The sequence below is a fragment of the Ciconia boyciana genome, chromosome 15, assembly GCF_034638445.1.
Source record: "Ciconia boyciana chromosome 15, ASM3463844v1, whole genome shotgun sequence".
Classification (NCBI taxonomy): domain Eukaryota; kingdom Metazoa; phylum Chordata; class Aves; order Ciconiiformes; family Ciconiidae; genus Ciconia; species Ciconia boyciana.
The window spans coordinates 7,239,910-7,290,854 of record NC_132948.1 but is presented as its reverse complement, the minus strand read 5'-3'; the positions used below and the strand labels follow the sequence as shown (position 1 = coordinate 7,290,854).

General features: G+C 57.7%; 1 protein-coding gene across 1 annotated transcript; it reads left to right on the top strand.

Moving 5' to 3' along the window:
- The first annotated feature begins 1,595 nt into the window (after positions 1 to 1,595).
- Positions 1,596 to 49,325, top strand: SEZ6L (seizure related 6 homolog like). Its single transcript, XM_072880420.1, has 17 exons — positions 1,596 to 1,662; positions 31,255 to 31,995; positions 32,256 to 32,389; positions 38,736 to 38,928; positions 39,517 to 39,702; positions 40,147 to 40,312; positions 41,203 to 41,369; positions 42,443 to 42,637; positions 42,729 to 42,867; positions 45,182 to 45,378; positions 46,653 to 46,847; positions 46,972 to 47,163; positions 47,386 to 47,580; positions 48,321 to 48,353; positions 48,504 to 48,618; positions 48,862 to 48,964; positions 49,296 to 49,325. Exons 1-17 carry the CDS (start codon positions 1,596 to 1,598, stop codon positions 49,323 to 49,325), a joined length of 3,048 nt encoding a protein of 1,015 aa, XP_072736521.1.
- The last annotated feature ends 1,620 nt before the right edge of the window (positions 49,326 to 50,945 follow it).

Here is a 50,945-nt window from a genome sequence, read left to right as displayed (position 1 = left end):
CTGCCTGCACAGCCTGCTTCACGCTCCTCAAAATCCCCCGGCTGCTGCTTCTCCCGCTTGCACTGGCTTGGGTGGAGGAACTCTGCAGAGCCCGGCAGGGAAAAAGGCAGCAGGATCAGTCCCCGTGTTTGGACAGTTTCTTGACTTGATGTGTTCTGCGTGGTGGCATTTGTAGTGATACCAGTGTGTGATTATTGTTGCTGAGGTAACCGAATCAGTGTAATTGCTCTCTCAAAGGTAGCAGGGACTTCTCAGATGGCAGCATCAACAAACTGGCTATTTGGGGGAAAGGCTGGCCTTGGTCTCCGGGTGTTTGACACTCATGTCGTGCTTTGTGACATTGTTCTGGCTATTTGAGTTGACAGGCAGAGTGGCCAGGAGGACCAGACAGCTCTCACCGGGAGGTGATTTACAGTAAACATTTCAGGGTAGGATTTGGGATTTCAAGAGAATGAAGCCTCTGTTCCTGTTCTTATCAAAGTCAGTGTAATTACACCGTGTGCTCTGTCGGGCTCAGGAGAGGCCTGCTGGAAGCTCTCAGCTTACTGCAGCTTCTGGTGGCCTGGGCAGGGGGACAGGCAGGACCAGACCGGGCAGGGTGTTCCTGAGAGCCATCAGGCCCACGGTCCTACCCGTAGGCAAGAAGGTTGTGGAGCTCCGGGACTGGGGCTGGGGTGCTGAGGGGGGACTGTCTGTGCCTTGCTTCTTTTGCTGCAGGGCTGGGAAGACTCCAGTGCTCACCCGTGGCCATGGTGCCAGCCCCACATTATTAGGGAGGGGCCCTGTGCAGCTTCCACAAACTGTGAAGTCTCACGTGCCCAGAGCCTATCACCCCACTGTGGCTGGTCAGGTCACAGCGTGCAGCTCCCTCTCAGCCTGGCTTCGCTGGCTCCAGCAGCAGGACCAGACCCTGGTTCATCCATGATCCCAAGGGGGGGCATGGGGCCTGTATCAGCCCCCGCATAGCACCACTGCCCTATTCACAGCCTGCATTTGGGGAGCCTGAGGGGAGGGAAGGGGAGTAAGGCTGGGCTTGAGCAGGGAGGCGAGAGGGGCTCGGGATGCTGAGAGGGGCTTGTGTGCCATGGGAGGCTTGGGGACAAGAAGCAGTGAGGTGATACAAGAGACCGGGTGCAGGCTGAGTGGGGGTCTGCAGCGGGGAGCACTGGGAGCTCCTGGAGCCGGGGGCGAGCCGGGGGACTGGGGAGGCTGAGGGGAGTCGCAGCGGGCTGCCGGGAGCCGGGGCAGCCCCGGGCCGGGGAAGAGCAGCGGGTCGGTGGGGCTGGGGCGAGCCGGGGGGGCCGGGGGAGCCGCGGGCGGGGCCGGAGCGCACGGCGCTGCGCGGGGGCCGGGACGGCCGCCGGCGCCCTCCCCCGCCGCTCGCTCCGCTCCTCTCCGCGCCGCTCCGCGCCGCTCCGCGCCGAGCCGCTCCTCTCCGCCCTCCGCCGCGCCCGCTCCCCCGCGCCGGCTCCAGCTCCGGCGGCAGCCCCAGCCCCCGCCCCCGGCCCGGCCCCGCTCCGCTCGGCTCGGCTGGGCTCGGCCGGGCTCGGCTCGCAGCAGCGCGGAGGCTCCGCCGCGCCCGCCGCCGCCGCACCATGCCGGGGCCCCGCGGGCTCTGCCTGCTCGCCCTGCTGCTGGGCAGCCCCGCGGCCCCGCGCCCAGGTAAGCGGGGCGGAGCGGGGCGGAGCGGGCCGGGGCTGCGGCGCGGAGCGGAGCGGGGCCCCCCGGGCCCGGCCGCCGGGGCCCTGAGGTTCCCGGCCGGGGGGGGGCGGGGGGGGGGGAGGCAAGGGCTGCCGGGGAGGGGGCACCGGCCGGGGCGGGGGGTGAGGGGGGGGAGTGCAGCCGTGACCGGGGAGGGGGGAGTCGGACCGGGGAAAGGGGCCGCCGGCCCGGGAGGGGCTGCTGGAACCGGCCGTGCCACCCCCGACCGGGGACTAGCCGCTTGTGCTGCTCCCCGGGCCCGGCTGAAACTTCTGGCATTGCCGGGAGAGCGCAGCGCCGGCACCGGCAGCGGCAGCGGCACCGGCAGCGGCAGCGGCACCGGCAGCGGCACCGGCAGCGGTAGCGGGGCCCGGCGGGACAGCGGCGGCTCAGCACCGCGGGGCGGACAGCTCCCGCCGCCGGGGCCCGGTCCTGCCGGGGCCGCTCCGGGGAGCCGCGTCCTAACGGGGAACCGTGTGGTAACGGGGCCGTGTCCTCCCGGGGAGCTGTGCCGGACCCTCCGCCTCCCTCCCGCAGGGAGAGCGGCCCGGTGTCCCCAGCCCCCGGTGCCAGGTCCCCGCCGATGTTCCCGTCCCACCGGCTCGGGCACGCAGGGGATGGCCGTGGGGTGGTGAGTGTTTACCCAGGGGCTGCGTGTTCATTCCACGTTTCACGTTTCCACGCAAATCTGCTCCCTCTCCCTTTCCCGCTGCCGTGATGACAGACCTAAGAATAGGCTTTGGGACCCGTTTGTGGGTGACTTGACAAAGTCGTTGCAAACTAGCGCGGGGCTGCAAGATCGCTACGCCGGTGCTGCTCCTGGTCTCTCCTAACTGGAAGCCTGCGGGGACGAAGGCGGCCGGGTTTTGGTGTGCTGCTGGCTGTGGTTACCAATGCGGATTGGTCAGAGGGAGAACGGGAGAGGCCGGTGTCTGCCTGTGCTGCAGTGTTTGTGCAGGGCCTGGGAGGCTGACCTCCAGGGCCGATGTGTGTTTATAGCAAAGATTAACAGCTCCCCGGGTCAGGAGTGCTGTGCAATGCTGCCTGCCCGGCTTCGGTTTCTGTTCTCATGTTCAGATTGCGTTAAAAGACTTGGACTTTTTTGGTCTTAAACCCGGCTCTCCATACAGAGATTATATTCCAGAATCTATCCTTCTTTCTGGGTAATAAAACAGAAATGGGTATAGATTACAGCATTTTTCTCTCTCACCCGCATGGGTTTGTGTTCTGTGCATGGACATGCACGTACATATGAAGGAATCAGATCTGAAGTCTCTATCCACAATTGCTGGCATCCTGTTTCAGCATCAGAACAGAGAGACCCTCTTCTCCGTCGTGTTACACAAACACTCTCATCCAGGCCGTTGGTGAGCTGCTGTGGGAGACGTGTGCGTACAGCGATAGTCCCTGTGCCGCCGTGGGGGGGTCTGGGGGACCTGAGCAAACAAACCGAGTGAGTGCAGGGCCCGGTACAGGGCTTACAGCTCCACCGCTGCCTCATGCCCTGGAGGCAGGAGGGCTATCTGGTCCCAAGCACCCGTTGGGAGCACCAGCAGGCAGCCCAGCTCCCTCAGGAACAGGATTTGGCTCTTATGGCAAGCACGATCTGTCATAAATCTCAGGGTATGAGAACACAGCGTACTGAATTCCTCTTTCCTTGGCAGAGAGGGAGCTGATAAATAGTTGACCCTTTACAAGGTTCGGTGAATTATCGCTGTAAAATCCCAAACTCCTGCAGCCCTGGAGCCGGCGGCGATGTGGCAGCTCTCCCCGTGCCAGGCGGGAGGCTTGTCGATCTGTTTGCAGGAGGTCACAGCCGGGGCCCAGATTGGCAAGCCCTGCTGTTCTCAATCTGTGAGGGGGAGCAGGATCAGACCCTGCAGAGAGATTGTTTGTTGTGCTCCATCTGCCTGCTCTTTCAGTTCGTTCTTTCAAGAAACAACTAATTTCACATGACTTGCACTGATCAGTTGCTCGGCTGGTGGCTTTTTGGTGCTTTGCACTTGTGGAGCCATTTAGATCAACAGAGAGGAGGTGTGAAAGCCTCTCCTCGCAGCATCCGCTTACACCCACCCACCGGCACGGAACGCGGCATCGGAACAGGCAGCAGAGGCACGTCCCTTCGCAAGGACTTGTGCCAGGAGGCTCCGGGCAGCAGCGTGCAAGAAGCGTGGTCATCGGCAGAGATATTTATTTAGCACCGTGTGAACGCAGCGTGCAAACACGGGGCGTACGGGCAGGCTGCGTCCAGTCCGGCAGCTGCGGGCAGAGGAGGGCGGCAGCGCTGGCTGTGCTGCCTGTGCTGCCCGTGCTGCCTATGCTGCCTGTGCTGCCCGTGCTGCTCGTGCTGCCTATGCTGCCTGTGCTGCCCGTGCTGCCCGTGCTGCCTATGCTGCCCGTGCTGCTCGTGCTGCTCGTGCTGCCTATGCTGCCCGTGCTGCCTGTGCTGCCCGGGCGGGCTCGGGCCGGGACCGGCGCTGCGCAAAGCCCGGTCGCTGGGGACGGCGGGGACGCGGCCGGAGCCCCGGGAGATCCAGGGTGTCTAAATATATCCCGTTTGGTGTGGTGGTGGCGATGCGGACCGGTGTCCACTAGAGGTTGTGACGAGACCAGCAAATCCTTCCCGAGGCTGCGGTGCTGGGAGCAGAAATGCAACCCGGGGGGTGCTGAGCATCGGGCTCCTCCGTAGCCCCGCCACCGGAGCTCCCCCTTCTTTTCTTCAAGGCGTTTGAGCACCTCCAGGCTAGTTGTCACAGCGGAACAGCAAGCCACAGAGATTCACCTGGCTTCGTTGTGAGCGCGGCACCGCAGGAGGATATTTCCCCCAAATCGGGTGTGTCCAGCAGGAAGGAAAACGGAGCGTGAACCCAGCGAGGGCTGCAACAAGTGAGCGGTGCGCTCCCGCTGCAATCGGCAGCACCCCGAGCGGTATCATCTCAAGCAATGAGAAAATAGCACATGGCCACGCTGCCAGCGGGCTGTGCGGCCGGAGATAATGGGGAGTGTCTGATGAGGAGGTATCAGAGGCCATAGTAAATGTCTCCTCTTCCTTCTCTCCTCCTTAGCAGAAAGAACGAGGAAAGTCTGGATCAGTAGCAATGAAAATAATACCTCTTAGCCTTCTACTTCTCCCGTATTTTTGCCAATGTGAACATACAAAGATGCTCTTTAAAGTGTACATTTTGTGGATGTTACAGCATCACAAGTGTTTCCTTTCTATACATTTTTAACTTATCTTTCAGTGAGGAGTTTGATAAAAGTATTTGGGGCTGAAGAGGCAGACCTTAGACCAATTAAGCTAACTGTGCTCACCCGGCATACAGAATGCCACACAGAGGTCTTATAAAAGCAAACCATGTAAAAAGAGAAGCGCGGAACGGATCAGTGTATAATCCATCCCTTGTAGCTCTAAGTCAGCTTCTGCTGGGTTCAGAAATTGGTAGATAATGTCACAGATGAGGCAGTACGCACAGACGTGTGGCAGGGCATCGCTGGATGGGTAATGTGGGTGTTAAAAATGGCTGGTGGGAGAACGGCAAGTCCTGCCAGAGGGCAGGGTTGTTCTGTGGGTATTCAGGGTCAGAGCCGAGTGCTGTGGCGCTTCGTTATCCCATTTTGTACAAACAGATTTTTTTTTTTAATGAAATGGGCTCTGTATGATTAAATAACACGCAGCTTTTGATCTAGACTACAAGCAGCCTCAGAAATCAGTGTATTTTACATCCTTTGCCATTGCAATGAGTACAGCCAGTTCCAGCGGGCTTTGGAAGAAAAAAAGACTAACCTTCTGTGTGCAATCCAAAAGTTATTTACTTGATGCGATTTTATTTTTCAAATATTTGAAAGTGGTTACTGAACAGGAAAATACGCTCCAAGGAAATCCTGTTACAAAACACAGGCTATATTTTAATTAGCATAACGTGCAGTTACATGGCTGGAACTGGAGCCTGCCAATAAATGTATCTTTCGGGACTTCAGATAGATGTCTGTAGAAAATACAGGATGAGCACTGGCTTTCCAATTTTCCAGTCCATCAGGGTGGATTTACACTCTTGTCAGGAGTATGAAATTGCTGAATTCAGCAGTGAGATGGCTCTGTGTCTTTAACCACTTGACTTGCCAGAGTCAGGGTGCTCGGTAAGACATGGGTGCATCCCCGCGTCGGTCCGAGGGACCCAGCAGGTCTGCGGGGGGATCACCCTGCCCGTCTGAGCACCCTGACAAGCACCCAGCCCCCTGCCTCCCTTTAGGGCTTCAGCAGAGCAAGCACCAGGATGAACCATGCTGGTATCGAACACGGCGCACGGGGCAAGCCTGGGGGTCCTGGGCACTGCCTGGCCCTTCCCCTTCATTAGCGGAGCGGTGTATGGGGCCGAAGCCGATGTTTCCAGCAGATCGCAGCTCGGGAGCAGAAACCGCAGGGTGCAGGCGGTTCCAGCACCCATGGCAGTGGGGATGGGGACCTGCCATCCCTCCAGGCATGACCTTGGGGCAGTGGTGGGGACGAGCGTGTGTCCCAGGGGGGTTTAGGTCTGCCGGGGGTGGCAGAGCAGGCAGGGCTGCGAACAAGCTCTTTGAAGTCCTTGTGTCGGCTGTGCTGGGCCAGGATCAGCATCCCTCGGGGAGGGCCAGGCAGAGCCCAGTGAAGCTGCTTTTCCACTGCTGCTTTCAGAGGGAGGTCACACACACATGGCCAAACAGCCACAAGAAAATGCTATCAGGCTGCTGCCAAAGAGGTGCAGAAGGGCAGGGAGCCCCACTGCCTGCCCCAGCAGCACCCGCCATGCAGGGGGCTCGTTGTTACCTCTGCCGACTCGAAGGGAAGAGGTGTTTGGCAAACGATGTGATCCAAAGAGAGGCAGAACAATCTTTAACATGTCCTAAGGTAAAAGCACTGGACCCCGCAGAGCTGGAGCTCTGTGCTCCCAGCTGAAGCCTGGGACGTCTCCGGCTGGGCCATGCAGCAGCACCGCGAGGCCCTGGGCACAGGTCTGTGCTGCACGCTGCTGCCCCGCCGAGATGGAGAGCGAAACACAGAGTGTCAGGAAGGCTCCGGGGAGGCTGCCATGGGGCGAGGGAGGATTTGGCATCACTCTGATTCAGGTTCCTGCGATTCAGCTGCTGCTCATAACTGTCTTCCATGGCTTTCCAGAGCCCTTCCCAAAAGGACCTGCTTCACAAGATCATTTTTCATGCTGATGTGCACGTGAGCAATGCCTAGGTTGGATGCACAGAGGAGACCCGCGTGATACAGGTGCTTCACCTGCTCTTGCAGTCCCAAGTCCAACTCGGCATCCAGGTAACTCAGCCTGCATAAGTCAGGATGAAGTGAAAGAGAAATGCTTTGCAGAAAGCAGCCCTTTTCCACCGAGGTGCTAAGGGAAGGTGTCCTTCATTTCAGAGGACAGACTGCCAGCTGCCTGTCTGTCTGTCTCATTTCAGAGCTTGTTAACAGATAAGTTGTTAAGGATGTTCTTGCACAGCCACATGGGGCCAGTCTGCTCTAATCTGCATCCTTGCCCCAGCAGGAGAGGAGAGCCCAGGACAGACGGATGCTTGCTCAGGGAGCTTTGGCACCCCAGCCCTGAGCCCATGCCTTTCAGCAGCTCTCCTGAAGAAAGCGGAGCTGCTCAGGCAGGACGGGCTGCTCGCCTGCTGCCATCCCCCAGAGCAATTGCGACAGCAACTGCACCACTGGGAAGATGAAGACGAGGAATAAATGAACTTCTGATACTTGCAGAGACCCCCTTGCTGCCCAGCTCTGTTATCTCTCAGGCTTCATCCGTAAGAATTTCAGAAATGGAGCTGGGCAGCTGGAGGAGCCGACCAGAGCCTGGGGTGGAAGAGGCAGAGCCGGGAAACAGCTGGAGGAAGGCAGACTAATTTTTCGTAATGGAGAGTGAAGCATTGTGGATTTCTAGCAGAGCCTATGACATAGGCTTGATAAGCAAGTGCAAGCGTTGCTTATCTTCAACTTGAATCTATAGCCGTGGTCCCTATGGCTGGGGGGGACACTTGAGCAGTCACAGCTGGTGCCTGTGTCCTAACAGAGCTCCGTGTGCCCTGGCAGCCCCAGGAGCCCCCAAAAATGGGGGTGCGGGTGATCAGCAAGGAACTGCCAGGAACCTTAAAAGAGGGCTGCAGCTGGCACAGACAGGGAGAGCTCCTCCTGCGCTTTCAAGAAGACACTATTTCTGGCCCAGCGTCTTTCTTAGATGACATGGATGCGGAATAACAAACCCTTTGAAGCGTGTTGCTGTGAGTTAGCATCGCATCATTAAAGCTGCTGGAGTTGCACTGATTTGTAAAAGCAGGGATCCAGCTGAGTGGCCCAAACGTTGTCCGCAGCCAGAGCCTGCAGGGGAGCGAGCAGGGGGAGCTTGAATTCGGCCCCGAGGTCCCCCTGTGTGGGCCGTCGTCCCAGGCTGGCCAGGTGCAAGGGTGGAGAGGGCTGTGACAGCCCCGTGGCCCCGGGGACCCTCCGCTGCAGTGCTCTGTCCCCGCGGTGGCTGGGGGCCTCAGGGCTGTGGGCACAGAGAGGTAACGCCGTCCCCAACCAGGGGACTTACTCGGGGGGACTGTGTTCCCGGGGTGCTGAGAAGCTGCTTTCCCCTCTGTTCCTTCTTTTGCTTGCTAAAATTCATAGCTGTGGTGCAGCCGAGGCTGAAGTGCTCATAGTGTGGGCAGAGAGCACAGTCCCGACTTTGCCATCTTTTTTTTTTTCCTTTTTTCCTCCTTTTTCTTTCGCTGGGGAGAGGCCAGAAAAGCAGCCGACCAAAAGGGACCTGTGTGCTGGCTGAACCCAGAGCTTTCCTGATGCAAAGCAAGGAAGCTCTGCCTGGATTCCCCAGGTCTGCGTTGCGCGGGGACAAGCACAGATTTGTCCAGACTCTTCTCCCTTTTCCTGACCCCAGAATCCTGTTGCCTGCAGTAGAAGGTGTTCAACCCCTGGAGAGCCCGAGCGACTCCCCCAAGGGCAGGGCCAGGGGCTTGGCTCTGCGCCTCCTCTGACAGGGGTAAGGGGTGCAGAAAGGAAAAGGGCATTAGCACCCCCGGACAGATGGGTGTAGCAGGAAGGTACAAGGAAACTTTATGCAACCGAAAGCCAAGCTCCTGGCAGCAGCAGGGAGGGAACGTATGATCAGCCTGGCCACTAAACCCAGCTCTGGAGGTGTGATTCCAAATGCAAAGCTTTAGTCTGGAAAGGAAATTTGGTGCCAAATGCAAAGGCATCCAAAAATTCAAGTGCGACAGAAGGAATATCTGTGGGACTGATCCCAGAGCAGCGTAATCTGCTCAGCAAAAACGATTTTCACATCTCTGTCCGTCTCACTGTCTCGCATACTTGTGCATTACATGCCAAAGCAAGGACCCGTGGCACCAAGAGCCGTGCTCGGGAGAGGTGGTTCTGCAGGGGCAACCCCAGAGAAGGGACAGCAAACATGTTCCCCAGGGCTGCCGGGGGAGTTTCGGTGACGTGCTTCAGCCCATCAACAAGGGAACTATTGTGGGGACCTGGCACTGCCATGAGGAGCTGGGGCAGAACAGGCAGGAGCAGGCAGGAGCAGGCAGGCACCAGCAGGAGCAGTTCTGCTGCCGGTTCCCTCCGAGTGGGGAAGGAGAGGGGATGGCGGAGCTGGCTGGAGGGGTCTCCTGCAAGGTCTTCCGGCAGTTGCTGTTGGGCTCGGTGCAGTTCTGCAAGCAACGCAATAAACTGATGAAGATATTAAATTAGTCCGAGCATCCAGGCACTAATGAAACAGGAATAACGTGGGGGGAGTGAGGCAATGTTCTGGAAACTGGTCAATTTGGGGTGATTTCAGAGCTAGTCAGAATGGCTGAAAATATTTAAAATTCAAGAGAGTCTCCATCTGACTTTTTAGGGTGGATTAATGGAGCATACCAACATTTTGTGGATGAGATCCTTCATCTCGGGTAGATTGGTGGCTGGGGGACAATACCGGAGGACATCAATTCTGATATCCCCTCCACCACCTTTCCGCAGCACGGCAGCTCTTCCTCCGACAATGGGGCTGCATGATGGTATGCATGAACTGGGCTTGCATTTTCTGATGATTATTTAAATGCAATTTCAGTAAAAATCAGGCTATTCCTGACAGTCCTCAACTTCCATTTGCAAAGATACCAAGACCCTAAATTGAAAGACTACTCTTGCATGAGCCCTAACAGCCTCCCAGAGCTCCCAGCACACCAGCAGCATCCCCGCCCGCAGCGAGGAGCTCTGCAAGTACAGCTTAGCAGATGTCTGCTTGGACACATCAGCCATCCTTTCCCCCATTGCACAGGATACAAAGGAGGGAAGTATTTAAAATAAGAAAGGTAGATGGTGCTAACAACATTAAAAACATGACCCAAGTGCTGCTTCGCTACTAGCAGGGCAGGGGGTGCACAGCTCTGTCAGCCTGGCACCCAGGCTGGCCTGGGGCGGGATGCGATGCTGCGCTCCGGCCCCGAGAGCATCCTTAGAGCCGTCGGTCTATTCCCAGCACCATCAGGGTTAGTCAGCTCCGGTGCAGAGGGGACGGATCCTGGGGCAACGCTGCCCAAAGCCACCACCCACCTGCAAAGCTGCCCCAAAACCCAGCCCCCAGGACATGGAAAAGGAGAAAAGGAGGCTGAGGGGAGACCTTATCGCTCTCTACAACCACCTGAAAGGAGGTTGTAGAGAGGTGGGGTCGGTCTCTTCTCCCAGGTAACAAGTGATAGGACGAGAGGAAATGGCCTCAAGCTGCGCCAGGGGAGGTTTAGGTTGGATATTAGGAAATTTTACTTCGCCGAAAGGGTTGTCAAGCACTGGAACAGGCTGCCCAGGGAAGTGGTTGAGTCCCCATCCCTGGAAATATTTAAAAGACGTTTGGATGAGGTGCTCAGGGACATGGTGTAGTGGTGGTCTTGGTAGTGTTAGGTTAATGGTTGGACTCAATGATCTTAAAGGTCTTTTCCAACCTATACGATTCTGTGATTCTGTGAAAACCTGTTTTCCAGAGCACACAGCCCCCGTCAGACAACTTGGTTCCTTTCACCCCTTATCATCCATCCAGATTATTCATGCAGCAGTTTTTAAATTGTTGTTGGACACAATATTTACATAAATATGTGAGCCAATGAGGTCTAAAACCCTGGTGAGCTCTAAATGGTGTATTGGGTTTTGGAAAGAGGATTTTATCAATTTACTGAGAGTACAAATCAACAGAGCAGAATTTACAAACCCATCAAAAAGCAAGGTGACAGTTTGGAATTAATCCTCTGCCCGAGGCACACGATGTACCTCCACAAACATCTCCCAGCATAAATATATTTGAGAAATAGTGAAGGAAAATGTAACTTCTAATGCCTTTGTATGCTGCCAGTGAAATGGCTGCAGCGTCATGGGGGAGATGAATGGAGCTAATGTCATTGGGAAGGTGCTGCCGCCTCCCGCTTTATTTTTATCCAAGACTCAGTCCCCAGCCTGCGTTGAAATATTTCAATTTGTCTGTGTGCCAGAATTTCCCCAAAAGAAAATTTCCCCAATAATCCTTCTTCCTCATTCATTCTTTAAAAAAAAAATAATTAAATTTAGTTTCCCTGCACATACACCCGCTGCTCAGAGCAGCACCGGAGCCAGCGTGTCACGGACAGCACGAGACGTGTCAGTGCCCCTGGGGTCAGATGGCGTTGGTGGATGGCTGTGGCTTTGGGACAATAATTTGCACTGGCTGGGGCCATTCCTATTCTGAGAGGTGCAGGGGTCAGGGGTTTCCTAGGGCTCAGTGGGATGCTCCATGGTCCCTGCCTTGGTCCCCAGACCTGCTCTCCTCGGGGGAGCCGAGCTTTCTTGGCGTTTGCTGGGCAGTAGCGCTGCTCCTTGCATAAGGAGAGAAAACAGCTTTTGGTCTCCCAACCCAGCGCAGCATCCTAAAGGCACAAGGGTTCCTGCTTCTCCTGGGCCCTTTGATCCGCACCTCCCGCGAGAGCCGGCACAGGATCCATGCCGTCGCCTCTGTGAGGAGCCGGAGCTGCTCTCCTGTAAGGGGTTCAGAGCTGACACTTAGATTAAATCAGTGAGGCAATTTCAATTAAAAGCAAACTTTTCAAGCTATCTAATCAAAAAATATAAAGACCTCCTTTCAGCTTTTGTTTCCAGTACACAGAGGAGCTCATGCCTGCCAGCAGTGAAATGGCTGTCTTTATTGTGTAGATGACTGTGAAGGACACAGGCTGTGTTCCCATTTAGGAATGCACTGAGGCTTTCTTGGAATTCATTAGGAAAGGTAGGGAGGGAAGGGTGCAGCAAAACAAGAGCCCTTGCAGCTGCAGCCTAACGCTCTCCTGACAGCAGCTCAGGGGAGGATCAGAGGCAAATGATCCCCCAGAGGTAAATCTTTTTAGTTTTTCCACTGCAAAAATGTCTTTTACAACATCTACATTTGAAAGCATTTTCCATTCCTCTAGTTGGGTCTTATCCAGAGCCTGCAGTGAAAGGCGAGCTAGACCACCAGCAACCCAGCAGCTTGCTCTCCAGCATCGCTGCAGCTGCCGTCCCAGGGAGAAGCCACCACATCTCCTCGCTAGGACCCATCTGACGTAGCCTGAACATCTCTGCCAGATGTCAGCATCTGCACCCGTCTTCTACAGGCTTTTGCTGCTCTTGCATATGCCCAAAACTTGCATGGAGCAGAGGTTTTGAGGCTCCGTGTGCCCACTGGCCTGCACTGCAGGCAGAGCAAGGGCAGAGCCATTTCAGGGCGTTAGCAGAGCAGCAGAGGCGTGCAGGCACCTTGCCTGCTCCGACAGCGACATCGCTGCTGCTCCATTGCCCTCAGCAATGGTGGGCATCTGGGAGCCAAGCTGTGGCAGAACCAACTGCTCACCGGCAACCCAGTGCACATCCAGCGTTTCCTGCAGGCTCGGCATTACACCTGGATCTGGAAAAAAAAATGTGCCAGCCTCAGGAGTCTTCTGGACTGCCTGTTTGCAACCCCAGCATTGCCTCGATGGCTATCCATGCCGTGAGGAGCCAGCCTTTGCAAACCAAAGAGATAAAACCAACGCAGCAGAAACATAGGCACACCGATGAGAAGAGAGTGATGCTGGGCTGTGGTAGATCCAGTCAGTCAGGCGCTGCTGGGGGAGCAGCTGACGGTAAAACACGCTGGAGAGACGCTCCGTGGTGCAAACTGCCCGGCTCTGTCGGCAGGATGCAACGCAGGGCGATTGCAACTCATTATCACTCATTGGTACATTGTCACCCAACCGCACAAATTGAATTGAGTCATGGCAAATAACATCTCCTCGAGTGACTCAGATTATCTGAGCGGGCTTCCATGGGCAAGGGCTGTATTTTTCCATATTTCCACTCCACATGCATCAAACTGGCCTCACAAGCGAAGTCTTTCTTAAATTATACAGCATTGCATCTTTGATCAAAACAAGAAGCCTGAACAAGCAAAGCAAAGCATAGCAAAGGCAACAGTCTCCTTACATTCAGGACTACGAGCCCAGAGTTAGAGCCCAGCTCTGTTCCCAGCTACAGTCCGGAACATTTGCTGATGGAAAATACACGTTACAAGTTTATGTTGAACCTGCTGCTGCTCTTCCTGCTCCCATGAAATTGGCTGTTGTGTTTCTCATGAGCAAACAGCCCTAACCCGTGGCCTCCTGACTCCAGCTGCTGCAGAAACGCTACTATGGTTCCTTGCAGGTAAACCTTGCAGATTCCTGCCGAGGACCCACAGCAACAGACACAGGATGCGACCATCATTTTGGAGGGAGTGATGTCCAGGGAGATGCTGAGCCATGGGGTGGTTTGCAAGGGGCAAACAGTGGGGTCTGAGCCTTGGCAGCCCTGCAGCCGCTGCCCTCCCTCCCTGCCAGCTTGCAGTGGGACCTGGGGGGACCATCCCCACACAGGGACAGCTCAGGTCCCCTTCAGCAGCAGCTGGTCCTTCCCTGAGCATTTAATATTGCATGTCAAAAAGGCAATCCTTAAAAACAGATTTATTTCTCAGATGTGCCTATTTTAATCATACTACACTGCTATCAAAAGTACATTAAAAATTACGATTACCCTGTAGGAACATAAACAATAGCAACAGTAGAAAAAAAGCCTGTCCAAGCCGGACGACACACTGTTTTCTATAATTTGCTGATTCGTTACCTGCTGGGAAGAAGAGAGTCAGGTACTTTCTCACCACATTTCCCGATCAGCAGGGTGTGTCAAAAATAATAATATCACCAGGAAACACGCACAAGTGCCAGCGATATGACATGCATGTTTTACAAGAATATATGAGGAACATCTGACAAAGCCCCCTCTCCGCATGCTGATTCAAATATCAAAGCTCTTCTGGAGAGACTTGTCGAGTGCCGCTCTTCCCCACGCCGGAGCGGCACAGTGGCTGCGGTGTCACACGCTGCCAAAGCCGCTTTGATGGGAGCAGAAAAGCTGCAAACTGAGGAGCTGCCCCCGAGGAAAGCCTGATGCTCCCGCAGCACAGCTGGGGCCAGCCCCACGCTGCCTGCACACCCACCCTGAGATAAGGCTTAGGGTAGAAACGAGCCTCAAGGGCCGGCATTTAAAGGCTTTCTCATTTAACTCAATCCAGCTGTGATTAATTAACAGAACAGGCAACTCTTTACATATTTGTGTTTTCTGATTTTTCTATTTAAAGAATTCTTCGGTGTGGGGGAAGGCGATATAGCCAAGTCCCTTAAAAGGGAGATGTGTTTCCATGCCCCTTGTCAGCACCCCTGTACCTGCTCCTGTGGTGAAACACAGCCGAGGGGCAGTGAAGTCCCCGGGGGGACGCAGCACACCTTGCCTGGGATGCGGAGGGAAAGGTGCGGGCACCCTGAGCCTGGTGGGAGCTGGCCGGAGCCTCCATGTGGGCACAGGGAAAAGTGAGGCATCTCTTTAGGGATGAGGGAAAAGGATGCCCTGATGTGGGTGGCACAGGAGCGGGGCTGAAGAGGTGCCCGGGGAGGCTGCGGGGCAGCGTGCCCTTGGAGAGCAGCGGGGAGTTACTTCTATGCCATGCCAGCTCCTTGCCATGGTCCAGCTGGAGGATCAAGTCCTCCTTGCTTGCTAATGATGCACTTTTAGCCTTCTGCTTTTCCATTTTGGGGGAATACAGGGGTTTCCTGGGTTTTGGTGGTGCCCGGGCAGTGGCACTGGGAGCAGAGGACCGGGCACCTCGTGCCTTATCAGGCTCATTAGCTGGGCGCAGAGGCCATGCCCGCCATCGCCGCCCGAGCAGCCCTCGTGCGCTCTCAACAAAGAGCCTGTCATCTTTGTTCCCAATGTACTTGCACCCCCACAAAGTCTATCATTAGCCTTTCTGATATAATTAAGATCAATCAAACAGAATAATAGAGCAGAGGTCAAGGAAGGCTGTTACTTCCTCAGGGAACAAGGGGCTGCTTTCGTCAGAAATACCAGGGAGCCAGCTTAATTGTTCTAAATTTCAGAAATTACAAACGTGCCTTATAATTGCATGTCCTCCCACACTGGAAGGAGGAGGGACCCCGAGAGAGGCTTTGTCTCAGAGCACACTGCCTGGCCCCGCAGAGAGCTCTCACCCCGCAGGCACTGCACCCCTAGCCCTGGGGGCTGCTGCCACGGAGCAGCGCAGCCAGGTTAGCTTTTGCCAGGGTCTGATGGGCCATGCTACCGATACAGGGCTGGTAGGAAACTCTCTGCCCTGTGCCTGCCCAGCCGGTGCTGTGTGGGTGCGGAGGGACGCAGAGGTGGCTGGAGTCAGGCAGGGGACCAGGCAGAGCTGGGGGCTGCACCCTGCCCCGGGAGCGAAGGTGCCGCTGCTGCTTGCCATGCAGGAGGACCGTGCTTCTCGCCTGACATCCTGATGGCTAATGAAAATATATTTGCTATCTGTATTAATTAAAATAAAGTGCAGCGGCTCATCATTAGGCTCTGTGGGAGAAGCTGTACATAGTTTATCATCATCCAGCACGACACAGTGCAGAAATGGAATTAGTTCTGCCAGGCCATCTTTAAAACACAAATCACTGATGACTGATACAGCTGACAATTAATTATATAAAAAACAGTGTCGCTGAAAACGAAGAGAGGACTGAGAGGAGCACCAGCGGCAGCCCAGCTGCCCTGCAATGATGGACCCAGGGTGGGCCGGGCGCCTGTCCCAGGGTCCGGTGGCAAAGCCTGTGCCAGCCCCGAGCTGCTGCTCTGCCCCCAGCAGAACATTTTTATTGAGAAAAATTTAAAAAAAAATTAAAAATTGAATTTTATATTTCTTCAGCCAAATCTTGTCTGAAAACAGGCTCATTTCTGAAAAAGTCAGCCAGCGCACCGGTGCATCCCACAGCACAGCGAGGCTGGATGCACGGTGCTGTGCCAGGCGCTGTGGCTCCTACAGGGAGCTGAGCAGCGGGCTGTGCTGGCTGACACGGGGAGCTGCCGTGCTGCCAAACCTGAAATTGCTTTGACATAATGAGGATCCGGCAGCTGAAGTGCAGTTTATTACTTTCTTTAGAGGGAAAATACTAAGTAATGGAGGTCAGTGGCTGACAAACTGCATCACGTCTGCCTGGCGGTGTTCCGCGCTGTTAAACGGCGTTTGGGAGCCGAGTGTGTCCTGTCTCTCAGCCACGTGTGGTTTTGAGCTGTGATCGCTCTGCTTCACCGGGGTGTGCCGGGCCGGCAGCCGGCACGGGAACAGGGAGCGCCAGGCTTTGCCCTAGTTACTAACAGCCTCCACGGCACAGACCATCCCCGTAATCGATGGAGTCCAATAACTGTAATAACCACAAACATCAGTAACCCAACACTTTTCCTGCCTTCCTGATTGCTAGCAGCGGGACTGTTCGCAATCTGTCAGGAATCATTAGACGCCAGAGCTACATCATTTCAGAGGAGTACAACAGGGGTCTTTTCAAGGGCACTACGCAGTAGCAGGCAGCAGGCAGGCAGGTTTCTGCCCAGCCTCCACGAGGGGAGAAAATGCAAAGAAAAGCATTGCTTGGAAAAAAGTTTCTCCCTCCAGGGCAGGTCCTTCGGGGAGATGTGGGCTGCAACCATCAGTGGGACATACTGACCCCGATGCCCAGCCTGACAAACTGACTGAGCAGGCAGAGCTGAAACCCCGCTTGTCCCTGGAGAGGGAGAAACGGGCCATGCACAGGGGCTGGGGGATGCAAGGGATGAAGGCATAGCCTGGGGTACAAGGAAACCCCAGCCCTGTCCCCCTTCCCTTGCCCTGAGCACCTCCAGCTCTGCTGGCTCTGCCCTCCTCTGCAGTGCATGGTGTGATCGCTGGCTGCTGCATCCCCGCAGTGGAAAAGCCCAGTTCATTAGGCAGGGAGAGCAGAAAATATCTTGTACCACTATGCCAGGCTTCTCCTGCCCCACCTTCATTGCTCTGAGGCACCTCTGTGCCCCAGAAAGATGGCCAGGACCTGGTGGGCTTCAAATCCTGTGCTGAGATGCCCCAGGGCATCTTTTGGGGTACTCCAAAAAAAACCCCAAACATGCTTTTGGAGTACCCCTGGAAAAATCCACGGGAGGACAGCAGTCACGGGCAGCAGGGGTGCCGGCTACGTCCTCCCCTACTGCTATGGGAGGAGGCAGCAATCTGACCCTGAGGAGGCTGCCTGTATCTGTTCTTCTCTCAGGAGCTTGGACTAGAGCCACACTGTGATTCCTGTTACATCTTGCGAAAGAAATATAAAGCATTGCCAAATGGATTTGGCAAAAGGCAGCTCAGCTCTACCCCATGCCTTGCAGTCGATGCAGAAGCTGTGCCGTTAGCTCGGGCAGAAACCGACTCCTCCGGCTCCCCCAGCCCAAGGAGCTCAGGGCAGCGATGCTGCGGCATGAGCATGGGGCTGTTCTGGTCACCCAGACCTCTAACATTATGTTGTCATTTCATATTTCCCATTCTAGAGTGGAAATCAAATCAAACCAAGCTGTGAACACACTCCAGACAGGTAGAACAACAGAAGGAGGTTTTGAATAGTCAGATAATCCATGGATGTGACTGCCTGGAAGTGAGAGCATGAATGATTTATAGCCAGGCGAAGAAATAGTCATCTATTACAATTAGACTAAACTTTGTCTCTCCAGACGTTTTACAGCTGTGTATCTTGTAATTGTTTCCCAGCCATCCCCAAACGCAAGGAGTTTTAGCCAAACCCAGTGGACGATAGCTTGTGCGGTTCTGGTGTGCCCGGTGGGACGCCCAGGCTGGCCCCCCAGCCCGGCGCCTGTCTCGGCCAAGGTAGGGATGGCAGGGACACAAGCGTGGTGCCCCGCCGGGTTGCAGCCCAGCAGTGTGGGTGCTCAGGACCGAGGGATGCCGTTCGGAGCCCACGGTGCTCCCAGAGAGCCCCTGGCTGGCACGGCAAGGGGTGCTCCCGGTGCACTGGGGGGAGCAGGTGTCAGGGGCAAAGCCCTTCTGGCCGTGGCATACCGACCTCCCCAGCCTGCCAGCAGCCCAGGGGGATCCCAGGCGGCAGGGATCGCCACGACACTGTGGTCGGGGCTGCAGGCACAGAAGGCTCCTGGTTCATTTCCCACGAGCAACGTCCCACCTTATAGCAGAGCTGCCGAAACCCTGGCTGTGTCCCTGCTGGGGCTGCTGCGTCCCCTCCATCAGCCAAGAGGCAGCAACGGGGCAGAGCAGCCCTGCCAACGCATTGCCTCGTGCAGCACAAGCACCGAGAGGCACTGGCGTGGCGTGGCAGGGGCGAAGCTGAGCGTAGCCCGGTCGAGGCGGGAGCTGGCAGGAGCCCTCGTGGTGTCGTGGCACAGAGCGGAGCACGAGCTGCATTTCACAGGGCTGACCTGTTCCCAAAGAGTTAATCGCAGCACTCGCTTCTCAAGATCTGCTCCGCTGCATCTTAACAGTGATGGGAGATTAATTATTTTAGTCTCAGATAGCTGACTAGAATGGGCTTTTTGTATCTAAATATACTCTCTCTTTAGGAACCCATTTAATTTTATACCCTGATATAGACGACTAGGCTGGATGATTGGTTGAGAAAGAAGGAGCTTCTCTTCCCCCAGTGCAATTTGTATCCTGAAAAGCTGCCAAAATTCTCAATTTCCTCTCCCCGGGCAGGCCCTGAGGAACAAGCATCCAGGCCACGGAGCCCAGGAGAGCCACAGGATCAATTTGTCTTTGTTCCTTCGTCCTCGTGATGAACCCCTCCAGAGCAGGGACACCTGGGGGGACACGGCAGCAGAGGACAGGAGGGAGCGGGGGGCCGGCAGGTCTCCCCCCAAGGCTGTCCGTGTTTGGCGCTGGCTGGGGCCAGCCTGGGGGTGCATCTGGCCAAGGTCAGAGGTTTGGCACTGGGGATTTACTAGGAAGACTAGAAAACTCTGTGGAAAACTTTCTATTCACACCTAGTGAGGCTCAGCTTTCAAAAAAATGAATTACTCCTTGAAACCACCCTGTTAATTTGTTTCAGACAGGCCTATCTGCCCGTAACAAGGCAGAGACCATGTCTTTCTTACATTTGATATTATAAAAAACTACAACGAACTCAAGTTAACATCTGCATCAAAGTGCCTCTATCTCTAATGGCTTTGCTCCCCTGCTCCGTGGTCCCCACCAGCCCATGTATCTCTGCTGAAATATCAGGATAATTAATCCCACCCATCAGCTGGGGAGGCAGCAGCGGTGGTGCCAAGCCAGGACAAGTCAGTATGCGACAGGTCGTATTGTTTCCACGCTGTAAATCTCGTGATTCCTACATAATTGGATGAGCCTCTTTAATTCCTCTTCCCCGTTAGCTGCTGCTGCTCCTCCTGCAGCGAAGCAGCGACCCGGCTTGTGGGCGCTTGCATGCCTTTGGGAAGGAGCTGGGCATGTCCCAGCATGGGCTGGGTTTGTTCCCAGGGACCTGGGGACAGGGGGCTCTGCCAGGGCTGCTCCGTGCCAGGGCTGATGCTGGGGCGTGAGGGCTGCCAGGGCACCGGTGCTCGGGGCACAGCGGGGCTGGGGCATCATGGGGACCCACAGGCAGCAGCTCCCGGAGCGAGGGGGAGCATTGGCAGGTCCCCCCAAAGCTGTGGGTGCGGCAGGTGCCCACGCAGAGCTGGCGTGGCTGAAACAAACGCCTGAGAGTCAAAGTCTCATTGATTCCAGCTCCACAAAGCAGCACTGGGGAGAAAAATCCATTTTCCTCATAGCTTGGCGAAGTGTGTAATTTCCAGGCATCTGTCAGGCCACTGTGGATCATTAGAGCAGTTACGAGCTTCTCTGGAGCACGGGGCGGGAGAGGTTTGCAAACTTAATTCCCATATTCCTGGCGGTGTCCTTGCTCCCGAGCAAAGCGATTCAGGCACAAGCAGTATGGATTCACTACTAAAGCGGGTTTTTACAGAGCATGTCGTTGAATTATTACCCCCACCTGCAAGCGGTCCCTGCCACGGAGCCCGAACCCGCCGCTCCCACCCGTGACCAGAAACCCCCTCACCCATGGCCAGTCCTCGGGGCTTTTTCACCTGTCTCAGCCCAGAGCTGAGGCCAAGCATGGGCACGGGCATCCGCTGCCACCCAGGACTGTGTGTCCGGTGTCCCCTGCTGATGCAACAGGTCCCCGAGCATCTCGCCGAGCACCGCTCTGGCCACGGGCCGCAGGCGCTGGCGAAACGCCTTTCCTCTTGTTTGCCTTTACCGACAAAGGCGGGTTTGCCACTGGGCGCAGGAGCCGCAGCCGGGCGGGCAGCGGGGAGGAGAGCCCGGTCCTTCCCGGCCACGGCTCCTCTGCCAGCATCCTCGCCCAGTAATGAGGGGTTTCCATGGCAACCTTATTTGAGCGTTGCTAGTGACACAGATGTAAATTTTAAAAGGAATATTCAGACCACAGTCCTATGAGCATAAATAAACCCCTGCACATGGCCAATTTAACAGCATTTTAAAGCAGTTTGGAAAATCCCCAGGGCCACAGGAGTCTCTGTGGCATTCGGAAATTCATGAAAATGGAAGGAAAAGCGACCTGACCCCATCCCGCCCCGGGAGCCCCAGCACCCAACCGGGTCCCCTGTCTGAGCCCGGCACAGAGCCCAGCGCAGCCCTGAGCTCCAGGGCAGGATCAAATCAGCAAGGAAAGGTGCTAGTTACAAACCAGGCTGCAGAAGATGCGGCACTCGGGGACTGCACAGGAGGAACATCCAGATGCCCACAGGAACGGCACATAGATGGGTCCTGAAGCCTTGACCTCTGCTGCAGCCTCCTCCCAAGCAAAGCCTGAGCATCCCTCTTCTTCTGAATTATCTGCCCATTAATTGCTCTTTGGAACAGTTATGGTGAAGACATGCTGGCTGGCTCCATCCAGTGCAGCCAGTTGTGGAGCCCCGCACACCCCACTGCACCCCAGAGCTTATTTTTAAGAGCCACCTGCTTTGCACAAGCACCGGGAATTGCTGCAGAGCACTCTTACCGCCCTTGAACGTGCAACGTCCACATCTTCCTCGCGAGCGGGACCGAGCGCTGGAGCCTTGGGGCTCCCTGCACCCCTGGGCTGTCATCCCCACAGAGCAGAAGGACCTGGGGACGGGCACCGCTCCTGCATCCCTTGTGCCATGCTGGGCACCAAACCATAGGAAAATTATTTTCTATTTTCTCTGACTGCGATACGAACGTTTGGATGAAAGCCATCCACGAGCCTTCCTGCTCCTGCCTCGCCAGGTGGCACAAAATAGCCTTTACGCAGGAGAACGGCTCAGAAACACCCGATGCAACGGGCAGATACTGCTCCGGCTGCGTTTATCTGCGCTCCCACATGGATGACTCACCAATGATCAGATTGCTACTATTTCATTTGCTTATAGGTTGAACTGTCAGGATGCTCTTGAGGAAAACTTTTTTTCCATTGGAAAAACTTAATTTGCTGAAATTGTAACCGCAGGAAAGAGCAGGTTTCAAATCTCCTGTTTGGAGACAGGCGGCCATTGAGGCTGTATCGGTCTGTTTTGACATTTTGAAAATGAAAGACTGTTTTGATTCAGGTTTTTCTGCTCTTCAAGATTTAAGGCAAAAATCTTTTAAAATCTGAAACCAAACCAAAGCATTTCCAATCCATCACACCGGAGTGTTTTGACAGACCCAACCCGCTTTTTTTCAGATCCTTGGTTCACACTCAAACCCTCTCTATTTTTCTCCCTGATGGTGAAATCTGTACGGTGCATGCTGGAGACCAGCGTGGGACGGAGGTCCCGGGAGAGCACGACATGCATGGGGCCCCACCACCCCTTCCCACCCACACAGCCCTCCATCGATGCAGGGTTGCAGCAGAGAGCAGCCTCGACACCCCTCCTTTATCCGAGATCTGGATCAGCCCCGTATGAACTCGCAGAAGGAAGTTTTGGATTTAATTAGCAATGCACGCCTTCCTGAGCTGCTGTGGTGTGCAGAGGGCCAGGTTGGAGGGCAGCGAGAGAGCCGGGGCAGGAGCTCTGCACGCCCACCAGCCTGGCAGCGAGGGCAGCAGCGCGGGCAGCACTGCCTCTGCTGCCAGACTCAGCCCTGCACACCCCTGCCTCTGCCTGCAGGCAGAAATCAAGCTCTCCCGGCCAGGCACTGCTGCCTACAGGCACTCACGCAGCGGCAGGCGCAGCAGCCCTGTGCAAGCGTTCACGTCTCCCCGTGCACGCGTGATCCAGTTTCTGCCATTGCAGCAAATGGCAGCGCCTGCCGACCCTCCCTCATCGTCCTGGCGGTAATCGGTAATTCTGGGGGTTCAGCCTGCTCGTTCGTCTGCTCGCACACCATCGCGGGCTTTAGATTACATCTCTGCCTGCATGCACCGCAGGCTTCGAGGAGATAAGGGAAGAAGCCTCTATCTTTGGGAAGACAGATTTGGCCTAATCAAAGTGGCTGCAGCATCCCAACAGCCCGGGCTGCAGCAGAGGCTGTCGGGCTCCTTCATTAACAGCAGAACCGGTGTGGCTGCGTTAGCAGCTTTGGCAGGTGGCTGCAACACAAGGAGCCCCGGGACAAGGCGAGCACCAGCTAGGGCATCCCAGGGCTCGCCCAGCTCGGTGCCAAGGGAGGGCACGGCTCTGGGAGACCTGCCCGAGCTGCCTGGCCTCGGCATTTCGCTTGCCCAAGCCCAGGAGTGGAGGGAGCCTCTGCTCCAGAGCACATCTTTCACGTCGCAGAGCGGTGCCAGCCAGCACACGGCAGCAGTTATGCTCATTATGGCTATCGATTGCCCCGTTTCACCTGCCGATGGAGCTTGCGACAAGACTGAGATGAACCATCGTTTGGGGTTCATTGCTCTGCTCAGTCCCCTCTCCTCACTGCCTCGGTCCCCGCCATGCCATCCATCTCACCCTTTAGAGGACCTCATTCAAGATAGGGAACACAATAAAAAATTGAACTGTACTCTACAAATAAATCAAGGTAGCATTTTTTTAAAGAAAAGCTTATTGCATGTCCCCTGGTTTGGAGAAGTAGCTCTGCCAGCACAGAGCATCCCTGAGCATGGGTCCTCCGTACCAGGGCAGTGCCATCTGCTGTTCCTGGGCACCCACCCCACAGAGAGCCCCCTCCCCAGCCGCAGTCAGCCACCCCCTCGCCTGACCTCACAGGCACACGAGGGCTCGTGGTCTTCACAGCCATCCCTGGGGCCAGGCGCTGCCATGCCTCCCTGCTCCTGGGCAGCCAGCACATCCCACTGGCAGTGCCCAGCAGGGACGGGGGGGCTGTGCCACAAGCAGCCCACCCCAGAGTGACACGGCACGGTAAATCTCCTCAGCGGCATCCCCTGACTTAGACAAATCCTCACAGCTCCCTGCAGAGCAGGCTGAGACTGCAGCCCTGCCCCTAGGAAGCCCTATGCCCAAGCCAAGCCTATCCCCCTGGGCCTGGCTTTATTGCAGAGCAGGGCCAGCTGCTCCCATGGACCCTTAAAGGGGGCTTGTTTCTGAAAGCAGGGCACCCCCCAAGCAGGGAACCCCAGAGCAGTGCATCCCCAGAGCTGGCATGGGGCCAGGGGCATGCAGAGGCTGGGGTGCCGTGGAGTGCAGGATCAGTCCCAGCACTCAGGGAGGGCTCGGGCGAGACATCTGCAGCAGAAGCAGCTCCGGGCAGGATTAGTTGATCCCGGCACACTGTCAATCCGCCTAAGCCCATCACACAGGCAGAGCACGGGGGCTGAACGCCGCCATTAATAGCATCCGTATAAGCTTCTCAGCGTTTCTAGTATAATCAGATCGCTAAAACCTTCAGGACGGTAACTACTGAACTTGAGCAATCAAGCCACCGTCCTCCGGCAGCCTGGGAATGTGTGCTTGCAGCGAGGCAGCGATAGCATCGGCATTAGTAATGGGAACCCGGCGATACAGCTACTCATGGTTTAGCTCTTTCAGAAGCACAGCAGCAAAATGAGTGCTTTATGATTATTTCAGCATCCTTTTATCAAGCATTTGCAGTTCCCTAATTCCTTTAAGCCCCTCTGGCTGAGATATCGGCAGCAATCAGATTTGCCTGGCTCTCTTCAGCCACGGCACCTCTGGAGCAGCACACACACGTCTGTCATTGCTGGCTGCGGCGGCAGGACATGGTCCTGTCTCTCTGGCTGGGGCTGTGGGGGTCCCGGGGACCCTCTCACGGGGATGAAGCTTTGGGGCTGGGCCACAGCGGGGGTGTCCCTGCACCGTGGGGACCTGGGGCTGAGCTTCCCATGGGAATGACATGGCTGTGCAGCGTGGCCCCGGGAAGGGACGTGGGGGTTCAACGTGCTCCAGGGGCTGCCCAGACAAGGCTGCCCAGCGGAGGCTCTGCCGGCAGGGTGGCTGTGATGAGAGCTGCTGATTTTCCTGCGTGCTGGGACTGACGCTGCAGAGATCACAGTCGCTGGGGTTGTTTCTGAGGAGGCAGCTGCTGCCCTGGGCACCGTCCTCAGGAGCTGAGCTAACAGGCAGTGGCTCCTGCCCTGTGCTGAGCGCATCCCTTCGGGCTGCAGGTATCCCGCAGCCGAGGTCCCACCCGGACCTCAGTGTGGCACCGTGCCGCTGCCGGCCCTGCTGACCCAGCGCAGCCCCACGGGGGTCCCCAGCCAGCCCATCCTGGGCGACACCGGGCATCCCTAGGGCCGTCCCAGGGCCTCGAGCGTGGGCAGGGACCACGGTGGTGTGGGCAAGGTGCTTTGCTGCCAGCTTCTCCTGGCGCTTTGAACGCTGCGCTTCCCATCCCCTGCTGCTCCACAAAGGCTTTCGGGGCTGGAACAAGCTCTTCACTGTTTCCTTAATTGAAAGCCCCTTGATTGCCAGGGGCTCCCCGCTGCAGGGGAACAGCACAGGCACCAGCGTGGCCGCGGCTGCCGCCGGCGGGGAAGGTCTGATGGGTTTCAGCGTGGGTTTTGTCTGCTAATTCAAGGTCCAGAAGCTGAAACCTTCCTCTCCCTGCCACGCTGTGCTGGATCAAAGGCAGAGTCTGGGGGTGCCCCATGCCCGGGAGTGCAGCCAGGACCCCTCGGCGGGGACGTAGGGATGCTGGCACTGTGGCCACCGGGCAGCGGAAAACTGCCTGAACGCACCGTGTCCCTGCCCTGTGCAAAACACAGCCAAGCTGCTTTTTGCGAGGGAACACTGAAAAGCCTATTTCATTTTTATGGAGAATAAGAGCTGATAGCGTATGAAATTGTGGCAAAGGGGAGAGCTTGAGCTCATGTTTAATTAGTTTTCTTTTGTTTGCCTAGCCTTGCAATCTCATTCACTCTTTTGCTTAATACATTACAGTTCACTCAGTTAATGCGCCTGGGCCGTCATGGCAGATTCCAGGCCGCAACCTGAAATCTGTCACTGCGTGCTCACAGATCACAGGCAATAAGCAGATTTATTTCTGAGTGGCGGGAAAACAGAATTCTTCAAAAGAGCAAGAAAAAACTATCCTAAATGGCAAAAAAACGCTCTTTGCACCCAAAAAAATATTGTCAGAACAATTAATTGTTTTTCGTATGGGCAGAAGGATTGCATGGATAACAGAGCACAGACTCCGGTTATGTTGGTCTTTGAGGTCATTAATTTTTCTCATGATAGCAAGTTTCAAAGAGGCATTTGTACTCGTTCATATATATTTAAGTAGGTATTTGGTGCCAAGGGCCCTCCATGAGTGCTGACAGTGCTGCTTGGGTGGGTGGCCAGTACCCTGCAAGCGCCCAGGTCAGTGCTGGGTCTGGGCAACGGGAGCCGCTTTGGCAGCCCCTGCCCTGCCTGCCCTGCCTGCCCTGCCTGCCCTGCCTGCTGCCCCTCCTCACCCGCTGCCTCTCAAGAAGCCCATGCCATCACCCCAGCCCTGCGGACGGGGGGGGCTGTGTCCCCACTGCCAGCCCTGGCCAGCGCGCAGCCCGCACGCTCCCACGCGCAGCACGGCGCGCTCGGCACCCGTGCCCTGCAGAGGAGCGAGCACTTCCGACGGCGGCTAAGTATAAATCGTGGGGGAGTGAAAGCTGGTTGGAGACATCCTCCCCGGAGCCAAGCTTCCTTCCTCGGTGTTTACACGCCGGTATCTAGGCAGATCCCAGAATAGACCTGAAGATGAGCTGTCGTTTTGCATTAAGGTCACTTGTGCTCCAAACTGTCCCAGACATTTCTGTCCCATCTTGCAGGAGCAGCCGCCTGTGCGAGCACCGCTGCGCAGAGCGCAGTGCCCCGGGTGCCGCACCATGCCTGGGGGGAGCAGGACTGTGGGGGCTGCTTGTGGAGACTTTCATGGATTGAGAGAAGCCTTTCTAGTCTCAAACCGCCTGCGGAGTGCTCCTGACCAAGATACAAGATAAACCCCTTGTACATCTTGATAGCATTTACTTCCTCCGGAGCTGGTTTAGCAGATTAGATCAAGGTCAAACGTGATCATTTCTATTCCACCAGCTCAGCATCTCCGCATCAATTGATTGTGCAGAACAGGATGGATTTTGGCAGCCAGGAAGGGTCCTGCTCTGCCTGCCCTGGCCCCCAGCCCAGCCTCCCGTGGGGCCGGGGCGGTGGTGGGAAGCATGGGCATCCTGCAGTGCTGGGTGATGTTAAACAGCCTTGTCCCGTGCTGGAAGCGGGCAGCAGAGAGTGAGAACCCGGCTATGAGAGCACCCCCAAGCAATCGTCCCATGCTGACAGCACTTCCTGCCTGCCATTATGATAATAGTTTTGCTACTGCAACTTAGAGTAAACCCACAGAACCGACCATAAATCTCTGGTGGTTTATTTAGTGCTCTGCTGGCATTAGGTGGGTGGGCTCCATCGCCGTGCTCCTGGGATGGGAGAGGGGCTGCAGAGCTTCCAGTGATGAGTGTGAGCTACGAACCCGCCATGCTCCTGGGCTGGCTCCTGTATAGAAATGCACCGAAGGTGCTCGGGCAATTTCAAACCTCATCTCTCACCGTGATTACCCCATAGTCCTCGGAGGGGGGAGAACTGCTGTTTGCATTCAGATTGGTATGGAAAGTATCTTACCAAAGCCCACCATTATCCTAATATCAAATATGGAAACCTACTGCAATCCTTCCTTAAGGACGAGATACTCCGGTCTGCTTCATCTGCTCTTTGCTTTTCCTAAAGCCTCGCTCACCCCGGAGAGGCCGTGGGTGTGGGAATGCCCCTCTGTGGGCAGCGACACCCCCTGCGTGTGCTCTGCGCCCCGGGAAGGAAGAGCTGGCGGTTCCCTTCCCGAGATGGGCACCAGGCACGAGTGAGGGGAGGGAAGCCAGCCGAGCAGGGAGGGGAGCGGGCTCGGGGCTGCGCCGGGACCATGGGGGGTCACAGTGCTGCACCAACACGCGTGGGGTGGGACAGGGGTCTGGCAGCACCAGGGAGGTAGCAGGCAGGGCTGGCAGCCCACATCTCGGGGACATGCTGGAGCACAGCTCCGGTTTGGGAGTGGCAATGCAATCTGGAGTTAAGATAGTTAATCACTTCTCTTTCTGGTAAGGTGGAATATGCCCTTATTAATCACCGATGCCAGGGCCGCCCTGTGCCTCCATGTCCCCACTCCAGCCTGGCTGTGTTCTTCGCTTCCCTGAAATACACGTTTGCCCTTTACAAACTAAAGCATGTTAAGTATCTCATTACAGAGTCACTATACAGACTGTTTTATTTCATGCTTTGTTAAGGACAGAATCGTTTAAATGCATCCTGGCAAAGGATCTAATAAGAAATTAGTCAACTTTCTGAAAGCATAAAATGTGGTTTAACGGCAATATCCATTAAGAATTAGAGTTCACATGACAAATAACCCGGGGATGCTGTTTTGCTGTTTCTGGTAACACACCGGCTTTAAGGACTCAGGTTCCTGTGGGAACACCCCGACTGTCCCACTGTGAGCCAATGTCCCACCATGTCCCACTGTGTCCCACCAGCCAGCGAGCCCCCTCCCTTCCCTTCGCCTCCCAGGGCCGTGCCGCCTCCTCCTTGTCTGACAGCCCCATCTCCTCCCGTAATGGAGAAACTGTTTTGCTGCAGAGCACTAAAACCAATGAGCTGAGCCGCGGCCAGACCAGTGGCAGTGGGAGAGCAGCCACCGGCCGCCTGTCCTGGGCTTGGGCTGGGAGAGGAAGCCTAAAGCATGCGAAAGCCCTGCAAAACTTGTCAGGGAAGGAGAGTTGACGCTGGCACTGCCTTGGGGACCGATTCCCCCCATCGCCCCACAGCAGGATGCCCATGGCCCCACGGCAGGATGCCCATGGAGGCCAGCCTCAGCCCTGGGGCAGCATGGAGAGGGAAGCAGAGACACTCAGAAATAAGCAGAGGGTGTGGGGGCTCCTGGGCCGCCCCACCAGCAGCGTGCATGGGGACACCGAGGCAGCCAGCCTCCCCGGGGGGAACTGGGGGAGATTATTCAGAGCCGGCACAAGTCGGTGGTTGCAGACGAAGTGTGTGACATGTCTCCTAATGTGCTAAGGGAATCGGCTAATGAATTTACTGAACCACAGCTAATTAAAGAATTAATTTTTTAAGTCATGGGAAACATAACAGGAGAGGCCAGGAAGACCTTGGTAGCTGGGACTGGCTTGCCGGTGGCTGGGTCTGCAGCTCGGCTGGCTGACCGCAGGGAGCAAGTGGCTTGGGGCGGGCATGGGCATGGCCCCGGCTGTCCCAGGGAGCTGGGGCTAAGGACCAGCGCAGGTAACAGCAGCATGTGCAAGGGCTCTCCGGGGCTGAGTAGCAGGAGCAGCTCCGGGACTGCCCTGGCACAGCCCAGCAAGAGGAGAGGTGAGCCGGAAGGCTCCTACACTCCTGCAGTGCACTCACTGCACACACCTGGACAAAAATACATCTCCAGCCTTGGACAAGCAGATTTTGGAAACTCCATCCTTCAGGCTAACTCTTCCAGCCTTTGCCTTTTGCTGTTGTATTCCCTTATCTTTGGTTCTTGCCAGAAACCACTTCGATTCTCCAGAAGACAGAGCAAAGTCAACTTTCAGCAGGCTGCTTGTGCCTGTCCCTCCTGCCCTGCAGGCACCAGCCACTGCATTAACGGCCGGGGATATCCCCGTCCCACGGTGCGTTCCCCGAGGGTGATGCTGGACTGCTTTTGCTGCAGAGCTACCATTTGGAGCAGTGACCACTGCTTATCCCTGCACAAGCTGCAGCAAGAAGAACAACTGCTCGGTTATAAAGGGAGCTGGCAGGGACCACCAGGGCATTCAAGACCAGGGCATTCTGCCACCCCATTGCCACTGTGGGTCCCTTTTCTCCCTGGCACATGTGGAGGTGACAGTGCCGGAGCCCCTGGTCCACCCGGGCAGGCACTTGCACCTTATGGTACATGAGCCTGAGTCCTGTAAAGCCCCTGATCCCGCACATCCAAATAACGCAGGGGTGGACCGTTATGCATGCAAGTCACCTCTGAGTGAGCGCACACCTCTGCAGAAAGCAGAGTGGGTACCCGAGTGTTTCCAGGATCAGCACTTAAATGTGTAATGAGAGGCAACAGCTGGATGGCACAAACGTACTGGGGGAGCCGCAGCACGGCTGGGGATCATGAGCAGCATAACAAGCAGCCACGCTCTGCGGTGTCACCGCCGATACTGGTTTAAGGTCCCCTACAACTCGTGCCCCTGTGCCGTGCCGGCACTGCGCTGAGCCGGCGGTGCTGGTGTAAACCCGCCAAACTGGGCTGCACCGCAGCGTGCCCAGCACGGCGCTCACCGGCTGTGCGGCAGCAAAACTAATGCTAAGGCGTCAGAAGCAGAAGTTTAAAGGCATTAAAATCACAGGGTGATGTAAAGGGCAGTTGGACTCCAGGGGAACTGTACTCCCCCGCGGCAAACACCCTGCAGCGTCCCTGTGTTTCAGGTTTCACATCCAAAAGCTCTTTTCTTCCTTTTCATTCCCGTCCTACCTTAATTAGTAGAATTTGAAACGCGAAAAATCAAGTTAAATGTAACACAAGCATTGTGCTTTTGTTTAAAGTATCTGTAACACTAATTGTAATGAAGGGCCCAGGGTGAGCCAGAGGTTTATTGTGCTTTGCTGGAGCCTGCTTGGGAAAGAAACCCCCAGCTGCCGCTCCAGTCCCACATCCCACAGAGACCTGGCACCGTGGCGGGCACACGTCCCGGCTGCTCCCGCGGCCATGTCACAGCAGCTCGAACCGCTTTTCGGAGCAGGTTGGTGCCTTCGTTTGCAGTCACAGAGGGGACCGTGTGCCCAGGCAGCCCCGGGCCAGCAGCAGGGCCAGGGGCTCGCAGACCCCCATGCCCGGCCGGGCACCTGCCCATGCTGAGTGCAGGGACCCCACATTTCGGGGACTTGGGCTCCAAACCCTTCCAGGGGAGCTGAGGGGGCTGGAATTATGGTCTTTACCACGCATTAAGCGCCGTCCCTGGCAACTGCTGTTTCCATGGAAAATGTTGACTCTCTGCCTCTCGGAGCTTTCTGCAGCATTTCGCAGAGCCGTGGCGCTGCTTACAGCTTATTTTACACCGTGGACCGCAGCCCAATCAGACCCATTGGTGGTGAATAAATCTGTATTTCATGCAATTAAACTCTCTGGCCGAAGCAGTGGCGGTGCGGCTTTGATTACTCTTTCTTTCCCGCGCATTGCTTTGCCCAACACAAAAGGTTAGTGGCTGCCTGAGGAGTCTTTGCAGAAGCGGGTGGTGTTTTGCCGTGGGAGGCCGGAGGAAGCCGGTTAATCGGCGTCTGTTCCCCGCCAGGCAGCAGCGTGCGGAAGACAATGGGAAAGAGCCACGGCCTAATCAGGCGCTTTGAAGTAGCCATATTTGCTGATGACAATTGCAAAAATAAAGGCTTTTCACAGAGACTGAGCCAGAGCAACAAACTCAGCAGGAGCGAGTGAACCTCCCTGAACAAGTGACCTCTAGATAAATAGACCAAATAGCAGCTCTGAAACGGCGAGATAAGGCCACCGAGTTTCAGCAGAAACCCAACTTTCAGGGAGTTGGCGCAGGCTCGTTATTGCTTTCCCATAATGAGCCTGTTTGGGAGAGCGGCAGGCATTCAATCAGCCGCAGCTCCCCGGGGGGCTGATTTCGTGCTGCCAACACAGCTATAATTTCATGCCCAGAATTGCCCAAGTCCCATTTTTCCCCATTTTTTTGCAGACAGCGGATCAGGGGCAGCGCTGGTCCCCACCAGCCTGGACCCTCTCGCTGCGGATGAGCTGGTGGACAAGACAGTCAGCAGAGCCGGGGAGCTCGGGCACGCCATGGGTTCGGCCGGCGGAGATGCAGAGCTCGGGCATGCCACTGCCCTCAACCTGCTGCCAGCCGCAGAGGACGCTGCCGATCCAGCGGCAGAGGAGACAACGCTGCTGGTGCAGAGCCGTGTCCTGCCAACACCCACCACCGCCCTCAACGCTGATGCAAAACAAACTTTCCCTGTTAAGAAAAAGCCACCGACTCTAAAGCAAGTAAATACGGCAAGGAAGCACCTGAGGCCCAAGCCTACCCTGCCAGGGCCCCCCAGCGCTGCCTCCCCAGCCAGCCCGTTGGGCTCCGGGCTCCCTGCTGCTTCCCGAGAGCCGTGGGCACTGGCAGAGGCAGCGGCCGGGGCAGGGGACGTGGAGCAGATCCCCTCCGAGCTGCCCTGGGGGGGCCAGGCCACCACCAGCCGCCCCGCGCTGCAGATCTCCCCATCCACCCTGCCACCAGCGGTCCCTCGGCCCTTCCCCAATGGCATGGGCGATGCCAGTGAGGCTCCGACCGCGGCTCCCGCCAGCGCTGCCGTTAACCGGACAAACGGCATGGAGAGCAAGGTGCACGGCTCCGCGTCAGAAGAGAGCCAAGAAACCACCACGTCCACCATCATCACCACCACCGTCATAACCACGGAGCCCACGCCGGGTAAGCCGCGCTGCCCGCACGGGGCCAGGGAGCACGGGAATGGGGTTACGGCAGCTGATGGGGAACAGCTCTGTGTGCAGTGCCAGCAGCACCGCCTGGGTTGGTGGGGCTGCCTAAAACTTTCTGCACTTCAGCGGGGTCGGCCGCTGGAGCAGGGACCTGGGTGCTGGGGTTTGGGGCAGCAGGAGCACCCGGGCGCGGGAGGGAGCTGCCGGGTGAGCTGTTCCCCTGGGGCAATTGCTGACACGCATTCCCCCCAGTCCTCTGCAGCATGAGCTTCCATGACCCCGAGGGCTACATCGACTCCACGGACTACCCCCCCCTGCCCCTGCACAGCTACCTGGAGTGCACCTACAACGTCACCGTCTACACGGGCTACGGTGTCGAGCTCCAGGTGAGAAGCGTGTCGGTGGGGGGATCACCATAGCCCAGCCCCACTTTCCTTGCCAGCAAAGGATGCAAAGCACCCATGGCCTTGGGCATGGCTGCCCTGGGCACCTGCACTTGCTAAAAAAAAACCCTTCCCAGGGAAAAAACTAGATTTTTCTTAGGCCGTGTAATAAATGAACTGTACGAGGGAACTGGTACATCCTGAATGTCAGCAATGATCAAAGCATTAAAATGCCATGCAATCAATTTAACAACAAGACACTGTCAGGCAATTTGCAAAAAAAGGCACTCAGCCTTCATGGGAAGGGGCGAAGCGGCAGCACTGTCTTCAGCGTGGCCACCAGCCCTCTGCCCTTGCTGCCCTGCCTGCTGGGAGGTGTGCGGGCAGCCCCGAGGTGTGCGGGCAGCCCCAAGGCATGTGGGTGGGCAAGCACAAGTCCCGTCTCCAGCTAGTGCTTGCTTTGGAGGGGTTTTGACCTACACCGAAGCAGGGCCATGTCCCTGACAATTGCATGGTAAAACCCACACGGACAGGCAGGCGTTTTGCAGCAAACCCCAGCAGCAGCAAATATGCATGCCACGGCAGAGAGCCAGGGCTGAGTTTCTGTAGGAAGGTCTATAAATGCTGTGAGCTGGCACACACGGGAGCGTGGAGCAGCGGGCACGGCCGGTGCAGGTGCAGCACGCCGTGTGCCAGGGCTGCCACCGTGCCGGCGCTGTGCAAACCCATCAGAGTGGGGGAGTCTGGCCCAGACAGACATGCTTGGTCAGCTCTCCTGGAAACGCCCTGTCCTGCAGCCTGGTGAGGCTGGAAGCAGGGCAGGGGCCTTGACACGTTTCAAACACCCTCAGCCTGCGGTCTCCATGCTCTGGCGCGCAATCCTTCCTTGTTCTTGCATTTTCCCCATGTCACCATTTGCATCCAGTTAAAATCCATTAACTTTTAATCTGTGTAATTAAGAATGTGCATTAAAAAGAGTAGTAGTTCCAGTGAGCTTGTTCCTGCCGTCCCTCCGGCAGGCACGAAGGGCTGACCGTGGCGCGACTGCTGCTGGCGAAGCAAGCCCCGGTGGGGAGGTTGCCCTGGGAGCCGGCAGAGCCGGGCAGCAGCGGCAGCAGCGCAGCGGCGAGCACGGGATTGCATGTGTGTCTCAGACACTTTTCCATGGCAGTAACTCTGTCTCCCCAAATCTGCAGGGTGCTAAAGACAGGCTGCTCTGCTGTAAATTCGCCTCCATCCATAATCCATCAGGTGACACCGTTCCTGACCTCACTGCATTGTAAACTGAGGTTTTAATGGAGCATAAAATTAGCCTCTCCACCCCCCGAGCTTTGCATTTCGCTTTGCTGATGCTTCCAAGCTTTTCAGACAAATTAAATCACAACAGCGGGTCCGCGCTGGCTGAGCATGGCCTCATCTGTAGCTGGCTGAGCAGGCACCATGCAGCCCGTCCAGCAACAGCCCCTGGGGTGCCGGAGATGCCCACGGGCAAGCAGCCAGGCAGGGCTGAGCCGCCCCGGCTGGATGGGCACCGGTGGGAGCTGGAGGAGGATGGGCCCTGGGGCTGCAGGCAGCGGTGCTGAGTGCCCTGGAGCTGCTGCCTGCAGCGGAGTGCAGCAAAGGCCTGCCCGTGCCCTGCCCCGGGGTGGGCAGCAGCTCAGCACAGGTTAGGGAGGAGGGAAGGGGGCTGCCAGTCCCTGCCCTGCCACCCCAGCCGCTGCAGGGCCCCTCTGCAGGTGCCCATAGACGAGGACCTATGTGGTTCAGCGTGGCAGCACCCGCAGCAAGCTCTGCAGAAGGCTTTTTAACCATTTAGACAGCAGCGGCGACATGATTTATGTGCCAAGGAAGCTAGAAATAGCATTCATGGCAAGCAAGACAACAGATTTATCCCCTCTCTTTAGTTCGCGCAGGGGATGTCACACACGATACATGCTGATGAGCCCATGGAGGAGACAGACAGCGCGGTGCAGAAACGTTGCCCGTGTTTGCACAGAAACCTGATTTTAAAATCACAAGTCCACCCTGGACATCATCCCTGACCAGCGGGGCTGGTGCAGAAAGCTGTGGTCCCGCACCTGGGATGTTTCCTCACCGTCATGAACAGGCTTTGCCATAAAGACCCATGCCTGGCTGCTCCCAACAAGCCTGCAAGATTGGCACGACAGGCTAGCACCCAAGGGAGCTGAACCTGGAGGCGTCCCTGCACAAGCCGTTGCTGGCAGGGAGGGTGCAGCTGGCTGACGTCCCAGCCCCCCGCAGCATCCCAGCCCTTTGCCCCGGGGCTGGGGAAATGGGCACAGCACAGCAGAAGGGCCAGTAATTGCGGGGCTTGGGTTATCCTTGCCATCTCCCAGGTGCCAGGACCCATGGCAATGCACAGGGAGAATGCAGGGCCCCGGGGACCACCCCAGCACCGTGCCTCAGTTTCCCTACCTGTAAACCAATACCAATGGCCTCGTTCTGTGCATCTCTGCAGCTTGCACTTTGGGGAGTAATTAGCACAGGCATGCTGGAAGGTGGCAGTCCTAATTCTGTATTATTTCCTACCAGAAGGGCTAGGACTGGAGGTGGCAGGAGGAGGACTGGTGACCGCAGGGGTGGCAGCAGCTCTCAGGTTGGGAAGCGAAGTAAGGGACACGCTAGCTGGAGCAGCTGAGGGACGGCAGTGCTCATCCCCAGTGTGCCAGCCTGGCTGGGGGCAATGCCCACGCCAGAGCCAGGAGGGACGGCCATTACCTCCCTGCTGCTCCCCCTTGTTTTGCCTGGTGCTGCCAGACTCTCTTCCATTGTTTTGTAATTATTTCACATGTAAAAGCACTGCGAGCTTCAGTGACTCCGAGGCTAATTACATCAGGCAGGTGCTGGAGTAACGCAGTGCAACTTCCTCAGCTGCCTCGCCATGATGTGGATAATTGGTTAACATCTAAGTGATCTGGATTTAATTCACAGCTTCTGTAATGGAGATGGGCAGGGGAGACCTTGCTGGGTGAGGAGGAGTGTGGCTGAGCTCTCCTGCCAGGATGGTGTGATGCAGAAGTGACTGATGGGGGATTCCTTTTTTCACGTGGGTTTGCTGGGGCTGAGCTCTGGAGGCCAGACCTGCTCAGGGGTGCTGGTTTGGGAGAAGCCAGGCTGGGCTGGGGAGCGGAGCTGTGCAGGTGCTGCGTTGTTCTGTGGTGGGGTGGCCTGGGGAGCTGGGGTGGGTGGGCTCTGCATGGAGCCTGGGCTGGTGTATTCCCCGGTCACGACTGGTGCATGGTCTCAGCAGGTCCTGCTGGAGGCTGGACATGAGGAAGCATGTCCTGGAGCATGTGGGAGAAGGTCTCCCCAGGATTCAGCATGCAGCATGGGGAGGGCAGACCCCTGAAGGTGAAGTGCAGAGTTTTACCTCTGCTGATCTTGTTAAAGGCATCTGCAGGGGAAAAGAGAAGCCGTTGGGGCAGGAAGGTGCTGACCCTGCATGGGGAGGGTCACCTCTCAATGCAGGGACCATGGGAGAGCCCGGTGGTGGCAGGAATGGCTGTGGTATTGCAGCCCTGCCCCAAAACAGAGATGGGGAGTGCAGAGCCCTGGGGCTGTTCCTGTGGGCACTTGGAGTCGTTTAGGAGGCCACGAGGACCCTCTGCTTCCTTCTCTTGCACCCTTTAGGGTCAGATCCTTGCTCACTGTGGGGGAATCCTCCCTTCAGTGAGGAGTGGGCACAAAGCCTGGACATCAGATGTGGTGTCAGGAAGGGCTGCCAGCAAACCTGCCTGGTGCTGCGGGCTGCCCAGCGCCGTGTGAGAGCTCGGGGTCCCTGCTCTGCTCCCTGCCGGCAGCCCCCACGGTCCTTGCAGCATCCGAGATCTGTGCCTCAGCCTGCCTGCCCCTGTGCCAGCCGAGTCATGCCTGGGAGCCACGGAGCAGCCAGCTCTCCGAGTGCTTAGTTAAATTATATTTATTTTTAAAATTCTTGAATCGTCTTGGCAGGAAATAGAATTTCCCTAAAGAGATTTTTCTAGTGGGTGAGCAAGGCTGGCAGTCTGAATCAAGGATCCCTCCCGTCTTCCCAACAGACTCTTTAGGAGCTGACATTGGGTGCAGTCTTTGATTAAAGTAAGAACTTGTCCTCCCCAGCCCCTGGCAGGAACTCGCACATATGGTCCCTCTTGCAGCGGCTGACAGTCCCTGGCGCGAGGCCACTGCATCCGTCTGTACCCGCCGGTTACTCCAGAGCGGACGGGGTCCTCTGAGGATGCCTGCCTACCTGGCGCAGCACGGGGAACTGCGGGTCCTTTGCAATGGCATCCCTGCGCCGGGCTCCTCTGAGCCTGGGTTTACAGGAGGGGGAGGCTGACAGCAGCGCCCAGCAGTGCCCCCGCCCCACGGCACCCTGTGAAGGGCTGGGGAGATGCTGCAGCGTTCATCAGCTCCCTCTCTTCTGCAGAGCTCTGCCTGCTCCAGCTGCTCCCCTGGAACCCCTTCCCAGCGGCAGAGCTGGGGAGGGACAGCAGAGCAGCCCGGCGGCAATCAGCTGCTCGGATGGCACTCCTGAACACTTCTCTTCCTAATTTGCCGGAGTGATTCGGTGCTAGATAGCGTGTTTGATGCTAGTCATCACTGGAGGAAGCTACCTGGGGAGCAGGTTTGTCTTTGAGTGATTTCAGAACAAAATGTGTTAAAAACACCCTGGAAATATCTTTGCGGTGATTCAGACCCGGCTCGGGAAGCAAAACTCTGCCCCAGTGCGAGCTGGGGGGAAGTCATTAGCATTGTACATAGCCCACTTAGCATTCCTGGATCCTGAGCTCCAAATAATTCATCCCCAATAACATTTAATTCATTCCATTTATTAATAATTAGATCTGAGCTGACCCACCACATGCAATGTATGTGTATGCTGTGCTGGGGAGGCATGTTTTCAGGACAAAACCTGGAGAAGAAGAAACAACCCTGGGCAGGTTGGGGCCTAGGGCACACTCTTGCCCCGTGATTCTGACGTGCTGCGTGACACCCATGAGGACCAAGGACTGCTTTTCCCTGCAGTGAGGACCAGAGACTCTGCCATGACCCAGCACCCTGCTGCAAAACAAGGCAAAATCAGCTCCTTCTGGGTTAGAAGCATGGGCTGGGGTGAACCCTGGCACGCTCTGACCCAGCCTGGGGGCTGCTCAGCCCAGACCCGCAGTGAGGACCGGGCTTTTCCAGGCACCGTTCAGGGCTTAGAGACCTTTGGGGCAGGCAGGGAGTTGCCCGATGGGGTTGGGGTCATTTCTCTCGAGGAAATCTCGCTTCTTCCAGCAGAAGGTCAGAGGATGCCAAGCACTGCAGGTGGCTCAGTGCGGCTCACCCCTGCAGTACCAGCGGCCCCCGGAGCCGGGCACATTCCCACCTTGTGTGCTGGGTGGGGGAGACGGGCACGGTTGTGACAACAGCAACAAATCCTAGTCACAACATCGTCGGGAGCACTCGCAATTACGGGCTAAGGCTGTGGTGTGTGCTAAATATAGAGCACTGGTCCTCGCACACTTAAGGAAACAAGTGATCTGATGAGCATCTTTCTGCTGAAATGTGAGCCCATTTATTAAGCTAAATGGACGTGAAATGCAAATGTGAGGTTACTTTTCAGCTATTTCCAAATAATAATTAAAGCCTTTTGGGACTGCTCATTAGACACATTTGCAGTGTGACTCCCCAGTGTGGATGAGGGTCCCTGGGGAGGACGCCTGGTGCACAGGGTGGATGGAGAGCACCGAGCCCTACAAAAGTACCCTGGTTTGGTTGCAGACCTGTGCCAAACAGCCCAGCCCCAGCTGAAACTGGTGAGCCTTGGCCATGGCTGTGCTCTGTGCCATGGTGCCCCGAGATGCAGGTCTGCTCCCAGGGCTGATGCAGGTGGAGTTGGGCCTCCACCACTCCCCTGACCAGCAACTCGTGGGAGCCCTCCATCTTCCTCCCGCCTAACCCTCACTGCCTCTACCCGCCTGCCTAAATCCCCAGTTTCAGCAGGGAACTAGACGTGGGTCAACTTGTGCTGCACAGGAGTGTCCAGCTTTGAAACGCGTCTCAAGTGAGCGGCTCTAGCTGCCTGTGCCTGCTGCCCCAGGGGAGGGAGAAGGGGTCAGTGGTCATGGGGGTCCCTTGGGCTCACGCAGGGCATAGTCTGCTCCATCGCAGCTGAACAAGCAGGTCCTGTCCCCAGTGAGCTGCCAGGGCTCAGAGCAGTGCAGAGGGAAGGCTGCGGCCATGCAATGCTCTGCGGCTGCGGGCGCCGTGTGTTTGGGGCTGGGATGCGACCGCTCGCCCAGCACCCCACCGGGACCGCTGCCTTCACCCCCACAGCTCATGTGTCTCTGCTCCCACCCAGGTGAAGAGCGTGAATCTGTCTGATGGGGAGGTGCTCTCCATCCGCGGGGTGGACGGCGATGCCCTGGTGGTCCTGGCCAACCAGACCCTGCTGGTGGAGGGCCAGGTGATCCGCAGCCCCACCAACACCATCTCCGTCTACTTCCGTACCTTCCAGGATGAGGTGGTGGGGACCTTCCAGCTCCACTACCAGGGTGGGTGCCTCCCCGACGTGGCTGCGCGAGGAGGGGTGGGATGGGGTGTCAGTCCCACGGGGCTCGGCCCCACCGGGCTGCAGGGGTTGAAGGATGCTGGGCTCTGCCCTCGCAGACCAGCCGGGCTCCTGTTTCACTGTGTGCCTGTGCTCAGAGCATCAGCTGGGGCGGGGGCAAGCAGCAGCTCGTGTCGTGCCCTGGGCAGAGGATTCAATTTGCACCGATGTCCCGGACCCCAGCGCTGGCTGTGCTCCTCACACCCACCTTGCCCCGTTTCTGTCCCTGTGCAGCAGCTCTTCCTGCACAGACTCAGACTGCGAGTCTATTTTTTTCCTTGAAAAGCTATAAAAAATAGATGAGTTCAAGAAAATTCTTTTTAAAATAGAAACTGGGTCTGGGCAAAAGCAGTAACAGGTGGAGAAGCAGCAGCGTGGTGGTTTGTCAGTGCTCTGCAGCTGGCACCCGGCAGCAAGCTCTGTCCGTGGCACCGTGGGCACTTCCAGCATGTCCCCAGCTCTCCCCCCGGCAACTGCGGGGTGGCTCGGAGCAGACAAGCCCTAAGCTCCAAAATGTGTGTGCTTGTTCCAGTGTTTATGCTGAGCTGCAACTTTCCACGGAGACCTGACTTCGGAGACGTCACTGTAATGGATTTGCACTCGGGTGGAATTGCTCATTTTCACTGTCACCTGGGCTACGAGCTGCAGGGTCCCAGGGTGCTTACGTGCATCAACGCATCAAGGCCGCACTGGAGCAGCCCAGAGCCAATCTGCTCAGGTATGCTCCATGTTAGTTAGCCTCAGTGCTAAGAAAAACTGGGGAAAAAAAGTTAGAGTTGCTTTCTTTGTGCCGCGAGTTGAGTGCAGTCCTGGGAGAGAGTGAAAGCAATGCCCAGCTCTGCGCACAGTGCAGCCCGAGGTACTGCGGGTTTTCACATCAGTGGCAGCAGAATCTGCCTCCTAATTAGGCAGGTAAGGGAAAGGAAAATTACAGATTTTATGTGTATGTGTGAGCGTATATGTGTGTTCATAAAACAAAGCAAAGCCAAGCCAGGCAAGAGGTTCATGCTTTAAAGACTGCTGAGAAGAGCTGAGCAGGCGTCAGCGGAGGGGTCCATCCCCTTTGCTGTGCAGAAGCCCCGGGTGCAAATGCCTGCCCATACCCCTTGCCTTGCCCTGTCTCCTTGCCTGTCTCAGCGGGGCTGTGCTCTTGTGTCGGCAGCACCCTGCGGCGGGACGGTCCACAATGCCACCATCGGCCGCGTCCTCTCGCCCAGCTACACAGGGAACCAGTCGAGCAGCATGTACTGCGTGTGGGCGATCGGGGCTCCCCCGGGCCAGAAGCTGCACCTGCACTTTGAGAAGCTCCTGCTGACCGAGAAGGACAGGTGAGGCTCTGGGAGCTGCCCGGGTGCTGCTGACCGGCGGCAAGGCCTGGGCTGAGCTCGTTTCCCTGCACCCCTGGGACTGTGGAGAGCTTTGCTCTGCCCAGGGTGAGGAGCGGGGAGCTTTGCTGGGCACTAAGTATACCAAGGCTTGGAAGCTCCGAGCTGGTCTCAGCCCCTCCACCTCACACCTCCTGCCCTCCTGGTGCCTGGGCTGTGGCTGTCCCGGGAGGCAGCACCGACCCAAGCTCCGGGCGCAGCACGGAGGAGGCTGCCAGCCAGAGGATGGTGGGGACCAGGGCAGAGAAGGGTCCTGGTGCAGAACAGGAGGTTCCTAATTGAGGTGTTCAAGTGCTCAGGAGGCAAGACAGGTCTTGGAGCAAAAAGAGCTGCAAGAAGCAGGCGCAGAGCACCAGCCCCTGCTATCCCGAGGCCCTGCCAGGGGATCTTGCCAGTCTCCTGATCCCACTAGCTGCGGGGTGATGCCGTGTGCTGTGTCACACCCGTCCTCTCCTCTCCCTGAATACCCAGCGCCCAGCAATGCTCATCACCACAGCACAAGAAGCTGCAAGTGCCACGCTATCAGCATCCGTAACACAAAGCACACGCTTGTGGTGCTGATGCTTGTGTTTAAACAGCATTAACATTCAGCCTGGTAACAGGCAGTAAAGCAGGTTTATGGCTTGTAGTAAAAATCAAAGAATAAAGCCTCTGTTTATGACACAGTAAAAGAGATTTATCTGGTTGGTGAATTTTTGTTTGCACAATTTCTTTAAAATGCCATATTCCGGGAGCACTGGAGAGCGGGTGCTGGTGAGGAGGGGGGCTGGGCGATGCTCCGAGAGGGTGCGGGGACACTTCTCCCATGTAATGTGCCTTGTCCTCCCATGCAGGATGGTAGTGTATAGTGGGGAGACGAACCAGTCCGCCGTCCTCTACGACTCTCTGCGTGCCGACAGCGTGCCCTTCGAAGGGGTGATCAGCGATGGCTCCTCCATCAGGATCGACTTCCTCGCGGAGGAGCCTGCAGCCGCCACGGCTTTCAACATACGCTTCGAAGGTGATGTGCTCTCATTTCAGTACCCCTGAGAGCAGCAGGCTGGCCTCAGCCAACACTGCCGGGCCTCAGGACATTTGGGCAATTAACAGAGATACTGCCGTAGAACGGGTCTCAGCTGCCCCAGGCACTGGCAGCCCCGGTGCTCCGCTGTGCCACTGTCCCCACATTGCTGTTGGCATGCAGGGCAACCTGAACCTCACCTGGTGCTGGAGCAGCTTTGGGGAATACATTTGCCTCGCAAGATATAGGAAAAGAAATCATGAAATCACATTTACTCCAACAGAAATGTTCTCTAGTCAGCTGAGTGTCCCTGGGATACGACTCCTGTGCCTGCTGCGGGGCAGCCCGGGGGCAGTGGGTGCCGTGTCCGGGATGGGGCTTCTCCAAACCTGGGCTGAAAAGGCCATTGGTGCTGTGGGAATCACACAGCCTGCGGTGACTTTGTCACCACCAAAGGCCCAGTCTGTCCCCTTCCCTCAGTCCCCGTAGCGTGGCACTGCTGGGTACCGAGTCCACACTAGCCGCAGGGGCGGGGGCTGTCCTGGCTCCTGCCCTCGCTGCAGTGCTTGCTCACCAGGCTGCCTTCCTCTGGACCCACCAGCGGCTCCTTCGGGGACGAGGCGCTGAGCAAGGCCTGGGCAGCTCACACAGATTTGCTCCGCTTGTCATTTAAGCGCATCCTGCTGCTGGGATCAGTCCCGCGGGAGCCCCATGCCTCTGAGCAAGCTCAATAATGCACAGTAATCCCAGGGGAGATTGCTCAGCAAATACAGCAACTGGCAACACAGCGAGTGTGTTACTGATGCTGATACACAATGGAAGTCGGGTTTGGTTAACCCTGCATGGCTTAGGACAGATAAACTGTTGTTAATCCTAATTGCCTGTAAAATATGCCATGGAAGAGGCCATCCGTGCACTGCAGGGATGGAGGGATGGGTTTCTAGCTGGGGGCGACGGCAGAGCCCAGGGCTCATCTAGCAAACCGCCAGAGCTGAGGGTGGAGGAGCAGGGGAAGGCAGTGCTCCCCCCGACAGCCCCGTGCCCCTGTGGCTAACAGGGGGTTTCTCTTCCAGCCTTCGAGCGGGGCCACTGCTACGAGCCCTACATCCAGAACGGGAACTTCACCACCTCCGACCCCACCTACAACCTGGGCACCACTGTGGAGTTCACATGTGACCCCGGGCACTCCCTGGAGCAGGGTCCCGCTGTCATTGAGTGCGTCAACATGCGGGACCCATACTGGAACGACACGGAGCCGCTGTGTCGAGGTCAGTCCCCGCGCCACGGGGCGATGCTGGGCAGCGGGTGCAAACACCCCTGGGACCCAGGCTGAGCCCTGCCTGCCTCTTGCTCCCGCAGCCATGTGTGGGGGGGAGCTGACTGCCGTGGCCGGAGTGATCCTGTCCCCCAACTGGCCGGAGCCCTACGCAGAGGGGGAGGACTGCATCTGGAGGGTCCACGTTGGAGAGGAGAAGCGGCTCTTCCTGGACATCCAGCTGTGAGTAGCCCAGGACGTTGGTGCGTGTCTCTGCCCTGCCAGTGCTCAGCCCCCTTCACTGCAGTATCCCTGCTCCCCCCACCCCAGGGACCTGTGCCATTTCCCTGTTCTCCCTGTCAGAGCTTTCCTAATCCCCTGTGATGTACTCAGCACCCAGGGGGAGGTCCAGGGCAGTACCAGTGCTGCTCCCTGAGTTCAAAGCACGGATACACCATCCATTGCAGTAGTTAATTGCTCCCAAGACAGCTTCTGAACTCTGGAGCAAAGCTGCAGGGAGTGGTGCCACAGCAGCACGAGGCCACGTGCAGTTCAGAGTAACATGCAGCACTGTTACGAGCTGGTTTATACGGGGCTAGGAAAGCCTAGGGACATCCATGAGCTGGAAACCTCAGCTCAGTCTTTGGGCTGATTGTGACAGAGGGAGGGCGAGAGGCAGGGGGAGGCTCTGCCCAGCCCTCCCTCCTGTGCCCTGCCTTCTTTCTCTTGTGGGACCAACATGTCTTCACAAAATGCATCGGTTCCCCTCCTGACTGCCAGCCCGCTCCTGTGCCATTCAGTGACATGGCTCTAGAAACCTGTGGGGAGCAGAGCAGAGATGCCCAGCAAGCCCCGGCTGCGCCGTCCAGGCACGGGCAGGCATGGCACTGCTCGCTGCACATGCCAGGGGTCAGAGGGGTATGGGATTCGATGCCAGGCTGGGAGCCCTTGGCGTGATAATGCTGCCAATGCAGAGGGAATCTCCTTCGATGCTATTTTGGGTTTTCCAGAGGAGGGCATGTTTCAAGTAGGGGCTTAAAGTCATAAAGATTTTAAAGCTTTCTGTAAAATCACAAGTTGGAGCTCCCAGTGCACCTCTCCCAGCTTTGTGGGTGCTTGGGCTGAGCAGAACTGGAGGCCAAGCGATTTGAAGTCATCAGACATAAATGTCACTGAGAAAATCATGTTTGACAGAGAGCAGAGATTTACTACAAATGTCAGCTTGCCATGGGGATTAGCTGGGCGCCTTCCAAGAACATTCTTAATAAAACGTTTGGGGATCAGCTCAGGAGTCTCCAAACAAGGCTGAATTAGATGGGCCGACGTGCAGGGCAGGGGTCCCACAGTGACCGAGCACGTCCTGGGCCCACAGGTATTGTGCACGCGCAGCCGGTCGGATCCTGCCTGTGTGCAGGAGTCCAGGCTTCGCTGGGAAAGTTACTTCAGCCTCAAACCCGATGGAGACTCCTCCTGCGGGGCTGGGAGCATCCTGGCGCTCTCCCCCATGGGGAAGGGGAGGACGTGGTGTCCCTGCCCCAAGCGCTTGCTGCCCCAGCCCCTCCTGCGCTGCCCAGCAGCAGAGCGCTGGGTGCGGGCTGTGCTCCCCAGCACTGGTGAGCCCTGCGGGCACGCAGGACGAGGCAGGGCAGCGAGCAGGGGAAGGCGATGGCCGTGCCCGTCCTTGGGGTTGATCCGGTCGGTTCACCCACGCTGCCGCTGCCAGCACCGAGCGGGCAGCCAGCGGTGGGGCTGCAGAGGCGAGAGAAACAGCCTGGCAGCAGGGCTGGCAGCCCTTGCTGCGGGGACGGGAGGCGGCGGAGCAACGTTTCCCCCGGGGATGAGCATCCCCCCGCCTGCCCTTTGCTTGGGGAGCGGGGAGAGAGCCCCTTGTCCCCTCCCGCTCAAGGGGCAGCCCCATCCCTGCTGCAAACGGGGCGGATGGAGGCGGCTGCCGGTGCTGGCCCTGGCTCTGGAGCAGGGTTTGCCGCCCGCCCTGCCTGCCCGGCAGGACCCCAGACATCCCCGGCGGAGCAGCGCCGGCTGCCGCGCCATCCGCGGGCCGCCACTGCTCTCTGCTGGCCGCGGGGAGCCGGGCGCTCGGCCGGGCCGGGCCGGGCCGCTCCCGCCGGCCGGGGCCGCTTCCCGAGGAGCGGGAGAGCCCCGTGGGAGGGAGCGGCCTCGGGGCCGCCCCGCCGCCTCCCGAGCGCTGCAGCGAGGGGGGCCGGCGCGGCGGTCCCGGCCCTTTGCAGGCCGCGGGGCAGGGGCCGGCGGGGCTGGAGGGCTCGCTCCCCCCCGAGCCACCCACCGCTCTCTGCGGGGTGAGTTACGGGGTTGCCGTTTGAAAACCAGCGCTGCTGACCCACTCAGGCCAGTCCCGCAGCGCTTGCCCAGCCTGCCTGGGGACGGGGATGGGGACAGCGATGGGGATGGGGACGGGGATGGGCTGTGAAGCAGGTTGCCTGCACTGCACTCACCTCGCTGCCCCTTGAGCCTGACACCTCACGTCCTGCCTGGGCTCCCTGCTCAAGCTGCTCTCTAACCAAGCTCTCCTTTCCAGCCTGAACCTCACCAACAGCGACATCCTCACCATTTATGATGGGGACGAGCTGACCGCCCGCATCCTGGGGCAGTACGTGGGCAGCAGTGGTCCCCAGAAGCTCTACTCCTCCAGCCCTGAGCTCACCATCCAGTTCCACTCAGACCCTGCTGGGCTCATCTTTGGAAAGGGGCAAGGATTCATCATGAACTACATAGGTAGGGAGAGTGGGGTGCTGGGTGCATCCCCTGCCCTGCCACTGCAGTGCAGGTGGGGACCGTGACCCGCAGCCAGACCAGGCTGTCCAGGTGCCAGGTTTGCAAGCAGGGAGAATTGCTGTGACACCAGCACCCCACATCCCACCGAGCTCCTGCAGAAACCCCCAGCCCCACTGCAGGTCTCTGGGTCAGTCAGTTCTGGGGTGTCCCCCTATGTCTCCCCTCTTCCAGGCTGGCAAGAAGGCAGCAGCATTTTTGGTCCCTGTTAACCCCAGTCTGGCCCAGTGCACCTGCGGAGCAGAACAGGGAGATAAATGGCTGGAAAGAGGGGTGCGGAATCCCCCTCCACACACACTCTGCCACGCATGAAGCTGATGGCACTGAGGCATTGCAGCGAGGTGTCCTCCTAGGAGAGGTCACTGAAGCCAGTCCCCGGCTGGGCTCCTGAGACGGATGTTCCCAGCTCACAGCTCCTTGCTCCGGAGAGGCTTAGACTACATCTGGTGACGTCTGCTCGCATCGTCCTTTGGTGCTGCCACGTCTGCCAGACCAGGGTGGCTGCTGCCCAAGGAAGGGACAAGGACTGGGAAGGGCACTCTTTCCCCACAGCTGCCTGTGGTCTTGCTCCCTGCCTCTTCTCCCGCCTGTCTTCCCCTGGCCAACTTCTTCCAAGCATGTTTTCTTTCCACTGCTGACAGCCCTAGTTATGACGAACAGAGAGCAAGCTGCAATGCAGATCACCTGCGAGGCTGCAGGTCCCTGCCTCAGTGCACTGCAGCTCATGCAGCTGGGCTCAAGTGTGGACACAGCGCTCGGCGGGCACGGGGCTGGGGAGAGCAGGGCAGAAACCCCTCACCGGAGCAAACCAGCCGTGCTGTGACCACAGCATCTACACCGTTCCTCCCATGCGCCTGCAGCCAGAGCTGAGCCTGGTGTTCCCAGGTTTCTTTTTTTGTCCTGACCCCAGCAAAGACACTGCCCTGTTTTCATCAGCACAGCCCTCCACCTGCTGTTAGGGTCAGGGCTGGGAGGCTTCAAAGAGCCCCTGTTATCCGCTGCTGCCTGGCTGCCCCTTTCCTCTGCCCAGAGGATGCCATGCGCAGACCGGGCTGCTGGCTGTGGCCGTGCCATTTGCAGTGCCTGGGGCTGGGGAGCTCTCGGGGAGGGACAGGCACACGGCAAAGAGCTGTGTGTCCACATGCAGTGGCTCCAAGGAGGGCTGTGCCGCGGGGTCCCGCTCGGCGGGTGATGGCCAGCATCTCTCTTGGCTGCAGAGGTGTCCCGCAACGACTCCTGCTCCGACCTGCCCGAGATCCAGAACGGCTGGAAGACCACATCGCACACGGAGCTGGTGAGAGGGGCCAAGATCACCTACCAGTGCGACCCGGGCTACGACATCGTGGGGAGCGACACCCTCACCTGCCAGTGGGACCTCAGCTGGAGCAGCGATCCCCCCTTCTGCGAAAAGAGTAAGTGCCTGGAGCAATGTGCTGCCCTCCCCGTCACATTCCCGTGACCCACGCTGCTTTGTAATGGCTGCTGGTCTCCGGTGCCGTGCCGGGGCTCCGCACTCAGGCAGCCTCTCTTCCCCAGTTATGTACTGCACAGACCCAGGGGAGGTGGAGCACTCCACCCGCCTCATCTCCGACCCGGTGCTGCTGGTGGGGACCACCATTCAGTACACTTGCAACCCCGGCTTCGTGCTGGAGGGCAGCTCGCTGCTGACCTGCTACAGCCGCGAGACAGGGACGCCCATCTGGACCTCGCGGCTCCCACATTGCGTCTGTAAGTCCGGGCAGTTTCTCCTGCTCTCCCACAGCTCACCTCCTCTGCTTGGGAGGTCCCGGGAAGTCCTTTCCTGTGGCCAAGACCTTCCCCAGCCACGTGGGGTGGTGCAGAGCTTTGAGCTACCTGAAAGTGGGATGGGGTGAGGTCTTGGGTGCTTCCCCACTGCCTCCCTCGGCAGCCCAAGCCCTGGGGCTCACCCTGGGATGTGTTCCCTTTCAGCCGAGGAGTCGCTGGCCTGCGATAATCCAGGACTGCCAGAAAACGGCTACCAAATACTTTATAAGCGCCTCTACTTGCCAGGAGAGTCCCTGACCTTCATGTGCTATGAGGGCTTTGAACTCATGGGGGAGGTTACCATCAAATGCATCCTGGGCCAGCCGTCCCACTGGAGTGGACCCCTGCCCATCTGCAAAGGTAACGGCGGGGCGCAGCTGGGGGGGGGTGGGGACAGCCAAGGCCTCTGTCCCCAACCTGGCACAGCCCGGGAACCTTCGTCTGGCTGCAAACCCCCAGCGGTTCTCTAGCTGGGAGCTAAACTCATCTGAGACCTGGGTGCTTTTCTGGATTTGTGCTGAGCAAGCTCTGCTGCGCCGGAGAGGGGGAACAAACCCTCTGGCCACCGTGCTGGTGGTGTGGGGCATGCGGGGCGGGCCTGGCCGCTCGCTTGCTTTTCTTGCTTTATTGCTTCCTGCAGCGGTTTGCCCAGGCTCAGCAGGGATGCTCTCTTGGGCACCCACTGAGATGGGAGAGCCTCAGGAAACCCTCCAGGCGCTGGTCTAAATAAGGTCTGGGTTTAGTGCACTTTCTGGACACAGGAGGACCCTCCCGTTGCCACTAAGCTGCAGGGATGAATTGTTCTTAATTACTACTTAATGAGAATAAGTGGAGACCTTGTCTCTTGGGCAGTGGGGCTCTCTGAAGGGTACCACCATCCCCGGCAAAGCCGTCCTGCCAGTGTCTCGCTTGGCCAGCCTGCTCAGTCCCGTGCAGGTGCTTACAGAGACTGAGAACTTACTAAAAACTGAAAGTTTGCAGCATGGCTTGGGACCAAATGGGGCAGGGAGAGCCCAGGCATGGGCTCCCCACACAGCCAACAGTTGCCAGCACCCAGTCAAACGCAGTTACGTATCAGTAACTCTCCATTTCTCTTCCAGTGAATCAAGACAGCTTTGAACATGCTCTGGAAGGTGAGTGACATGCATTTGCTGGATGAGCCCTGTGCAGGGCCCTCAGCCAGAGCCTGTGTGGAGCCCGGCAGGAGGGAGGGGAGAAGCAGAGGCAGAGAGGGGATCACAAGGTGCTTGCAAATGCCAACATAATAGATCTTGTCCTTTTAGTAGCAGAAGCTGCTGCAGAGACATCGCTCGAGGGGGGAAATATGGCCTTAGCCATATTCATCCCGGTGCTGATCATCTCCTTGCTGCTGGGAGGAGCGTACATCTATCTCACAAGGTGGGGCGTGCAGTCGGGCTGGGGGGCCGGCAGCGTGGCCAGGGCTGGCTCAGCGTCACCGTGCCCTCGCTGGCCACACGCCCCAAGCACGGTCCTGGGGAGCCGAGCACCAAGCTCCCACTCCGGGATCCCTGAGGCGCCGGCGGGGAGCCAGGATGGGGGGGACGTGGGAGGACAGGGCTGGCCATGCTTTGTTCTGGGGTCGTGCCATGCAGCCCAGTGACTCTTGCGTCTCCCCCGCAGGTGTCGGTACTACTCCAGCCTCCGCCTGCCCCTCATGTACTCCCACCCCTACAGCCAGATCACAGTAGAAACGGAGTTCGACAACCCGATTTATGAGACAGGGGTGAGTCCTGCTGCACCCGTTCCTCCCTGGGGACCGTCCTGATGGGGAAGCACGGGTTTTGCCAGGCATGCAGCAAGAGGACGAGTCCAGCCATCCTGATGCAGGAGCGCTGAGGAATGGGGCGGGAGGCTCCATCCCTGTCGGTCGCTCCCGAGGGGCTGGGTGGGCTCCAGCAGGCGGGAGGAGGCAGAGGGGGTTGCGGGGTCCCGGCAGGGAGGGCACCGCTTCCCAGGGAGCAAATGACACCCGGGGCCTCTTTTGCTGCCTGGGAATGGGGAGATTATCCTGAAATGCAGCTGCTGCCCTCAACTGGCTTTTTTCTTCTTTTCAGGAAACAAGAGAATACGAAGTTTCGATATAAGGACAGCGGTAAGAGAGTCTCCGGCTGCAAACTTAATGTGCTCTCATAGAACTTCCTCAGTAACTAATCCAGAGACCACGTGGAGTTTGGTTGGACCCCTGGACCTGCTGTTGTCTTTCCTTTTGCCTCTTTATTGAAGATTTTACTGTTTTCTTCACTGTATTTATTCTATTTAAACTGCGATAGGTGTGCTGCAGAGCGCCTGGCACAGGCAGCAGCGGGAGCCAGGGCAGAGCCGGGCCCTGGCAAGGCCAGGGCGGGGTGGGGGCACCCGCTGTCCCCCCCGCACAGCGGCGTGTCCCCCGGCACTGCCCACACCCACGCAGGGGGATTTTTGCGGTTCTGATGTTGTTAAAAATTAAAAGTGTCTCCATTGCAAGAGCCTGCAGTTGATTGCTGGGAGCTGAGGTAGGCGCAGGGTTTGCCGCAGGGTCCTGCCGGCACTGCCAGCCCTCCCTGTCCCACAGCTCCTGGCTCCCCTCGCCCTGAGCGGGAGCTGCAGCCGGGGGCTCGGGGGCTTGTGTGCCACCGGCGCAGGGACTGTCCTTGCTGCGGGAAAGCTGAGCGCGGCTCAGGAAAGCTGCCGTCCAGCGCGGAGCCCTGCTTGCCGTGCCGGGGAGTAGGGGACGGCCTGGCACACACAAGGTACATGCCGCTTTCTTTTTTCACTTTGCTTTGGATGCTGGAGAGGCAGCGAGCCAGGACTCACAGCTCTATGGAGAAGCATTAACCAGCGACCCCCCAGCAGCCCGCTGCCTGGGAGCCGTGGGAAACCTCCCTGGGCACTGGGAGCAGAGCAGCCAGCACCTCTTTGCTCACAGCAGTTGTTCCTCATTGGTAACACTTACCGTGACCCTTGCCAGGAAAACCCCAGTCCCGCTAACGGGACCCTTGCCCCCCGGTAGCATCTCAGGGTAAGCAGGACAGACTGGGCTCCCTGCCACTGCTCCCACCGAGCTCCCCTTCGCTGCAGGAGGGTCCACTGCCTGCCCCGGTCTGCGGGCAGCCACACCGGCACGGCACCGGGCAGAGATCAGGGCAGCGCAGCCCACGCGGTGCCTCCCGCCCAGACCCCCACGGGTCTGCAGCTCCCACCCAAAGCTCCCAGGGTTGGCACCTTGCTGGGGCTGCCAGCTGGGCAGGAGATGGAGAGGGGCAGGGGATGGAGGTGGGGGTTTATTGGGGAAGGAAAGGCAGACAGGCGGCACGGCCGGGCTCCGGCATGGGAGACCAGCCTGGGAGGAGCAGAACAGGCAGAAATCAGCCCATCAAAGCTGGTCCCACCACAGGTGAAACTCAGTTTGAGCCTCAGCATCCCCCGCACTCCTTCGCTGCCTTCACCCCTGCCAGAGTTGGACACTGGCAGGGCTGCTCCCTGTCCATGGGGACACAGACCCTGAAAAAGGGCCATCTCCTCCCTGGGCCCCCCACGCCGCCGGCCCCCCAGCCAGGCCCTGGGGAAGGCAGCGAAGCTGCCGACGTGTCCTTGGCTGCTGGTGTCTTTCTTTTGTCCTTGTAGAACAGCAATCGTAACCATGGGAGGCTGGTTTAGTTTCAGGATGGTTAGTGCATCTCTGCAGTGTACAGCTGAGACTTAGTTTTTTTCCTTTAAAAATGATG

What these genes read in the sequence shown, in the direction of transcription:
- SEZ6L (XM_072880420.1), top strand. Translation starts at nt 1,596, where the DNA reads ATGCCGGGGCCCCGCGGGCTCTGCCTGCTCGCCCTGCTGCTGGGCAGC. An exon ending in AACCACGGAGCCCACGCCGG is followed by an intron (nt 31,996 to 32,255) that starts GTAAGCCGCGCT and finishes CATTCCCCCCAG; the next exon opens with TCCTCTGCAGCATGAGCTTC. An exon ending in TTTCAACATACGCTTCGAAG is followed by an intron (nt 41,370 to 42,442) that starts GTGATGTGCTCT and finishes TTTCTCTTCCAG; the next exon opens with CCTTCGAGCGGGGCCACTGC.